This window comes from Zosterops lateralis, assembly GCF_965231275.1.
Source record: "Zosterops lateralis genome assembly, chromosome: 3".
NCBI classification, from domain to species: Eukaryota; Metazoa; Chordata; class Aves; order Passeriformes; family Zosteropidae; genus Zosterops; species Zosterops lateralis.
The window spans coordinates 56,575,035-56,633,380 of NC_139764.1; the positions used below are offsets into that span (position 1 = coordinate 56,575,035).

At 40.5% G+C, this 58,346-nt stretch overlaps 2 protein-coding genes across 3 annotated transcripts; both read right to left on the minus strand.

The window, feature by feature from the left end:
* Positions 1-18,018: 18,018 nt before the first annotated feature.
* SOD2 (superoxide dismutase 2) lies at positions 18,019-24,288 on the minus strand. The gene is made up of 5 exons (XM_083856737.1): positions 24,174-24,288; positions 22,869-23,071; positions 20,622-20,738; positions 19,866-20,045; positions 18,019-18,530 (listed from the first exon to the last, which is right to left on the minus strand). Exons 1-5 carry the CDS (start codon positions 24,200-24,202, stop codon positions 18,385-18,387), a joined length of 675 nt encoding a protein of 224 aa, XP_083712863.1. The 5' UTR covers positions 24,203-24,288; the 3' UTR covers positions 18,019-18,384.
* A 3,013-nt stretch (positions 24,289-27,301) lies between these two features.
* WTAP (WT1 associated protein) lies at positions 27,302-52,695 on the minus strand. Of its 2 annotated transcripts, none has more exons than XM_083856738.1 (8): positions 52,557-52,695; positions 48,459-48,496; positions 48,320-48,375; positions 43,500-43,558; positions 41,661-41,788; positions 34,969-35,147; positions 30,099-30,253; positions 27,302-28,527 (listed from the first exon to the last, which is right to left on the minus strand). In XM_083856738.1, the coding sequence occupies exons 2-8, from the start codon at positions 48,486-48,488 to the stop codon at positions 27,944-27,946; spliced, it is 1,191 nt and encodes a 396-aa protein (XP_083712864.1). In that variant the 5' UTR covers positions 48,489-48,496; positions 52,557-52,695; the 3' UTR covers positions 27,302-27,943. The 2 variants fall into 2 exon arrangements, 1 of the variants encoding a protein (XP_083712864.1); XR_014589505.1 differs by lacking the exon at positions 27,302-28,527 and adding an exon at positions 34,414-34,758 and having other exon boundaries at positions 30,131-30,253.
* Between the last annotated feature and the right edge of the window lie 5,651 nt (positions 52,696-58,346).

The following is a 58,346-nucleotide window of genomic DNA, read 5'->3' on the forward strand; positions in this document are numbered from 1 at the left end:
ATAAATGCAGCTATTGTGTGATCCCTTGGCAATTCATAAGGGAGTGTAATTTTCTTTTTTTTTTTTTTTTTTCTCAGCAGCATCAGAATCTTCTAATGAATCCAGAATGAAATTTCAGCTTTCATGCAAAGTTTATTACTGACAGTCACACCATTGCAGAATTAGAAATATTAGAGAGTTAGGTTTACACTTGTTAGATTCCCTCATCATTTCATCTCTCTAGGGTTTTCTTGAGTTTTTCTTCCAGTCCGCTCTGGCTATCAAAGAGAAGCAGTGTCATACGTGACAAAATGTTGGCCAAAAAGGTAATTTTACACCAAAAGTCCTGTGATGTTCTTGAAGGGCACAGCTGGCCAGCTGCTGCCCTTTTACTGGCACTGCCCATCTAGGTAATTCATGGTTGGTTGCTCTTTAATTTAGAGAGTGTTCCTCTGTTTATAATCAAATATCTGCTGAAGTGTTTGGCTGTTCGAGGGCTTTGAGTCAACAACACACAGTTGGATAAATGGTTTTCTTCCAAGCACACTCCTCTCCAGCACTGTGTTGACACCATGGCACTGCTGGATTCAGGGACTGCTATTCCTGAGTGTCTAAATGTACATACACATCTATATCCTGCATCCCTGAGAGTCACAAGCGACACACACGGCTGGAATTTGATCCTCATAGCATTAGCAAAATCACTACAGTGCTGGAAAAGATGTCCCCATGGATAAGGGATTTAAATGCAGCTGCTTCCCCTTCTCTAGGAAGGTTGTGCCTGTGCTCCTTGGCCTTCCAGGAGGAGTAGCAACAGCAGCCTTGGGCTGTGGAGGAGTGAGCACCTGGGGAAGCCTAACTGGTACCCCAGTGCCTGCCCTGCATCCAGGCAGGGCGAACAACCAAGGGAACAAATCCTCTGGCGCCAGCTGTTGGCTCTTCTCATACCCAGAGGAGAGGGACAGACGTGACCCTGAAGCTATTGTAAAGGATCTGAACACAGGCCATGGTATTAGAAATAGCACAGCACAAGCTCAGGGAGAAAGTAGCCTGAAAGGCTGCAAAATAAGTTTCATGGCCTCACTTAAGGTTTGTTCCCAGAACCACAAGAGGAAGCCACCTGCTGCAATGAAACTCTCTCAGATCTGCAGAAGGATGCACTCAGGCCAGCCCTCTTCCCTGCTCTGGACTCCTACAGAGCCATCAGCTGAATCAGCAGCATCTGCAACTTCCCCTGTAGCCTAGTTTAAAAATCTATCAAACACAGGAGAAGGCTACAGCCTGGCTTCCTATATGGCAGGCTGATGCAAGAAAACACCCAGGCCACGTGCCCTGGGGTGGAAGGAGGGAAGTGTTTTGGTGTGATACAATTCCCTTCCCAGCATACTAGAGGAGAAGGTCACTGTACTAGGAACAAAAACCCATCTATCATTTCAGCCATCCCTCTACAGCAGTGGAGCTTTTTCCTAGGCAATGTTTGCTACTTTAAAGGGTCCACTTTGTGGCTTTTCACCTCAATCTTTACTGAAGTTATCTGAAGATAAAAAAAACCACTACATTTGTATTCTCATCTGGTATATATGCTTCAAGGGTAACAATATATCCCGCCTCAACTTAACTTTACTTCTTTATAAAAACAACAGCCTGAGATTCTCCACAGAGTTAATGGGATGCTGTGATTAATTAACAGGATATTAAGCATCACTCAGAGGTGCTTTTTACCCTCTGCACACAGTTCTGGTGAAGGCAGGACAAGGAGAGATGTAAGTACCAGGCTCACAACCATTCCTTCAAAGGGATGTTGAAAATAAAGCAGGTTCATAGATCTGCTACAGGAAAAAAACCTCATCTTTGCTTGAGTCCTTGTTCATACAATTGATGACAGAGCATGAAAGAGAGCTCAGTTAAACAAAGCAAAGTATGGGAATACAAAACTAGTTTGTGAATATCTTAAGTTTTTAGTCCATATAAAAACCTATTGCTCATCATGTATAATCTGTTATCTTGGCAACCCAGGTCTCCTGCCTACATTAATAGTACAGCTCCTTAGTTCTCCCTGAAAGTTTCCTACCCAAACTTTTCTTCTGCAGGAAAAAATAGATTATAATACATCAGTGTGATTGAGAGGGAGATTAGTTATTGCTGCCTCTAAAACAAGAGATCATAATGTCTTTCTGAGGCTCTCTTGTATCACACAGAATTGGTTAGCCTTGGAAAACCTGGTTATTTCATACACTTTAGTGCAGAGGCTCAGGGTAGCCACAGATATCCTTCTCTATTGGGTTACACACATTAGAAAGAGGAAGGCAAGGATTTGATCCAAGGTTTCACCTTCTACAAGGAGAGACAACTCATCAAGGAGAAAGACAGAAAGAGTAAACAAATCATGTAGCAAACAGAAATGGGAAGAAAAAGGTGAAATTTACAGGCTTTAAAACACAAAGAGACACTGTGATCATCTGTTTTGTATAGATTCCTGCATAAGCCAGGCCACAACATGATTGATTACCTCCAAATAAATAGGTGGTTAGTTCCTCTACAGCTGTAATTACAGGTGTTTTCAGAAAAAAACCCACTTACTTGTATGCTAATACAGCAGAATTTACCAGCATCACCCATTCACATTTTGGGAATATATTCCTATATCCTGTTCCAGATGCTGGATGTGAACTTGTGCAAAAATACCTCAGATATATTTAATATATTCACTAGGGCATGTCATAAGAATATAGGCTTTCCCAAATCTCTTTGTTAGAGAACATATATTGCTATTCAAACTACTTCTAAGTCAGCATCCCTCTGAGGAAGAACTGTCTCAGATTTTTCTGCAAGCTCTCATTATCACGGCAATATTTATGGCTGTGCCTCAGGGGAGCAAGCAGACAGCTTCATCCATCCCACACACAGCCAGCAGTTCCCGGGCCCTACTTACACAGAGGGTTCTTTTAATACTTATTTTATCTCAGGCCAAGGGTTCAGGCAATGACCTTCTAGACACCACCACAGCCCCAGCAATAATTACTTGGACTGTTATGCCACATTAAATTTCATAACCTTAATCCGCTAAGTGATACTGAAAGAAGAGTGAGAAGCCACGAGGTCCCAGCTGTTCTAACGCAGCGTTATCAGTCAGACATTCACAGACCATTGTCATGCGGCTGGGGCTCCAAAAGTTCCCAAAGGAAAAAAAAAAAACACTTCTCAAGATAGTCAAGCCTTCTCCAAATACATACAAACCTGACGTATTTTCAGAAAGCAGCAGCATTTTTTTCTGATCTCTCCTGCTTACATTCCTTCTGAAATGTATTTATGTCCTGTGTTTTAAAGAAATTGCAATTGAAGTTTCCTGTAGCACTTGTTAAGAATGAAACTTTTACGTGCTGAGGATGCAGGACAAGAGCAGCAGGCACAACCTCAAGGACTTCTGCAGCTCTAGAGATGTGTTGAGACTTCCCTGACAGAGAGGTCTGTGAAATGCAGCAGGCTTTTTACTCCATGACACTCTTGGCTATGAACCCACATGTGAGCAATTTGACATCAATCACAGAGAAATACATTTGTTCAGAATTTAGATCGCTACATGCTGACATGTGAGAGAGCACAAGGAGCAGATGGGGTTACCATCATCTGTTCTCTCTTTTGCCACATGGCAAAGAAAGTGACATTAAATGGATTATTTTGTTTCTATGGGAATAAATACCATCTCTTGCTGGAAATGCTCCTCTCTGCCTGTGTAGATCATGGTTTAACATACAGCTGTCTGATGGATTCATCCAGCTGCCTGCTCTGTTTGAGTCATGAGGATCTGGGCTGTGCAACTGCTGTCACTGAGGAAAGGTGGATGCTGGAAGCTGGAATATCAACACATCAGACAATAAACCCCACGAGCAGCTACAGGCTCTTCTGTGAGCTTTTCCTTTAGTGATAAGGAGCAGCTACCTCTGAAGAGGGCAGAGGGTTCCTGCATACATTAATGCTGCCTAGTTTCATGTTTGTTCAATTTGAGAGTGAAAATAATGTGTCAATAGGAAATGGCCTAGTCTAAGTGGGGCCTCTTTGTTATTTGACGTATTTTTTTTAAGATTACTGCTAACAAGGCAGGGGAATGCTTGATAATCCTTGACTGAAACCTGAGAATTTGACTGAGGATGGCAATGGAGTTGACGGGTTGTTTTGAGTGGATAGTGGTGATACTACTAACTTCTGTGGGCAGCTTTAAATCTTCACCAAAAATATCCAGCAAAAGATATCCAGCATACTGGCTTTCTACAAGCACCGTTTTGTTTTGTTGTTTTGCACTTATATTATTTTTATGATTCCTTTTGTTATATGTGTGTATTATAAAATTGGCTTTTCGCAAGATGTGTGCTATATGATTAATAACATAGTAAAGATATAAAGGTATAAGTTTATTTCTGCTATTGGTAAGACTAGATATAAAGGGAGCAGTTGATGTAGCAGCTGCTTAAACTGTCTGTTTGGTTGGGATAACATCCAGTGAACATGTAAAGAAGACTCTGCTACTGATAACACCAACTATCAGCATCTACCACCCGCAGAAGGCACGGACCAAGGCCCAAGCTGGACGCGATAGAAAGGACACGGCCACGAAACACGCATGCTCTAAAAAGGCGGACCCAGGGAGGGGCCATGCAGGGCAGTTCCTGGAATATGGAAACTAGTTTATGGAATTTCATATATCGATATAACGAGAAGGGTATTTAACAAGTGTCTCTGAGAAAGCAAGGTGTGGACTTGGCTGAGTGCCAAGTCACCCGGCCGGCCGTTTTTGGTTTTTTTCTTATCTCCTAATTGTCTTAATTATTTTATTAAACATATTCCTTAAAATTTACTAAAAAGTGAACCTCGTTTTTCACAATTTGGGGGCTCTTGCCGGGATATACCTCGACCCTGAAACCCCAGGAAAAGCAGAGTGAGGGAGGCGCCCCGCCTGGGTTTTTGGCGGCCCAAAACTTTGTTTTTCCTGGTGAGAATTGGGGATTGCAGGTAAACATCCAAAGAGACAAGCAAGGAGAAAGAAAAAAGCAAGTAAGGAAAAGGGAAAAGGCTCCCTAAAACTGCAGTATTTTTGCTCCATAAAAACCTCGTGCACGAAGAACCTGAGGAAGAAAATGGTTGTGAGTAATTCTCAGGGGAGCGGGTTAAAAGGGGGGTCTGTGTGCTGTGTGAATGGGACACTGGCTGGATACACCAGACTGGTGAAGTGAGTGTGGTGTGGCTTCTCATGCTGTTCGTTATCTCGCAAGGGAAACGGCTAGCACAGAGGTGAAGCAAAAGATAAAAAGTGTGAATGCGACCCCCGAGTGATTGGGACGGGATCCCAGAGGAAAGAGGGGTTGTAAAAAACCCCGGGTGGCTGGGACGGTCCCAGGGAGGGGTTGGACCCTCAGGAAGGGAGCCGATAGTTTTCCTATACAACCCACTGGGAAAACGGGATACTGGGGGGGGGAAACGTTTGAACCCCCTGGTCTGGGACGGGGTCCCAGGAAAAGGGTTTGGATCCCTTAAAAGAAGAGAGCAAAGGACACCTAGACTTGCTGCTGAATTAAAAGGGTTACGTAAGACCCAAGAGCATTTAGGGTTTGGCCAAATATAGGTATTTTGGGGTTTTTGCCAGATTGAGGATAGAAACACAAAAAAGCCTTGCAGGTGTAAGGTCCAAGACACCTGGGCTTTGGAAAAGGCTGCCAGGTTGAGGAATACTAAAGGCTTGAAAAGTGTGATAATCTAAGAACATCTGGGGGTTAGTCAAATACCTATGATTAAAAACTAACAATTTTTTTTTTAAAAAAGGGTACCAATCTTTTTGTGTTGTCTTTGTGTAAGTGGAAGTAAGTGCAGCTGAAGAGGTGTGATTGTTGTGGAGTTTATTTGTGTTAAAGAAGTGAATTGTTGAAACGGTTAAAATGTCTGAATGGAAAAGGGGGAACTGCAAGGGAATTAATGAAGAATTCAAGTTCAAGAGGGCTGTCTAAAAAGAGAATTGGTGCAGTTTTGCAGATTAATGGGGAAATTCATTTTGAAGAGTTTTTATTGTTGTTGTTATTGTTGTTCTTGAGTGAATGTATGTATAATATAGACTGCTGAAGTAAAACAGGAGTTTTTGTTTTGAAAGATGGAGTATGCAGCACATGGTGCTGTGCTGCTGAGCTGATGAGTTTTCTGTGCCTCGGGGGAAAAAGGGAGGGGGTGGTGTTCAGGCTGTTGGATGGCAGAGAGGAGACCAGGCAGTGACTGGATGGAATCCTGAAGGTGGGACAGAAGATTGGAGAGTCTTATGTTAGAGGTCTTGAAAGGTTTTTTGAGAATTTTGGAAATTCTTAGAGGTCTTAGAAGTTGTTTTTGTTTGGTTTGGTTTTTTGGTTTTTTTTGGAGTGCATTGAAATTGCCTAAAGAGAGCTATAAGACATCAAATGCTGGGGGGTGACCTCAGAAATAGGAAGGAATAGTTTTAATGGAACAGGAGATTGGAGTCAAAAGAGTTGTGAGAGTTCTGGTGTTTGATAAGAAGGAATTAGAAGAAGAAGGAATTATGGATGAAATTAGATCTTTTGTTATTGGGAATTTTTTTAAACAAAATTAATGCTCAAATGCCATGAGTAAAATGTATGTTGGGAGTCCAGATGCAACCCAGATTGGAACCTGAAAGTAACACCCTATGAGATAATGTTTAAATTATGAAATAAAGAGAAATTAATGTTAAAAGGGTATAGCTTTACAATTGCAAAAATGGGAGAGGAAGTTCTTTAACCCCACAGTGGGAAGATGCTTTTTCAGGTATTGCAGGCAACTGAAGCTGCGGTATGGCTGAAAAGCTAAAGCTGCAAGTTTTAAATCAACGTCAGCAAAATCAAGAGACCGGTGTGAGAACCCAAGAATGAACTGTAGCATCTAAACCAGGTGATACAAAGTTGAATTTTAAACAGAGCTGAGTGGTCATGAACTGGAAAAGACTCAAGTAAATTTGGAAGTTATGGACAAAGGACTTTCTCTGTTTTACTTCTCTGCATAACACCTAAAAATCAGTCCGGTCTGTCAAATGCTACCTCTGTTTCTTCACAGCTACAAAGGAAATGGACTTTCAAGTAATTCTAGTGTGGGGAGTTGAAATTGAAATATGTAATATTGGTTTTTTTTTGAAAGTGTTTATGTCACTCCACTGTATAATATTGCAGGTACATGAAAATCACAAGAAGAAGACGGGCTCCATATCCCTAACATTTTGGCTAATTTATTTTAGGTTTTATATCTTACAGAACAAACAATATGTTTTTGCCTCCTTTATTTTTCTTATTTTTGTGTGTGTTTAAGGTACTTCTTTCATACTAACTTAAAGACATTTTATTACTTATTAATCTGTTTTGTTTAAAGAAGGAGGGCAGAGAAGAGCGCCTATGTGAAATACCAAGAGGATATGTTAGTGCTCACAAAATATAGGATGAACTACTACCCGGCAGAGTGGGAACTAAGGAAAGAGTTTTCAACTAAACTGGTACTGTGTCAAAGTTAATACAGGAGCTGTGATTCCTTTGTGTACACACACAACATTTGTAACCAATACAGGACATTCTTCAGTTACGCTGGCAGCGTTGTCCCCACAAAAAGGTACAGATAATTACTGATAGAAATCTAGTTCTGTCAGGTTTATTCTCAAGAGCAAATTTTTCTTCTACTATTTAGAAGTCATGAGAAGGAATATAAAGATTTGCTCTTCAATTGGGTGGATCAAAAATAATTTAAGGTACTAACTATATAACTTTATAAGGTGGAAAAACTTTGTCATTCGCCTCTTAGACAGAGGTTGAGATGTAGATATTGGGTGAGAAGTTTTTTTTTGTTGTATGTTTGTTTTTTTCTTTTTCTATGGGCAGTTCTTTGTGTGTCTTTGTTAAGAAACTTTTGAAGGTGTTTTGGTTTTCTTTTTTTTATATAAGAAGATGTCAGATTTTCTTGTGGAATATAAGGAGAGATAGTATGAATGACAAGATACTTGCTGCTTGGAAATATTATTGTGGTATATGCAAAATTTTTCTAGTAGTTTCATTTATTTCCCTGCTTGATAAGTTACTATGAATTTTGCAGAAACTGTTTTGGAAGGTTTTTTTCTTAGTTTTCCAGCTGGCTGCAGATAAGACCTGGCTCACAAAACTGGTGGTGTTGATTGTCAAAGGGGGTTCTTATCGAAGTTTCTAAGGAGTATCTAATCTTTCAAACCAATGCATGTCAAATTGAGTGAATGTGTTTGCCTTAGATAGAAATAAATCCTATAGTGTATGTACCTTTCTAAGTTCTCCTAAATAGTGAAGGAAAATCTTCTAGAATAGCAAGAATTCATTGTCTTCCTGCCCTAAGAATAGGCTGAGCAGAGGATTGGCCCAACAGAAACCTTCAATATGATAAAACTCTAACATCAGAAGGGGTAAAAGAAGTTTCTGTTGTTTTTTTGTTGGTTTTTTTCTCTTCTTTTCACTCTGTATTTTAAGTTATTTTTTGTTGAGTAAATTTTTTTCTCTCTTTAAATTTCTTTTTAACCTGTCCCTCAATCCTAGTTACAGTTAAAAGGTGGAAGCTTTCAAAAATTAAATGGTAGCAGAAGTGATTCCTCAGAGAGGAAGATGACACCCTAATTTCAGTAAAATGATCATGCGGAAAAATCACAGTACATGGAATAGCTGAACTAAAGATGCAGTTTTACTCGAAGTGCAGCTATGGCCAGCATAATTAATTGTCAGTTCTAAAAAGGCTTTGCAGCTGGCCTTTGGATTAAAAGACTTTACTGCCTTTTAGTGATGCATGTGTACATATATCCCAGTAAATGGGGATTACCAGTGCCTGTTGAGTGGGAAATACCTGAGGAACAGTGGAGAGAATTACGGTTTAAAAAAAAAAAAAAAAAAAAAAAAAAAAAGTCAAAGGCAATTTGTCTGAAAACTAACAAACAAACAAACAAACAAAAAGAATTAACAAGGAAATAGAGGGCAAGACTGGGTTGGCCGCTGTACTTGCCACCAAGAAGATCATCTACTCCTGCTGTGGGTAGCAACCCCATAGGCATGGAGGGTGGAGGTATAAGCCATACCAGACCTCTGTTATTCCTTTTTCTGTCACTTCACTTATTCTTTGTCTTTTGCCTTAAAGGATATTGGCAAAATCATGCTACAGATACTACTGAAAGTTCTATATGAAAAGACACCGAGGTTCCTTTCTTATTACACATACCCGTATCGACAGTCACTGTTATAACCCATCCAAATTAGATAGTTGTATTCATAATTGGGAAAATATTAAATTGTGGAAAACTTAAGGACCAGTGGTGACTGGTTGGAAAGTAAGTGTCTATAAGAGGAAATAATGGAAGCTAGAAAACAAGAAATATGGCTCAAAGCCAAATGAATTATAAAAAGAAGAGGTGGGGTTTGTTATATGTGTGTATTATAAAATTGGCTTTTCGCAAGATGTGTGCTATATGATTAATAACATAGTAAAGATATAAAGGTATAAGTTTATTTCTGCTATTGGTAAGACTAGATATAAAGGGAGCAGTTGATGTAGCAGCTGCTTAAACTGTCTGTTTGGTTGGGATAACATCCAGTGAACATGTAAAGAAGACTCTGCTACTGATAACACCAACTATCAGCATCTACCACCCGCAGAAGGCACGGACCAAGGCCCAAGCTGGACGCGATAGAAAGGACACGGCCACGAAACACGCATGCTCTAAAAAGGCGGACCCAGGGAGGAACCATGCAGGGCAGTTCCTGGAATATGGAAACTAGTTTATGGAATTTCATATATTGATATAACGAAAAGGGTATTTAACGAGTGTCTCTGAGAAAGCAAGGTGTGGACTTGGCTGAGTGCCAAGTCACCCGGCCGGCCGTTTTTGGTTTTTTTCTTATCTCCTAATTGTCTTAATTATTTTATTAAACATATTCCTTAAAATTTACTAAAAAGTGAACCTCGTTTTTCACACTTTGTTTGGGCTTTTTTCTCAGACAAGTTTTACAAAATTTTCACCGTTGTCAAGAACTTTGCAAATTAGTATGAAAGACAAAAATAGAGCTTTTTTCCTGTCCCTCTTTCTTCCACTGCATTTATTTTTCTGGTCAAGGTGAAGGATAAAACTCGATTGTTCCTCCTACAGAAGGTGAGGTTATGTGGATTCAAAAAGGAAAATTGTTACTGCAGTTTTCAGGCTATAGTTTTTTGGTGGTTTTTTCCCTTGAAAAAAACCCAAACTACAAAAAAATAGTGTTGGGATTTTCCAATAATTTTCTCCCTTTGGTCTGCAGTCTGACAGGTAGTTCTTTCTCCTTTTTCACTTATTTTTCATGTTACTGGTCCCTACTTTGTGCTAAATTTAATTTTGCACTATATTTAATTTTGTTGTCATTAACATAACCCAAATGTCACTGCCAACTGCCACCAAGACAGTCATTCTGACTTGAGATTAACAAATTCATTATGAATTCCTTTGGGAAAAAAAAAATCCACAGCCTGAATATCTGTGGGAGATGGAGTCTAAATTTGATCATGACAAAAATCAGTAAATCAGAGTTCTTGTTTAGCTGCTGTTACATGTTCTCTGACTCAGTCAACAAATTTATTTCATTCCTCTTCCCCTTTCAAGCCAATAGAAAATAGTTTCATGCAATGCAAAAATGCTTTGGGCAAGACTGGGAGAAGCAAATAACTTATTTACTGAATATGGGGTGTTGACTGATTCAGAATGTCTCGCCAATTCATCCAAAGTCACCGAATGCTTGGAGCTGGAAGGAGGATGTGGGGCTCAGTTAGTAGAACGAGATCATGCTGAGGGCAGATGGTTCCCCTTGAGCAGTCACGATACTCCCCACAGTATTTTTTTTGATATCCAGATTCTCCTCGTTAGGGGAATACCTTGGGCACTGGTCTGGAGCGGGGATCACTCTTTCCTGACTACCTCAGCTAATGAACATTTCAGTCATTTTGGCTGCAGGAACTCAAAATACATCACCTCTGAAATGCTCCTGCCATGGCAGACAGGGCACACCACCAGGAGATACATGTTCAGGACCATGTCAGCTGAGGAAGAATTCCATGCTATTTTGAAGTGTCTGAAGTGCCTACCCAGACAGCAGAGGCAATGCTCCAGCACCCATGTCCTCCTTGTTTGCATGAACTGCACTGTCATCCCACCCTTTTCCTTCATTCACAAATAAATCAAAGAGGTAAGACACAAGGTGTCATTTCCTTGCAGGTGTGTGTGAGTGGTGTGTAAGGCAAGCACAGCATATGTTCCTGGATTTCAGTTCAGAGGCCAAATGGAAGCATTCACTTTTATCACATTCATAGTGCAGGACTGACATTTCACCTCTACAATATATCTGTGTAACTGGAACCACAGTTCCAGCCCAAGCAAGAGCTTTTTAAGGCCAAGGTTTTAGTGATGAAGCACTATGAGAACCATATACATATACTGGCACTTGAATTACCCTGGAAGCACTTCCACGTGGTCTAATGGTGACACACCAGTTTAATGGTCGACACCTTCTGTCCTTCCAACATGCTGTCAGACCACACTCTGCCACAAGGGATGAGTTCCTCTGCAGCACTCAGTTGTAACAGGGAATCAAAGCATGGAAAACACATGAGCAGAGATTACACAGCCTCTCAAGTCTGGCAGCCAGATGTTGGCTGGCAAGAATGAGTGCAACCAGATGGTTTTTCTGCCATGTTTTTCTCCGAACATTCAGAAGACGTTAACAGAATGACACACATAGAGATAACTTTGTTATCATATTTGTATATTTAGACACATACACATATTAGCCCCCTTAAAACTGTAATCCCTAAGGATTACAGGCAGGACTAGCATTTTCAGACTTCAGATCCTGCTCAGACTCTGCAAGAAGCTCCAAGTGAGTAACAGCCAGACTAGGACTTCTTCATATTGCTGCCCTGATGTCAGGATCAGCCCAAGGGTGCAATCCAAAGAATCCCTCTGCAACCACTTAAAAAAACATGCTCTTGGGTGCAGTACATGGGGACAACTCATCGGCTGGACATGGGAAGCTTTGCTTTTTTTCTACCCATGCAAAACTGCCTTACAGTGAACTGCTTGGGATTTGGAATGAAAAAATTCAGCAGGAACATCACTGCATATTTGTGACACACTGGCTGCTGATGCAAAATGCCCAGGCAAAGGAAAGAAAGCTTTGATGGGATAGTCCTACATCCCAACATGATCAAGCTGTTGGATACTTCTCTGAGGCCACAAAAACATGTTACTTTCTAATGAAGCTCACATCAGAGCCCGCTGGAAAGAAATCTGGGCATGTCAGTTCAGAATCAGTAGGTGCAGATGTTAATTTCAAGGCTGAACCCTCATCACTAGCCCACACCTCTATCTGTTCCACAGTGTCTATGCCAGACAGCCACATCTGGAACAAAAACATTTTGTTCTACTTAATATCCTGTGCTCTTCCCTATACAAGACATGGGTTTGCCACTCACATACTCCATGTGCGCTGCACAGTCTCACACAAGCTGGAGAGAATGCATTTGGGACAGTAAGGAGTATCAGCAGATGGAGAACAACCAACACTTAACTGCTATGACTTACATTCTAATAAAACAAAATCCAGGAACAACTCTAATTCCCAGCTAGATAATACAGAAAAGCAGCAACTCTGGCCCTGAGCTGCTTTTAACTGACCTGGATCTCACAAAGGCAAGTGAAAACTCCCATTGGAGCATTTGACCTTAAGACAGGCTAAATTCCAATGGATTGTTCCCATTTTATTTAGTTATGCAAACAAGCACCAAGTCCTATATGTAAGCTTTTATAAATACTATCCCTCCATCCCCAGAAAGCCCAGGTGAGAGCTTTAGTTTTGTGACCCTTATTCTTTCATAAGAAAAATAAATAAGCAGAAATTAATGAATACATTTCCTTGTAAATACCAGTAGAACCTATTGCAATTAAGCCCAGGAAGAGGTGGGGGGGCCCAGATGGAAGTCCTTCTGACACAAGTTCCTTTCAGTGACTTGGGAAACAAACTTGAACACTCGAGGGACCCAAGAGTCAAGCTCTTCTTCTGGAAGGCTGGCCAGGTTTGCATCCATCTTTTACAGAGGAAAAAAATCAAAGTCAGCTTGATGATGCATCCTTTGAAAAACTGCATTTCCTCTCCTCCCTACAGCCTCTTAACACAATTCAGCTAGAGGGATAAGAGGGGCTGGAAATATCCTAGTGAAGCATTTAGTCAGAAGGCATGCCATGTCTAGAGAGACAGAGAGCTTTCTTAAACAATACCTTTATGAGCCTGAAATGTTTTGTTTGAAACAGCTCTATGTGAATGACCTTTGGAGAAGCCTGAGGCTTGAAGCCCACAACAGCTGCCCTGACAGACAAGACACCAGACTTCCCTGACAGCTGTAGGGCCTGGGGAGCTTCTGGATTCCTGGAAACACTGACAAGTTCTCAATTCTATCCAGTTTTGACCACAGCCAAAATTCAAAATTCCTGAAAACTGGGAGCCCTTGCTTTTAGCTACCTCAGGTCTGAATTTCTAGAGGCAAAACAAGGGTTGCAACATCACAATTTCCTGTCAAGTTCAAATATTGAAATAGCATAAATTAGTCCTCCTCAGAATTGTGAGATTACCTTCAAATCATGGCACTTAAATGAACAGATGTTCTTTTCTCTTGCCTTCTGATTTATAGACCTCTGATGTGTCAGTGCTATTCTTTGTAGTAACTGCGTGAAAAATTTTAACTTTCAACTTTCGCTTACAAAAACAAGGCAAAGCTGAAATTCCTGTGCAGTAATCTTCTGATTGTTGCAAAGGTTATGGATAAAAGTAGCTGCATTACCACGCTACTTGCTCCTTGATCTGACCTTTTAAAGCTACAGTCCTAGTGCCAGTAGCATAAAGGACAAGCCCTTAAGATGCAGCCCTATGGAGCAGCTGGTGAGAAAGAACACAGCTGCAAGGAACAGAACTGCTGAGCACACTGCAAAGGAACTGGAGCTCAACAAGGGACCTCAGGAGAGGTAGGGAGAAGCCAGGAACTATAGACTTGGTTCCTCCTCAGAAAAAAGGTGATGAAAACAAGAATGGACTAAGGAATTATAGTTTAACTGAGGACAAACCTGGACTTTTCAAAGTTTTTACCCTTCCAACTGGGACAAAACTCCCTCACATGAAGTCAGATTCTGAAAGCCTCCAACCTGTCTGCAAATACCATGTGCAATAACCAGGAAGTTTTGTATGTTTCTGCAGAGTTCCACAGAAATTAATACTTTCAGAAAACTGTCGTTTCTTCTTCAAATTTATATGCAATGGGAGCCCACAACTACGAGGACTGTCAGTCACTTCACATAGCCCTAATGTCAAGACTTCCCAAGTACTGTGCTGTAGGGAGTTCTCTGAGCTCCAGGGATTTCCCATCAATCCAGACATGCTTTAAAACACTGCTGTAGGATATGTCAAAGCTGCTTCTGTGGTGTCACAAGGCTGTGTGGGTCCACCACCAGCTCCGTCAGGTCCAGGCAGCAGGTTTACCAATTTGTGCTAATTAGTTTATCCATCTCTTTAGGTGAGAAGATCCAGTGAAAAGCTGCAGCTGCAGCAGCAGCAGCAGTCCCATAAAAGCAGCACAGTTGTAACTGCAAAGCTCTGTGCCTCAGGTTGTGCATTACCTGCAGACTTGGCTTAATTACAGCAATGTGACAGGCTTCATCCCCTGCAGTTAAATCTGCGGTCTGGGGACTTGAAAAACCATTCAGCATGTCATGTGTCCCTACACAGACACACTTAGAGCCCGATGAGGCAGACGGCAACCACAGAAGTATCTTCATTTTAATTAGGAGTACCTCCCTCTAGCCTCTGCCTGCCTGGCTCTTGTTATGGTAAATTCTGTACTTGACTGTATGTCTTACCATAAACTGCCTTCTCCCCAGCAGCACCGTCTCCTCCCCACATACTGTCCACTGAAAAGGGTGACCTTGATTATTTACAAAGTGGAAATCCAAATAGATCCCCTCTTGAGCAGTGAGAACACCCAGCCAGGTTCCTAGCTCGACTCTTGGAAATTCAACTCGGCAGCCCAAACTCAACAGACTAAGACAGACAGACACTCCCACCTAGTGGGGAAGGCAAAGCTCTGTGTCTCTGGGACTGGAGCTGCTTCAGCCCTGCAGACGCACACACTCCTACCACAGAACTCTTTGCTTTTTGAATCAACAAGAGTAACAGCTATGACGAAACCTGAGAGCCTAACTTTTAATTATTAAGCAGAATAATTAAAGAAAAGGCAGCTTAAGCCTACCAAGTCACCAGTATTTTTATCTCCTCAGTATTAGACATGACTGCAAACACAACTCTAACTTTATAGTAGTGTAATGATTAACTTCTGCAAGGTCAATGCAACAGGCACGTAAAATATTAGCAGAATGGCACAGTGGCATTTTAAACCTACTTTGCTACATAAGAGAGAACAAAATTCTTGAATGCAAAATAAAGACAAGTATGTCTTCAGTAAATAAAGAGGCTTGAATATCTAGGAGAGCATACCAGCACACAAGATGCGTCACCGTCAGTATTTTCTGGAGACAGTTTAGGGGTTCAGTACTTTAGGGGGGTTTTAATACATGCTGTAGATAAAGGTAAAATAGAAAAATTGTAAGGTGGCAATTAGAAACTGGAGGGGAAAAGTCTATTTGATCTTTTTCCATTTCTAAAGACTCAGTAAAGATACTCACAGACCCCTCCTGTTTTCTAACAGGATGAAGGTACCATCCTGAGGACTCACTGGGGCTGGCCATGGCATCACCCCCATGGCCTGCCATGGGGAGCAGCAGAGAGACTGCAAGAGCTCGGTTTGGCTGGCCTTGAATTACTTTAATCCGTTCTGGTACACAATGAGATACATACACTTTGTGATTCATATTAGCCTTCAAATATCTTTTTATGGGTCAGCAAAAAGTCACAGATGTGCACTTCCATTTTCCAGCAGCATATTGCCCTTTTGGACCCAACTGCATGTTTCCGAAAAACATCCAGCCACCAAAATCTGCGATGTGCAAACCAAAGTCTCTGTGTGCAGCAGCTTTGCCACCTGCAAGTATTTATTATGGGATCACCCTGATGCACCCTGTTCTTTCAGCCCATGACACACTATCATTTCCCAGGTTTAGGTACTGCACTTTGTTCCCCTCTTGAAAATTATTCCAAGTTTTTATCTTTAACATAAAGTGGCCTACACACAAATTAACTGTGTCTACAAACATGGCATCTTCATCAGTGACATGACTAAGCCCTGGAGTCTGTCAGGATGCAATTTTGCAACTCTTCTGTTTGGTCCAGGTCAAAGACTAATCCAACACTGAAATATGCAAACTCATTGCTCCTATCATGCAGATCAAGTCTGCAAATAATTCCATGCTCATTGACAGTACTCTGCACAGCTCAGGTTGGAGATGACTTTACACACAGTTATTTTTACCACTGGGGTTAGGAAGTCTAGGTAGAACAAACTAATGGGTCTCAGACTTGTCCGGACAGGGCATTTGAGATCAGCTGTAAGGCTTTCCCTTCCCGTTTCTCAGTTCATATAGGGACAGACCTGCCCACCCCCACAGCAACCACTGTAACACAAAGTGCTAGTTCTCAGCAGCAATTCTGAGTTTACTGCCTAACACGGATTAGTAAGAGGTTTACACACTTTCACTGACCAGTCAATAGCTTTGCTAGCACACTTGCTAAATTACAGGCACATACTCCACCTCATAGTGCCACAAGAACCACTTTTTCCAGATTTAACAGCAATATGGAATTAAGACCATTTAACCAAGCCCTTACTTCAAATGAACCACATAAGAACCCTTTTTCCTTTAGTTGTTCACTAGAACAAACATTAAATAATTTTCACTGCTTCACTGTCCCTATTTGCCTTCAACAGTTAGTAAGTTCTCATCTTTCTGTTCCACATTCTTTTTTGTATAGAGCTGAGGACTTTCCACATTCAGACTTGGATAGGACACAAGGTAGCGGGACTGACTCACCAGCTGACTGGAAACAGGAGACAAGAAGTTTCAACCTGGTGCACAGCTGAAACTGAGCCTTACCAGCATGTGCTGGGTCTCACTGTTGCCTTTAGAGCCTCAGCATGTATTAGCTGTGCTTGAGGAGGTCTCCGTGGTTTAAAGCCTCACCACCTGGAGCTAACTCAACCTCCATAGCTTAAGCATGCCTTTCCAGAGCACCAGTCTACAGGCATTTACCTCCTATTCCTTCGGAGTGTGCAGTACCAGAATGTCTGGCACACACATTATGGCACTTGCCAACAAAGCCCTACCTCAGCAGTCACTCATATTGAGGAGTACCCCGCCAGTTTTTCATCTCTGCTATGTGGTACTTCAGCATATGTAATAAGGAACAGAAAAAAACTCCAGTTTCCTTCACCTTCAAGCAGACACCATGGTAGGCACAACATGCCAACCATTCCTTTTTCAAGATCATGGGCATGCTCTGTCACACCACAGAGGTTAGTTCATCCCTACTTGAAGCATCAAGTTTAATTTGATACTACTGCTTCAGCAGCAGGGCTGTGCAGAGACAACTTGTACTTGATATATGCATGGAATCAGTCCCTTTAGTTAAAGGATGGTCTAAGACACACCTGAACAGTTAGTATGAAGTGAGTGTCACACGCTGTCATTCAGGCTCAACGTGAACCATCTGTCTGAGCCAGCACTGTAATTTCCTGCCCAAGGTAATGCTTCCAGTGCTTGTGCATCAGTGTGATAGACAAAGATCTCACGGAACAGATGCAAGAAGGGGTAGAGATGACTGAAGACAGTCAATTCAAGCAGGCATAGCAACACCTATTTCCCATTTCATTTACCTTTTCAACCTTTATAAAAGCTCTACAGCTTGTAATACAAAAAATTACAAAAAGCACTTTTGTCTTCCAATCATTTTAAGATCAACCTAGACCAGATATTACTAAAAATGAGTCTCTTGTAGACAGTTATAGAAGATTCTTCTTTTGAGTTTTATTTGTTTACAGCAACAGTAGCACATATTTCCACTTAGGTATTTTAGTGCAACAAGGAAATCCATTAAGCTTCAGCAAGGTGACCTATGTTTCTATACGCAATGGAACAGATTAAAGTGTCTCCCTTTGTTGCACAACAGTTTAAAGCTTCAGAACTCTAAGTAAATACCTTTCAAATAATTAAACAAGCAGACACTTTGCTTGATTATGAAATGCTTGTTGGATGAGTGAAGTGCTTTCTGCAGTAGAACGACTCATTTGTAAGCCACAGGCACTACTACAAGAGTGGTATCATAGTAGAACTGGTGACATTTTAGTAGTCTGTGCAAGAATCCCACTCTACTTTTTGCAAGCTGCGTATCTTGAAGATACATTCTCCCAGTTGATCACATTCCAGATGGCTTTCAAATAATCAGGTCGAACATTTTTATACTGAAGATAATAAGCATGTTCCCATACGTCAATGCCTAGCAAAGGAATGAGACCTGTGAAAAAAGAGGATAAATTTTGTAAATGTATGAAAACACACTGTACATATAAAGTTTTATATTGCACCCCCAAGTTGTACCCAGTTTCTGAGCCTTAATCTGCAGGAAGACAAAGAGCTCTGCAGCATACTGGTCCTTACTGCAGTATTTTACAAAACTGTGCTTGCTCAAACATACACACACACACTCTGCATAACCTCAAAGAGCTGATTTGGGTAAATACATCTATAAATATTCTGGAACTGCCTTGAAGACATAACCAGAACCAGATGAAGTAATTTTTGAAAGGTTTTTATCTTTTGCAGAGATATGCAAGCACTTGCATGAAAAATTCCATTATAAAGGTTTCTTGCTACGCCAGATTGCTTCCAATACTTTAATTACAGGCTATACGTTCAGTGTCTAATTACCTCCTTGTTTTTGTGCTAAAATACCCTTATCACTGAATTTTTAATGGTAAATTTTCACAGGAAGGAGGGTGAAATTTACTCCCATTATACTCTATGTCCCTATATTAAATATATAATTTCTTTTCATCCTAATGATAAGCAATACAGTGACTGCTGGTAATACATGAAATTCCTTGCCATTGTCTACTAATTCTGCAGAACATGTTTTAAAGGTATCTGCAAAATGATTTGGACAAACTGACACTGCAGGCATACTCTCCCTGGTCACGACCTCTTCTCTCTGTGAAGGGTGTCCAGCCTGACATTACCACTTCCACATGTCTCTAAGGAAGTAAGAATATTTTGGAAAGAGGTCATTGCCAGTACTGTGCTGCCTGTCCAGCTGTAACATTTAACCACATCATAGACTAATTTGGTTGACACTCATTACTCTTTATCAATATATTGGAAACAAATTTTAAGGCTCCATTTTAAACCCAGTCCAGATAGGAACAAGAGTTATTATGTTCATCTTCCCCTCTCCTGTTGTCTGACCTCAGTGCACTGACAGTGCTGTGAATAGCTCCTCTGCCAGAGGAAAAAAAATCTGAAGGTAAGAGGCTTAATGTTGCTTGATATGTGCAAGTTACTCCAGTTACTCAAAAATCCAAGGAAGCTGAAGTTAAAATATTTGCCAAGCAAAAAGCACTTTCACAATATGGCCCATCTATTTTCCCTCAGACTAGAAGGACACTTAATCCTTGTGCTCTTCACAGTTTTTAAGTCCTGCTTTACAAATGCTGCTCTAAAAAAACCTGTGTTTTCACTTCTGCTAGAAGAGACATTTGATTTTTCAGATCTATTTATCCATCAACCACTTCTCAGATGTCATACACCTGCCTATCAAACCTACAGGAGCAGAGGGGAAGGAAGGAAACCTGACCTGTTGTTCCTTGCAAAGGGTCTTGATTTGCACAAGCTGCTATCTGTAGGCGCCCCTGCTCCTTGTTATAGCCAAGCCACCCCCAGCCTGATCCTTGAACACCAACTGATGCAGCTGTCAGCTTCTCCTTGAAGTTTGCAAAGGAACCAAAGTCACGCTTGATGGCTTCCAGCAATTCTCCTTTAACAGAAAAAAAGCACAGAAAGATCACAGGAATATAAACCTCAATCAAAACCTCTCAAGTTTATCAGAACACCTTTTGTGAGATCTGTACTAAAGGGCCTTTAATTGCAGGTCACTTCAGGTAATCAGTACTCTATCTTCCCCAAAGGGATTCTTTCCTTTAGGCTTTAACTGCTAAACTATCCCTATCCAAACTGGAGCATAATTCCAGCCACGAGGCTGGGTGGGTATGCAGCACATTTCTTCCCTTTCTGTAAAGTGAGTACATACAGCAATTTAATTAGCATGGCTTTGTACAACTATTTTCTCTTATGAAGGTGGAAAGGATATATACAGCAGTAGCCAGGTATTCTGCAGTGTATACATAATCAGCTCTAGAAATTAAAAATACTTTGTAAATGACTAGTTTTTTATACTTTTGGCTTACATCCAAAAACCCCCCAAATACCTCAGAATTTTGGTAACTGTCACACAGAAAGGTGAATTAACTCTGAAAAATAAAGATACTTTAGACTCCTTCAAAGAGAGGAAAGTTCATCAATAATGCAATAAGCCACTGTAACACACACTAACCTTTAGGCTCCCCTCCTCCATTAGGGGAAAGGTTTGTCCAGAAGATGGTGTGATTGATATGACCCCCACCATTGAACTTCAGTGCAGGCTGAAGTGACACCTGAGCTGTAACATCACCTAAGAATACAGAAAGCAGAAATGCATAAATAAAAACAGTATCATCACCACAACAGGCAGTAAGTTTCTATTAGGCCTCCACTGATCTCCAAAATCTTTCTACAAGCATAAAACTTATCAATGGACAACATAAGGTTTGTACTGTTACCCGTATTTTAAACAGTCACAGACAAGCTCTATTAAAGATTTATTATCTTTGACCTTTTTTTATGCTGTAATAAGTGATCTGCAATATTGCAACTATCAGGCAGCCCATACCACACACGTAAGACCAACTGCCATTCTACAGCAGAATAAAGCAACAAGCACAGCCAGAACTCTTTGAGGACCCAGCACTTGTAAATTCCTCAGTATCATCACTACAAGGCAAGAATATTACTCACCTGTTAGCTCACTGATTTGCAAACTAAGCATTTTTAAACTTCTTAAAACAATTTACAGGGCAAACAGCTTGTGCTTGAGAAAAGTCAGTAAGTACAGTGAGCACATACACAAAATGTTCTTCTCCTTCCTATCTTTTGTTTCATTTGGGTTTTTTTATGGAGGGAGGTACTCACCTCCCTCCATAAAAAACAAAAGCAACCCAAATCACTTTATTACACGACAGAATCCTGCATCTGAAATCAAGATCAAACAGCTCTGTACTTCCTCTCCCTCCACAAAATGCTGTACTCCTTGAAGAATTCACTGGTGCCTTGTGTCTGAACAGTGTTGCACCACTTCAGTACAAGTGTTTTCATTACTATTTTGGCTTTTAAAAACGCTGAAGCATTTCCAATGCTTTTAAAGCTTTTTCCACCACTCCAATACACTCTTCAGTAAGGAATCAGTGGGAGACCTGCTTCCTCCACTCTCAGGACTGAGTGGTAGAAATTTTCCGAGTTGCCTCAATAACACAGACATGAAGACAAGCCTCAAAGCAGTAGCAGACATCTCAAAGCAGTAGCACATCTGTTACTATGGTTTTAATTCAGGATTCCACGTTCTCAGCATTTCCTCACGACCTTCACAGAGGGGTACAGCACTAGAATAAAGCATCCCATGCAGTTTGTAAAAACACTATTTGCTGGATTTAGGTATCAGGTTAAGGATGAGAAATCTCTCATGGCCACTCAGGTGGCATCTTTCGGACATTATCTCTGAATTTTGCATGCCTTAATGACACTTTTAAATTCATCCACAGAATACACATAGGTTTACTCAGATATCAGCAATTCTCACTGTCACTCAAGTAAAAGCAGTTAAATTCCACTGTGAAGCCAGGGGGCAAGCAGACAGAAGTGAGTCTATACAGTAATCATTTCTTTGAGGTAAATTGATATCTTTTAAAAAAATTATCACCACAGCAAAAAAAAAAAAAACCAGAAAATATTCCACCTTCTCAAAAAGATATACACACTGTTTCACACACTTTCATCAGTTCAACTGAGAGACTCAAAGTTCAGAAGAATGCATCTCATGTTTTAGTGTAGCTCTGCTACACCTGCGAAGTTTTTGCGAACACAGCGTATCCCAAAGTCTGAGATCGTAACAAAAATTCCATGATGGTTTCCTGCATATTTTAGTGCCTCACATGGGCCTGTGACCTACACAACCCCTTAATGTGACCCAGTGACATAACTGACACACTAATTCAGGTCTCTCCAGTGTATGTTGTACACATAAACTGCATGTTTGTCTTACCTCCACTTGTAGGCAACCAAGATCATTTACCAAGACTGAGCAGAGTGTCTGATGTGAAAACTATCAAGGCACACAATTTTCACTTTATCTAACTTTGCTACTAACCTTTTATTGCAACGTACTTGCTCAGCAAAATTACTGCAATTTCCTACTGACTCTTAGTATACGGTTCAAGTTACTAACAGAGTATGGACTAAACCCACAACAATCAATAAATCTTCTAGTTTTACAGCACTACAGAACAGAATTCATGCTTTCTACTTAAATTTAATTTCCAATTATCAGCACCACTGAAGCTACAACAAAAGGCTTTCCCCTAACAATACCACCATGACATAATCCAAAACTTCTAAAAGAAAATATTTCCCTTCTTTTTTTCTTTTTGCTCTCTTGTATCATCTATGCCCATAAGTTTCCATCTCACCTGTTAACTGTGGATATACAAACCTTTTGCCAGTGCCTCTTTGTACTTCTCCTCGACAACGTTCAGGTTGTTCACGTAGGTGGCGTGGTGCTTGCTGTGGTGCAGCTGCATGATCTCTGCATTAATGTGAGGCTCCAGAGCAGCATAGTCATATGGCAAGTCAGGAAGAGTGTGCTTTTGTCTAGAAACCAAGCACCCCAAGGGTGCCACCAGCTTAGCACTGCTTCTGGAAAAGAAAAACATACAGAAGGAAGTAGTCTTATTCAGCAAAACTCGGGCTTTACCAGTGAAATAGGCTGAATACACTGATGTTATGATCAGCTGCTTTAAGTACCTGGGGTGGTATCTTAGCCAAAGAAATCAGATTTCTAGTTCTCAAGCTTAGAGCAAGCACACTTTGCAGCTCGACTGCAAAGATGAATTTGCACAAAGGTCACAAATACAGGGCTTTGCACTGTGAAGCTGCTGCTCCTCAAACCGAGCCCCCAGGCCACTGCACAAACCCCATGCATCCTCCCAAGCCCGCACGGGAGGGAAAAGCAGGGACAGCAATGAAAAGCCCGGAGTAACTTGAAGAAGCTTCAAAGCTTCACCTAATCTTTGCAGAGTAAAAATAGAAGCAAAGATGTCGCTGAAACGTCCTTTCCTCGCTATTCACAAGACCCCTGTACTGGGAAATAAAAGGCAAAACCCCCTGCAGAGTCCCCGGGTTCCCAGGACCGGATCTCTCCAGCATTTACAGGGACGTGTGCTCCCCTGGCCCACAGGGACACCACCCGGGCCGGCACAGACACCGCGCAGGCCGCGTTACCCTTCCCCATTGTAACACCTCGCACTTGTCATGCCACATGACAAGGGCCACGACGAGGGGAGGGAGAATCCCAGGCCCTCAGGATGGTCACTCTGGGGCCGCCGTATCGCCGGTGACCTTGACATAACCCAGGGAGACAGCGCGACCAAAATAAAGCTCTGAGGACTCTGAGAAGCGGCCGAGCGGGGCGACCCCGGCCAGCAAAAACAGGAGGCTCGGGCAGCACCGTGTGAGGCCCCTGGAGCTCCTCGGCGGCCGGCGCGGGCACAGCCGGGAGCGCTCAAGGGCGACCGCCAAGGACGGCCCGGGCCGGGGGGGCAGCCGGCAACAGCGCGACCTCTCCGCGCAAGAAACGGAGGGGGCACACACCGAGGGGCGAGAAGACCACCCTCCCGCCGCCTGCTCCCCCGCTCCCGCCCTCCCGTGCCCGGCCCGGCGCGGAGGGCGAGGGCGGTGCGGCCGCTCCCCGGTGCGGGCAGTGCCCGGCCCGGCTGTCCCGGCGGGGCGCGGCGCTCACCTGCCCGCGGCGGAGAAGCGGCACAACATGGCGGCGTCTGCGGCGGGGCGCGGCTCTCACGGCGCAGCCGCAGCCGCCCGTCCTGCCCCGGCGGCGGGGCCGAGCTGGGCCGAGCCGCAGGTGACACACCCCGCGGGCACCGCCGGCCTTCGAATTCGGGAGAATACCACTGCTGAGCAGTGGGTGTAGCTTGTCTTTGTGAACGCAACCGCTCCTAGAATTGTTATCTTAACACTCAAGCCCGCGGTAATTCTGAGCGGGGCCGTCTCAGCGCCCCAAGAAACAGATAAAATGCCGCCCGCTGCCTGTGCTCCTGAGGGGATACAGCAGCACAGCACAGCTCGGCTTTGAAAAGGTTCTGGCAGGGCAGTGACGGCACCGGCAGCTCTAACGCTACCAGTTCGGCTTGCCTCCTTTTTTTTTTTTTTCCCTACGACTTGCTTTCGTTGGTTCCCTTATGTTCTTTTACCCGGTTTTTTTTGGGCATCTTGTTTTCCCCAACATCTGCTTTCCTGCATGTAGCAATTGAGCGTGGTGCTCACGAAAATCCTTTACCCAATTACCTTAACCCCCTCAAATGAAGTAACCGGTAGGATTAATGCAGGTGAGTCCAAAGACCCATTAAAAACTGGGTCTCCAGCCAGGTCAGGGAGGAGCAGCTCAGTCTTCAGACTCTGCAGACAAGACAAACATTAAGTAAAATTTAAATTGTGGGGAATTAATCTCTGCTACCGCAAAGCCTTCTATCTTTATATTTTGTCTTCTTAAATAAATACATAAAACTTTGAGATAATACAGCACCCACATTTACCAGACTATAAAAACTCAAATTACAAAAATTCAGTGGGAGCTAAGCCTGAACCATTTTGTTGTGAATAAATAACCTCATCTTGCCAGTTTGGAAGAAATCCACATGGAATGACCCCACAAAGGGAATCCCAGCCCACTGGGAGACATAGTGCTTCCATTCCTCACTCCTCGAGGCAGGCTGGAAAAGGACAGTAATTCCATTTCTCTGATCAGCCAGCGGTGCTCTTGCGGGAATCTGAACAGTGAAAAGAGCTGCTCTAGCAGTAGCTAAGATGTAAGGCAAACTGTCCAAAATCAGCAAGTTCTTTGCCCCTGACTACTGAAAATACATACACCAAGCTATAGCTTCTATCTACTTTTAAAGAGGAATATGTTGTACTTATTGGATCACTAAAATGTCATTTTTTGTTAAAATGAACCAACTGCATCCAGGATTATTAAGTGTCATAATACAGGTGCCAATAGCCAGGCAAAACTATGATTATTACAGGCTTAGCACTTGCATATGTAGTAATAAATACACTGCATACACTGCAGTTCACTGCTTGTAGCAAGTGTTCCATGAAAGCAAGTCAATTATGTAATTATATATTAATTTTATTAACTGGCACACTGTCTGGGTTGCCTTCATTTTGGAAGAAAAAAAAATCACACGAAGTATTCCACCCTACTTATTTAGAAGATACCTTCTAGCAGAGGATGACAAGGGGAACGGTTTGTCTTACACCATTTTTTTAACAAATTAAGTACAAGTCTGATGGTGTAATTTTTATTTCTGATTATTTTTTTACTATTTAAACATAACATACCACCCTTCAGAAAAAAGCCTCATGTGAAGATGATTTTGAAGTCATGAATGTCCTGTAATACCTGATTTAAGTAAAAAGTCACCACCTGAGAACTATGCCTTTAATGACCACAGATTTCCTCACAAGGCTTTTTACCATCTGATCACATAAAGCCCAATTACTATATTGTGTTATGAGCATTTGAAGCTTCTTACAAATACTGTATTTAACCATCTACAGGATCCAGGATGTACAAACAAACACATACTACATAAGCTAGCAATATGATGCTAAGATCAAATAAAATTCATCAACAGGGACTTCTGTGATCTAAAAATTCCTTTGGGTGCCAGATGCCAGCATCATTTTTGTACAGGTATTTGTCACTTCCCTTTCATGCCTTCAACCATCCAACTGCTGTTTTTTCAAGCAATCAGGCCTGAAGCACTATTCAAAATGCAACAAGGTATCACCAGTGGAATTTGTATTTCCAATGACCACTACCAAGTGATTTTCGAACATTGATGTGAACCCTATGAAATTAAAATAGCAGTGGTGCAAGCCATGGACTAGCATGTTTTTAATACAGACAAGCATAGATGGCAGCAATTTAATTACCTCCATTTGTCTTGGACAGCATTACTGCAGACACTAATTTATGCCACTTAAAAATACTGCAGAAGCCTTCTATAATGTAAGAGTTTACTGTAACTGTAAATTTAAACAAAGTCAAGTGTGCTGTAGAGCTTTTAAGAAATACTGCTTTCAACAAGTCTGTTTCCACAGTGAATTGCAAAGCAGTTAAGCTATTTCTTTTTATTTTAGTAGCTATATATGCATTAATTTTGTTACTCATCTGGTAATTATAAGACTCACAGGTAGAAAAATGTTGAAACTGGAATTAAGTCCACCCTAAAATACACTACTAAGTACTTTTGTCTTAAACTTTTGAACAGTGCTTTTTCATCTTGTTCATGTGCTACTAACACTAAACCAGTAGACAGAAAATAAACACTAGAAATCCAAGTTCTGAAATTAATAGCTCATTGCTGAGCAATAAAACTATGTTTAATTAAAGGGAATTCCTTCATTCTCTGCACTTGTCAAGGAATCAGTTTCCTCAGGCAGGCATTTAAAAACAAAGTTACCTGGTTCAAAAGGCTGAATTGCTAATTCCTTCAAGTTTTTTCGTTTAGTTTGTGCATTTACCTGTTAGGTACTTCAAGTTTTTGGGTTTGGCTTGTTTTCTGGGTTTTTTTGTAATCATTAATAAAACCAGGTTCAAACTCTAAGGTTTACTTTTATTAACTTCTCCTTTCCACCTTCCCCCCACCCCCACCCTTTTTCTGCCAATAAGGACAAAGCACTACCAGGCTTGTCCTGAAATTAGTACAAGTACACACCTACAAGTTCATGTATTTGACACAGGCTGCATCACATAGGATTGACACAAACTCATTTCAAAAGCAAGGACTATAAATACACCACATACAAATAAGCCACATAAGCCAATGCAGAACAATGAGGAAATTACATTATTAAAAGTTTTTATTTAGGTTTGGTCAGTACAGGTAAGATAATATTGGAGTCACAGAGCAATATGCATCAACAGGATACAACAGTTCTTAAAAACTGAGTAACTATGCACACAATTCAGAAACATTCGGTCACCTAAGGAGAAAATGCACAGATGTATGGTGGGAAAAACTGTAATTAACACTGAAACTACTACAGGACTCCTTCAGTAAGTCCATCTTTTTAGTGATAAAACTACTGTACTGGGCAAACTTGGCAGTCATAAACCCACAGCTATTATGACAAATCTTGAAGGTGGTGTTAAGTATAACAGTATGAGTAAGAATGCCCTTACACAGCACAGGTTCTAGATATACACAGATTTGTACAGACATCATTTATGTTATACTTTATGGAAATAATTTCCATTTCAACTTCACATTAACTCATATAAAAATAACTTGAGCTACACAAACGTCCTTTTAGCAACATTCAACGTAATTAACTGTTAAAATTTCCAAAGTGGCAGAGGTATTGAAGCAAAAAGAAACCCACAAAAAGGCAAAATTGTGACAAGTATGCACTAATTTAAACGGCTTCTGGACAGTATCCTCTCCCAATTTCAATGACACTGTATAAAAATTTTGCAGAAAAATGTTACAAAACTGAACCCTGCACATTTACATTGGAGTCCAAACCATTCTGGACATGACGAGAACCCACAGTTCTGTTACCTTTCATGCTCACTGTTTTCTCCTCTTGAGGATCATGATTGGAGTCTGTGTCATTTGAGTGGTGAGTGAGAGAGTTTTCACTGCCAGTGGGAGAGTCTACACTTTCATACCCAGTACTGAGCTGGTTTATGTAGCTACCACTTCCTCTACCAGTTCTATCTTCAGAGTGGTTGGACAGCTTATTACCATTGCCTGGAGAAGCTGGGAAATCATCTTCCGTGCTGCTACCCTCCCTATAAAATCCAGGCCCAGACGTCCGCTGGTGGGAGGAGCTGCCATTGCTTGGTCCGTTTGCCAGGCGGCTGCAGTCTTTGCCCACAGCCTCTCCCTGCTCTGTGGGCTCAGAGGATGGAGTCCTGCTGGTACCTGGGTTGGAGGCCTGCGACTGCTGCTGCTGGTACTGTGCCAACTGCTGGCGGGTCTCCTTCAACTGCTGCTGAAGAACTAGAATGGTACTCTGCATACCCTCTACCTCCTCATCAAGCTGGATGATGAAGTCATTCAATTCTATGTAAAGAAAACACATTTGTTGCAAACACTTAATAGCCCATATATAGCTTGAATCTCAGACAAGAAATTAACATCCTGTAACTCAATATTTTATGCTAAATTTTTTCAATTAACTACTTCTCAGCCATCAGGTATGCACTGGTTTTGATACTCTGCCTCTGAGGGAGAAAATGCTTAACAACTGTGCTATCTACCTACTTTCTATACTGCTATTGAAAATATGTGAGAAAAATTTAATTTCTGGGCAAGAAAGGAATCTATTCAGAAAAAAGCTCAATTACAACAACTAATATTTTGCAAGTAGATACTAATGTGTCTACTTTTACTGAAGTATAAGTTCCTGGCAGAAATACTGTAAAAGTGACCATGAACCATGTCCTGTATGTAACAGATCTGAGTTACTGCAAAACCCTGTTCAGGAGCAAAAAGTATTTTTTCATCATATTTCAAAGGAGTTCCAATTCTAACTGTGTTTAATCCTTTAAATCCTTCAAGACAGGACATAAAAAAACCTTCTTACCAACAAGTGTGTTAACTAATTTCACAGGATGTTTTAGTATTTATGTATCAGAAAAAGGTTTTTACAATTAGTACTACATTCTGGAACAAAACAAATTTGACCTCAAAACAGTATAAGAAACATTGACTCAAGTCTTCAATTCAACTGCACGACCAGTATGACAGAGGAAATAAAATGCAAACTGCTTAATATTGTAAAAAAAAAAAAAAGTGTTCTCGCTGCTATGGAAAATAATCATTAGGAAAACTGCAGGAATATCATCATCTTGATTCATCTTTGGGGAAGAAGCAACTCAGATGTGATGCCGTATCAAGTTTCTGGTATCCTACAATCTTCAGATGCAAAACAAACAAGAAGATGTTCAGATCGACATGATGTCTAGATCGGTTTTATTCCCAAACTTCAGATAACCTAAGGTAACATTCTGTGAAGAGCCACTGACACTACACAGAATTTGAGACTGAAGACTTTTAAACCTGCATTTCCCCTCCATTTAAATTATGCAAGAGGTCAGAGTATTAGATAATTTCAGATAATTTCAATTCAGGTTTACAGTGTCACAAAATTTAGACTATAAACATGGTATTTTCATTCATCTGAATTACCAAATGAAAAAAAAAAATCAGTTTTTCACATTCTTAGGCGCTGTTGAAAAGTTGCTGATTTTTTAAAATGAATTCCAAATGAGTCAGAGTTAACAAGAAGCTTTCTGTTCTCAGTGCATGCCTAGGCTTTACGTAACGTTAACAGCTTCCATCATGCCAATTCTCCAGCAATGTGTGCGGTCTAAACATTCCCTATTAAACAGCAAAACTTACAGTACAAAAATCTTGATTTCAAACACTGCATTACTGGAGCTGTGAATCCCACTAGTTCCCCCAAAGTTAAGGATTTTGTTTTTAACTAAGATTACCAGTTAATACTTACTATTGTCATATTTTACTCAATACTGCCCTTTCATTCTGGCAATTTGTATTATGTATATTATCACAAAATTAAACTTAGAGAAGTGCAAGGCAACTTCTATTTTTGTTAAAAAATCCCTTACCATCCTGACTGCTTTTAAGTTCCTCACTATATTTCTTCTGTAAAGCCAATTCTGCCTCAAGCTGTGCAATACGTCCTTGGGACAGCTGCCTTCCAAGCTCTTGATTCTCCTGGATAAGCATTCGACACTTCGCCATTAACTTTTTCCCTGTTTGGCTGCAAAGGAAAGAGCCATCTATCACAAAATGAATATAAAACCTTCAGTCATCTTCCTCAATCACAATTACAGACAAAAAGGAGATGCAATTTCTGCATGTCACAATTCAAGGAACATTATGCCTCAACATAATTGTCATAGCAGAAAGTCTCCCTATAGTTACCACGTGCTGTTCCAACGGCAGTTGATCTTCTGTCGCTGTCTCACAAAGTGGAAGGGAAGTTTTATTACTGAAAATATGAATAAGCATATTGTATTTTTTTTTGATACCAACATCTGGATTATCAGTATGCACAATCTTGCATGTGCCAATTCATAATGGAGTTAAATATTTGATTAAAGATGTGTTTTGCAATTCAAAAGATCAAGGACTGCATAGAAACTACACAAGCAAATTATAAGCAAAACTGCTCCCCATCTGTTGTACTAATGAAATTTAATAACTGAATTTCGATGAAGAAAAGGGAGTTGCTTGGGGGAAATAATAAATTTCATGTTCATTTTTCATACTGACAACCATTTTTCTTAAAGGAGTTTAAACATTCATTTAAATGTCCAGGTACTCTTGTTTAAAAACAGATGTCTTTTTCAACTCAACTTATATGTTTCACAGTCACATGCACAGTCTGCTTCATGATTTCTATGGTCAGCATTTCTTAAGTACATCTTGTATGCTGAAGAGAAATAAAAATGTAGCTGAACATTGGAAGGACATACAGGATGGGGTGTATTATCTACTTCCTTTAAAAAGACCAACTGAAGTAAGTAATGACTATTAGGACATTCAGTTTCTGAAAGAAAGGTGAAACAGGTAGAAACTGACAAGATTTTCTTTACTAAATGGATAACATTACACATCTTTAATCTTTGTGATAAAAATCTCATTGTAAAGCATTATAGGAAGTAGTATGCAAATTAATATATAGGCAATACAGCTGACTCAATGAAAGAAAAAAAATTAAGTCCTTTAGGACTCTTAGTCTGCCAAGTCAGGATAGCATCCCCCAACAGTTCTCCTTTTAATAGGCTCAGCACCATAATGAAGCTGTCATCTTTTCTACAGAAGTGTAAGCTCTGCCAAAACCCCCAAACTTCCACAGTTTTATTGTGAATTCAAAAGCAAGACTTGCATTACTTTCCAAGACCAAGAAGGCCATTTAATTTTTTGTATGCTTTTAAACAAGCGACAAAAACTGAAAAGAAATTGAGGATTAAAAAAATAGAACAGGAAATTTCTGCTACAATCACAGCCACAGTTTTCTCCTGCAACCAAAATACCCAACCAGAAGAATTTAAAACAGCAATTTCCTTATCAACTACCTTCTGAGCACTCAAGCCTTAGACAATTTTTAAGTTCTCTGCCAACTCTGCCCCATTTAACATTTTTCAACTGACTTTCCCAAATCTTTCAGATGGGCTGCTCCAGAAGGAATCTGGCTGTGTAAAGTCCTGGAGGCCTGAAAATCTGCTAAAGGCAGCAGCCTGTTTTCTTTCTTGATGTGATGTCCAATGCCAGGTCCTTGAAGTTTAAATTGTGCCGACCTAATACAGTCCAAGTCGCACATTTAAGATGCAAGTTTCCTTAGAGATGTTCATTCTGTGCAAAGCAGGACCACTTTGGAGATAACCAATGTGACAGATCCCAAAAGTTATTAGGCAGACATGATTTTTAGCCATTTGCAAATTCCTGTTACTGTATTCAGCATCACTACAAGTAGAAAAAGTTTACAATTGCTTAAGTCATTTAATGCTTTTTTCTTCACAAACCAACATCTGCAGAATCAGCAAGTACCAGTTACCTTGAAATTGGGACAAATTTAGAATCCCATTAATATCTTCAGGTTAAGTCCTGCCAAAACGTAAAATATTTATTACCTGTATAGAAATTTGCATAGTTACCTATAATGCTATTTCTTCCCATCAAAATTTTTCCAGATGTTCTGAACTAGTAGAGAATAATCCTTGCAATTTACAAAAAAGACAACACATTCAAGAACATTAATTTCAGTAACTATTAAAATAATTCCTATGAACTGTAAAACTAAGTTCAGCATTGTTTTCACAATACATGCAATAAAACCTGTAAGAATGTAAGTGGTTAAATTTCAGAAGGCTAAAGTTTGTTGTACTGGGCTTACTGCAAAATGACATTTCAACTAATTTTTATTCCAAGTTTATACTCTGCTTAATGATGATTAAAATGGCTTAGTATAGCCATTCCTTTGATTACGAGCCCTTTTATTTCCCCCTCCAGACATCAGCAATGTTTATGCTGCACAGCCTTATCTCCATTAAGGTCCAGAACTAACTCTGCTTAGGGCTGCAGTTAACATGTTATCCACCCCAAGAACATCAGCTTAGGACCTGAATAGGGCCATTGCTTCTTTCAAAAAGTAGGCCAGATGCCATGAAATGAGCAGTTGTGTACAAAGATGGACAACTAAAGTAATTGGGGGGGGAACAAGATGCAAAGAGAATGCAAAAAAAACCCTACAAATATTTTACATGAGGCAATTTCTTCACCTTTCAAGAAATAAGAACCAATAAAGTCTTAACCCAGTTAACAAAGCCTCAATTATTTACCAGAAAATCCAGCCACTGCATGTATGAATTATGCACATTCACTCCACTGACTTAAAATTGTATGATGCAAATTAGGGTATATGTGGTAGCTACAGAAATAACGTTTTCTTTTGACACTTAGATTTGAAAGGAAGTGGCAAGTTAGTCATCTCTCCTTGATTATACTCACACATTCAGACTCTGAGGACTTTAGAAAACACCCAACCTGTATCTAAATGTATTAAATAATTTTCTGAACCAAGTTAGAAACACGCAATCTGACTCTTTCAACACATTATAGTGAGCTTTACAAATGGATTGGTAACATCCAAACACAGTGACAATTTATATTAATATAAGTCTTACCTCTGTTTTGATGCTAGATCAATAAAATCTTAGATACTGCTATAGCAAAATCATTCCAGATGTACCACTTTTAAAAAGGTAAAAATTTTCAGTGGATTTTTTCTTTTGCTGTTAAGTCATTACTCATGCAAAAAAAAATAAGCCTGCATAAATATACTACTCTTTGATCCCATATTAATCATCTGAAGCACAAACAGTTAAAGATACTTCCAAGTCAAAATTATGTAATGGCATCTTAATAAAAGTCACCAAAACAGAATACATCGCCTTCTGTGACAGCTGAAGATCTCTTTTCAATTTAAAAATTAATTTTTTTTTAACTAAGTCATAAAACGTTGCCCAACTGTTTTGAAAAAAACCCCTCAGATTACTAAATAGAACTCTATTTGCTACTGGAAAAAAACAAATACACAAATGCTACACCAAATCTACATTTTGCTTTACAGACCTCAGACGTGCACTCCCAACTGTCCCAGATCGCTACTCTTACAAGTAACTTGGGACAACAGAACAGAGGCATCAATGGAGTAGCAAAACCTCCTTCACTGAATCCACCAACAAAAGTGCATGCATTTAAGGTATTTTTGGTTTGTTAAAATACTGACTTTGTTTTCAGCGAACGAGACAATTCAGAAATAACAACCTGTTCAATTCTCGTTCATCCCAGGAGTTTCACGATACAACAGTATAACCAGAAGTGTTCCTTGAACTATGTATTACAACTATTTCAAGGCACATTTTATAGAGAAGCACAATACAAAAAAACCCAAGTGTACAACGGAATAAAAACACCCCACCAACACTGAAGACAGTTGCCATCATGTGCCTTCTGTATTGAGCATTTGAGATCAGTTCTTAGTATGAAGATGGAAAAATTCTCATTTCTGCATGAAAACATGCAGTCAGATTCTTATCACAACCAGTTTTTCTTCTACATGCTAGTTGTGATCAAAGATATATTGCTTCAAACAATTTTAAACCTGCATTTAGAGAGAACGTACATTTTTGTACAGTCCTAATTTTGAGGCGTCCACAGTATTACCAACCATCCAGAAAACAGTTCATTATTTAGCAACAGTGACTTAAGGCTGCATCAAGTGCTAGAAAGCCCAAAGGCTAAACAGTCATATGTGTACACTACCACTGTGTGTACCACTGTTGTGATATCAAATAGCACTCTCATGGCTATTCAAAACTGATTAGCAAGTAAACTCTTTAATGCAAAATTCACCTCATCGAGTTTTGACCCAGCAGTTCAGTGAACAAGCAGGAAGTCCACAGTCTTATTGCCAAAACTGACTTACAGTGTCTCTAAGTCACTAGGCTCAAGGTTAAGAGCGAAGCATTTTCCACTTCTACATTTTACGGGAATTTAACATGTTCAATTCATGATTTATAATCTCTAGGTTCTCTCTCCTCCAAACTGTCTGTAGACACAATGTGCCACAGACTTAAGACTTCTGTTTCTCCCTCTATTTTCTTCAAATAGAACAATTTTGCAAATGTCTACATGTTCTAGAAAAGATTTTTTTCGAAGACGGCCATTTCTTCAGAATAGTCCGACGCTGTCAGGCCTCTGAAGCAAAGGGGAGAAAAAAGCTGAAACACAAGGTTCATCTGGTAAGTTTTACATTAAGCATTACAAGCTGGACAGTATAAGAATGTGGCTTTTGCCTCAAAACGTCTGAGTCTTGGTGTGGAAACGAGTACTTGGCTGTCCCACCATAGCATTCTCGTAGTGGGACTGTCAGGGAAGTCTTGACTGGGGAGTATTTGTTTTGTTTACCTATCAGGCGTAAATTTCCAGGCACTCAGTTCATTTTGGGCTTGTTCCAGTTTGTCTTTAGTCTGTTCCAGTTCACCTTTCATTTTTAGGAAAAACAAGTTGATGGCTGGGTCCACCATTGTTGATCGCAGTTGGGCAACACTAGGCTGCTGGACTTGCTTGAGGTACTGAATCTGATTCTGCATAAAATAAGAAAAAAAAAGACTTATTCATACAATATTAAAGAAAAATTTTAAGTCATTTCAATACAAGTAATTACTCCAAAGTCAACATCAAGGTAGCTTGCCTTTTTTTCACACTGTAACCTGAAAAATGCAGGATAAAAATCAGTTGTGCACACCTTGCACCCTTGTCCATGTGCCTGCTCAGCCAAGCCCCCCCATCCTAAGCATCTGCCATGCTTAACATTTCCCTCCAGATCCCAGATTATTTTCTGCGTGTCAATTTACATTTGTCAGAGCAATATCTGGAGCATTAGAATGCTCCCTTTCTTTTGTACCTGCCTGCACTTCTTCTGGGGAACAAAGACCATATGGAAAGAATTATCTGCTTAAAACAGTTAATTCCCACTTAAGTTCAGTGGAAGTTATTAAGGACCATTACAGCTAAAATTGACAAGAAATATTTACAAGCAAATAATAAAAAGGACCTTTTAGAACCTTCTAAAGTTTTTTGCAACTGCAATAGTCAGTGATGATGCAAAATTGTGTATTTTTAAACAAAATAATTTAGAAATACTAGTAGCAAGTAAAACAGATTTTGGTTGGATTTTATTCTCTTGCAAGAACCACAAACTAAAGGAGTTACAATTTTGTATGTTTAGAACATAGTTTGCAACAGTCAAAATTTCAGAAGTAATAACTGAGAGGTTTTCTTTTAAATATAGTATTCATAATTCAAAACATCAATGTAAATAAATAGGATTAACTTTCAGAGTTTCTTCAATTTTAATCCCATCACAACAGACATGTCTTAAATTGTACCAGAAGTAGGTGTTTAGAGCACTGCTAATCATTGATATTGCATCAGCCTGCATAGAATGTGTTGATTCTTAAACTCAAGTTATTATTCAATATATTCAATTATTTATTCAATTTATTGTGCTTCCTGTATCTCACACATTTCTCCATCAGCAAGAGGTGAATAGAACCACACAATGTTAAAAGACATTATCTGGAAGTCAAGATGGTTTGTCTCCTGTGCAAGAAGTCTTGCAACCAGACTTGAGAGCAAGAGAATTTCATTGACAAACCCCAAAGGGAGAGTCTCCCTGCACTCTCTGCTTTCCTTGGCACACACAGCACAGCCAGCAGCACTGACAGCTTAACCATGTCCCTGGACATGCAGTTACTCTCTTTACACAGCAGTGGTGAAAAGGAGTAGAGAAGTCCTGTGCAATTTCAGTATGTGGTAGCAACCTCAGTCACTTCTAAATTGAGTATAACATGTTTTAATTTATATATTATTAAGTAGCAAAAAATCATGGACTTTATTTCAAGTAAGTGGATTCAAAGATATTGGAATAACTGAAGTATTTCCTTTGACAGATGAATTTGATATTATAACAATAAAAATACTTAGCTACTTTAAAAAATTGAAATCATCATACTTTAAATTTTAAATTTACTAAGTTCTATGCATCCAGAAAGAAATATGAAGGGAATAAAGTACTGCATATTAATATTTTCAAGAAATAAAGCACTTAAGAACCCACATACATTACCTAGAAATAGAAAGTTCATATTAAGGTTATGCTAGCATTTCCTGGGTGGCATTTTACCTCTCGGGTCCTTTGCCTCACTGAGTGAACAATATGTTGCTCACTGAATAAAGATCAATTTTACTGTTATTAATGAACATTTTCTATCCATGCGATTTTTTTGATTCTTCTGCTACTGAAGTATTTCAACAACCTGCCAATGCTTTGTGATGGCTAGAGCTAGTAGACAGTGAAATGGACAACTTCACTGGCAGCGTATTTCAGAAATATAATCATGATACAGCAACAGTGTACCCAATCCCCTTTTAAAGAGACATCACTAACTGTGAGGGGAAGAAAAAAAAAAAAAGAAAAAGGCCATGTTCCTTGTCTTACCAGGCCGCAGATTCCTCCCTCTTCTACTGTAAATCTAAAACCGGTAACAGATTCCTTGGATCACTACCAGCACACAGAATTGCTGCTACTGCTCCTCAGTCACGCCAGAAATACACTTGAGCACTCTGGAGGAGCCAGCCAATGCTGTGCAATGCCAGTTATTTGTCAGTCTCAGCGGGGTCTCTCCAGCAGATGGCACCTGCACAGGACTTCAGCTCAACCACCCTTTCTAAAGCAGTCATGTAGAAAATACTTACCTAAGCTTAACAACCCTTGCTCATTCCCTCCCCAGATTTAAAAGACCAGTCTTTCCCTCCACTTCTTCCAACTCAAATATTCTCAATCCCTCCACAAGTGCTCTCTCTAGTTGTTAACTCCAGAGTTCTCATCTGTCAGACTTCTCATCCATGAAGACCTAGCAACCTCCTTGCAGTATGACCTGCTCCCAAAGCAAGCCCAAAGATCCCCCCTTTTCTGCCGATTTCCTAATTGTCTTCCTGCTTAGCCAGTCCCAACCTTACATTCTTGCTCCCTCTAATCACCTTCTGGTATGAGTCATCTCCCACTGATTTTCCAGGTGGTAAGGGTTAGGGAGCAGGAGAGTTTGCCTGCAGTCAGGACCAACTTCAGGTACAGCTGAACATACAGGAATAGTCATGTCCAGTGCCAGACCCCAGGGAATGCACACTCTAACATCTGAAATGCCTATGAAGTGTTCATATTCCCAAACATGAAAGCCACACACTAGCTGGTATTTTTCAAAAGCCCATCAGATGGACAAGCAGAGGTCATTTTGACAAACAGAGTAAGAGTCTTGCTATCAGCTTTCTCTCTGTTCCAACCCAAGGAAGGAAAGCCCTGAAAGCAGTCTATTTAGAGGACATCAGGCTGTGTGAGGTTTTGTTTATGTGGATTTTTATCTTTTTGTTTAAGACAGACAAAAACATTTTCAATCCCCTTAGTTCTCACGTTCTTGGAAACAGCTGCATGCTTTCAGCTGAAATTATCCAAAGATAACTACAAAGAACAGACTCTCTAAACATGAAGAATTTACGAAACAGATCACAGGTGCCTAAAAGAAAGTGTAAGCAATCTAAGTCAGATCAACTGTATATCCTTCTTATAAGGAAGGAATAGGAAGGAATAAAGTGCACAACTAAGAAGAGAAAAAACACAACAGAGCTGTAACCTAAACCACAAGAGTAATGACTATCTAGTGCTACAATCCAATTGCACCCACAGAAAGTTCCACTCATAGTTATCTGTTCCATGAAAAACATATTTGAGCAGCAAGTGTTTCCAAATGTCTACCCACTTACTGACTCTCAGTAACTGTGCAGCAGCCTGGAAGGAGGTTAAGGCCTTTCCCTGAAGGAGCATTAACTTTACCACCACTTCTGCCAGAAATAAAGCTCTATGGATACCATAGCCAATACCCTACCCACACTTCCCTAAGAGCAGCAACCTCTTCTAGGGGTTGTTCCTGCTGGGGGAAGGTACCTCGAGGCTGCTGCTGACAACGGGGCACACAAGATGTTAAACACCTGAACTTCAAGGTAGCCCCTTAGTCACCTTAAAACCACAGAGCAACTCTGCAGCACCTGTCACAGGCTTTTACTAAGCTGCTGGCTCTGAAGAAATGCATATATTCTCCTGCTAGATTCAGCACAGAGCACTAGAGAGGATGGAGCTATGCACTCCCCTCCTGCCTTGTTTCCTCAAGAACAGCACTTACACAGAATAAGGGCAATGATTCTGCTGCTGCTACTCTGACATGCACACCCACAGTTTCAACATGACAACTGGTGACTTTCATAAATGCACTAAAAAGCTACTATTTTTAACAAGGGTGAAAATTAAAACACCAAAATAGAGTTCATCACACCTTATTTTAAAACAGACCTAGTGTACTTTAATAAGCAAGGTGTTCTACACAAGTAATCAGAAAACTCAGTCTTTGCCAACTACTAGCAGTTGAATATGGTATGAAATTTTTAACCATTTAAATTTGAAAGCAGTAAGTTTGTAAGAATAAAATGTCCCAAAAAGACATCTGTAGTTTTCAAGAAACTGGACACCATAAATGCTCAGTCTTTCTAATCAAAATGTTACAGGAAACACTGAAGGCTTATATAATAATCAAACATATAAATATTACTGGTATATTTTACACCTAAGTGTGGATTCTAAAAAAATTGTTAACTATAATAAAAATATGAATAATTATTTTATGGATTAAAATCAGGCACATCAAACAACATCACATGATGAGTAGTTTATTAGATGATTTAGCAACCTATAGCTTAACTTTGCATCTTATTCAACATGATATATTTTTCTACTCTTATTGTAGTGGAAAAAAACTCTCTAGTAATACAAAGCCAAATAGTCCTTCAGACCTTCTTGAAACTATGTGCATTTTTAAACTTGAAAATACCTAAAGGTGACAATGTCTCCATTATACACCTCCAGTGTATCCATTTTACACCTCTTCTTCAAGGATGCATCTTCCTACCTCCATACACTGTGGAGATTACATCTTGGTGTTATTCTTCAGTCAAGAGCCAGAGAAATACAAGCCACCTGAATGTGTGGACATTTGTCTGTTTCTTGTTTCTCTTTGGTAGGTTGTTACCCATTCTTTCTTTTTTAAAGTACTGAAAATAAAAGCTCTTCTGAAGAGATTCTTCTTAACAGATGTTCTGGAAATATTATGCAGCTATAAACATCTAACCAAGTGCAGTCAAAAACCATTATATTCTTCATGATATTGTCAAATTCAAGGCATTAAATACTCAAAGTTTATAACTTCAAGGGAGGAAGAACGGCAAATATAGTACACACAAATTTGGTTTTGGTGAAAAATTTACATTTTTATTTATTTATTTTTAGTATTTCTTGCTTTAGCTATATGCTTAGAAGTTCAAAAGAAAAAAATCCCTGTTATTACTGCTGTTCCAGATGACAGAATTTATCAGTAAAACTTCACAGGTGAAGCAGGACCAATACAGTAGCCTTACAACTAGGCAAGTGTAGCAGTAGAGCAGCAGAAGAGATCTTCACTGGCATCCTGGGCTGCATTAGCAGGAGTGCTGCCAACAGGCTGAGAGAGGTGATGATCCTTCCTCTCTCTTGGCACTGGTGAGACATCTGGGGTCCTGGGTCCAGATCTGGACACCCCGGGGCCAGAGAGACACAGACACACCAGGGTGAGGCCAGTGAAGGGCCGGGAGGCTGATTAAGGGGCTGTGCCACACAAGCAGAGGCTCAGAGTGTTAGGGAGAAGAGAAGGCTTGGGGGATGCTACCAATGTGCACAAATACCTGATGGGAAGTAAAGGAAGCAAAGCCAGTGGCACCCACTGAAAGCACAGAAGGTGAAACTGAAACACAGGGAAGTTCCACTTAAATGTAAGAAAAGACATTCTGCTGTGTCCGTGGTTAAACACTGGCACAGGTCACCAAAGAGCTTTGGACTCTTAGGAGATGCTTAAAAGCCAATTGTGCAGAGTCCTGAGTAACCTGGTCCAACTGACCCTGCCGTGAACAGGCAGGCTGGACTAGAAACTGCACATCTCTTCCAACCTCAGTGACTCTGGGCTTCATTTTTTGCCACTGCAAAGTAAGCTTAATCTCCTTTATTTTCTTCCTGTTTATAACATTATTTACTGTGAACTAAAGTGATCTTATGGTCTTAAGAGCAGTGAAAATACTGTGTACAGAGTTCAGTCACAGTACTATACCTATACCTGACAGCTCTGATAAACTTCGGGCAAAAAAGAAAGGAAGATTTAAAAAGCAAAAGAAAGCTACAACACTAGTTATCAGATTTGCACAGAGCTTGTATTTTTAATAAGTGAAGCTCTGAAGAGTATATTACTGAAATTAGCAATAAGCTTTTTACAGTCCTCTCAGAAACTGACAGATTCACGCAGAATGAAAATTATGTTAAGAAGGTAATTCAAAATGAGATAGTTTCCAAGAAACCAAAACTAAACACAGAGGTAAAAGTCACAGAAAATGGTCAGAAGCAAGGGAGAGAGAAAAAAAGAACAACAAAATATGTATTTGGAACACGAGAAATTAAGCAGATCTGCCAAATTTCAAAAGAACTTTGAACAAGTCAGTAGCAACTTCACCTACCCAGCCAGAGGTTTACAAATACCTTGTTATCCAAAGGCAAAGCAAGTATCAGCCTAAAACCTCCTAAATGAAAACAAACTCAATCATATCCTTACACTTTTATTTGTTCCTGACTCTAAGGATACTCGGAAGTAACATTTTTGTAGATACGCACTGGAGATAAATGCTAAAAGAGAGTAAGCATGGCACATGCAAGAATTCACTTGCTTTGAAGTAAAAGCCTTTCCAATCACAACTGCTGCTGAAAATCAACAAAAATAACTAATATTAAGAAGACCCTGAACTTTTAAGATGTGATCTTTACTAATTCAGTAAAAGCTAAAGTACTCTTTTCTGTCTTTAAACACAGAAAATGATGTGATGGTGCATATACACAAAAACAGATCACATAGGTACTGGCTCAACAGCTGATATTGCTGCAAGTCTCAACATGCTTATCCTTTCTAAATACTTACAGTACACTCTTGCATCTCCTGTTCCTTAGTTGCCAGCCTCATCACCAGAATATTTTCTCTTCGGGCAGACTCTTGCTGTTGCTGCTTCAGCTTCTCTTCAGACTCTCTCAGCCCCGTCACATCATTAGCTAACACAAGCAACAACACAGAGAAAGCATGTTTTATTCTACCCTCTCATAGGATGTTTTTCAAAGATAGCTAAAAGAATCTAAAAACCAAATTCATAAACAGAAGTCAAACAGTTATGCTTTTGGCAGTCATGTTTATAACTAGCATAAACAAAACCCAAAATATCTTAAAGTATTAGAAAAGCTTGACAACAGGTGGCTTTAAATCCATATTCCTGGTCCTTCTTTAATACTCACTAAAATTTTGAAGTTATTTCCATGTTTATATAGGAAATCACTTCTAAACTGCTTGATTAACCAAATATTCCTACAACCTGCAGTCTGAAACTTGGGGAGCTGGAACTGCACAGGTATGAATATGAAAAGCTGAGGCCAGGGTGGCAGAGGAGGAAAGTCTGTACTCTTGCAAAAACCAATCCGCAATCTATAAAATAGTTCTGTTTATGGGCAATCCTCAAACTGCTCTCAACTCCATGAGCAAACAGTAAGACATTTGAGAACATTCTGTCACAACTCAAACTCCGATCCATGGACATTTATGAAAATTTATACATGAAATATGAGAGAAGGCAAAACATTTCCAAACTACTCAAACAAAAACACATGCAAACAACCTGATACCAACTGTTCACATTCACACTGCTACTTGTCATATGTAAAATAAAACAATTATTTGAATAATTTAGATTTTCATTTTTTTTTCTAATTTCTTGAGAATAATCAGCTGCAAATATAACCTGAACATCACTAATTGCTTCAGGACAAAGATTTCTAAATACATCTTTGCAGATAATTCATTAACATTGATTACTACAGCCTGTACTGTTTCCAAAATCAAGAAACCAGGAATACTGAAACAATTTATCTACGTTTAGACAGTTTGAGATGTGAATGGAACCACCTGTTTCCATTTGCTGTATTTTAGTCGCTCCAAAACCCAAAACATTTTGATGCAGCAGTAGAACAAGGGTGTAACAACAGCAAAAGAGAGGACATCCATTTAGACTGACAGAAAAATACCCTTCAAAGTCAGTGGTACTGCATCTTTAAGTATTTAGGCTGAAAGGGTGAGTGGAAGAAAGGAAATATACCATCTCTAGCTGCCAACATAATTTAAAAGAACTTAGGAAGGGCTGTTCAGTCACGCCCAGAATGTACTCATAGTAGTCTCATTTCAGAGTAGGATGTTTTCTCCATATTATCTTCCAAAAGATCAAATTTTAAGGACTATATAAGAATGATTATCAAATTTGCCTAATCAGGTCAAATAATCCTTGGGAACTCACTTTAGACATTTATCTCTAAACATTCTTTCCCCTCCCAGTCTTATAATACTGGAAGACTACCACAGGCACAGACATTCCTGGAGTATTTTGGTAGGTAAAGTTTCCGTTTCTGATAGTAAAGTTCTGAAAGTACACTTATTTATGGGGTTATGCTTTGAAGCTTTCCCCTGCCCAGCAGTCTGTGTCCTCCAAATACAAAAATAAGACTTTTTAGATGGTGGGATAAATTTGCAACTGGAAAAGAAGTTGATAAGAAAGCTGGGAGAGGCTGAAAACCTACAGTAGAAAAAACAGGGGCTCTTTTCCTGACAAGTAATTGACACAACCTCTTATCTCTAGCATTTTTAGAAAGCACACATATTACTTGATCACTCTGCTTTATACATCCTGATAATTTGCACCATTTTGAAACCCGGCTAACTTACAATTAAGGTCTGTGTACTTGCCCTCCAGAGCTTGCACGTACGCTTCATATTGTTTCCACCTGTCGCAGATATAAGAGAAAAAAAAGAATTTTCTGAAGCTCTGTTTATGCAATCAAGGCAGCTCATTCCTAAGATTTCAGAGCTCACTCTGATACCATAATCAGAAAATGTCAAGAGGGAATTACACAACTGCACAAAAGACAATTCCAGTTTTTAAAAAGGAGCTTTTAATCATGGAAATGGTTAAATCTGCTTTGCATCTCAGAGGAATAAAATGGTAGCTGTGCATTACAACACATAAAACTGACACCTTAAAAATCAGTATGTTAGACTTTAGTATGTTAAACTTTAGGATCAAACACTACTTATTTGGTCATGTTTGTAAAGTACCCTATATACATCTTATTCTCATAGAAGAGTAATTAGAACAAAATTCTGTAACAGAAACTGTGATACAAATACAACAAGCATGTTACCAAGTGAGCAGGACAACCAAAAGTGTTACAACCCCAGAAATGCCAGTCTAGGTTAAGCAGTTGTATCAGCTCATTCAGGTTAAGACCATTCTCTAATCATATTCATCATCCATAAGCCATACAGTTCAGTAACTCTTTGAAAACATGTTATTTAGGCAATTCGTCTGCAGTCAAAAAGCATCACTTCAAAACAGCATTGCCTTTTATACAAACCATCAGATCAGTAGAAAATAAAAGTCTGGTGTAAAGTTTAGCATAAAATGCTTTATGAAAAAAGTTCACAGCACAGTGTTTTGGGATTTTTATGTAGCACTCTGCACCTATGTGTGTTCCTCATGATGGTACAAACTGCACATTATAAAGAAAAGTTATCTAATAGCTTTACTACTGCAGAAGGTGTCTGTTCCCTCCTCCCAATTACCTTCTCCCCCTGACATGTATTTTATGCCAGACCCATCACAACTGCTCCATTTTAACTCTAACCTACACCACTACTTTAACTGAAACTATAACATCTACCTTTAGGTAATTTGGACTATTTAGTGAATTCAAACAACACTTTAAAGGGTCTAAAAAGCACCAGAGGTCTGTAACAGCAAGCAAGACCACATCAGTGGGAAAAGAAAGCGCAAGATCTCCTCCTTCAAGCAATAACAAAATTTGACATCTCTTCAGCTGAACATGGCAACAGCATGAACAAACTCTCAAAGCTCTATAAAAGAGAGCACTAGTATTCATACTTAACCCTTGAACTAATCTCTCTGCTCTAAAAAGTTTCACCATTTGACCATTAAAAATTCTGTGTTAGCTCAGGAGATTTCAATCTCCCAGAAGTGAAAAGGTCTACTAAACAAATCTAGAAAGAAAGAACCTAATTTTACATTAAAAAATTACATACAATAAACAGTTGGTCTTCAAATATACAGGACTATTTGACTTTTAAGTTACACTTACACCTAACAGCCCAAACCCAGTGATTCTATCAAAGTTATGACAGCCCCACACCCCCCTAACAGGAGCAATATACAGAGCAAGTGAAATGAGAACATGAAACACAAGTTAAGAAAATACACCAGACCACTACCTGAAAAAAGAAAGGAAAAGAACCCCCAAAATAACCACCCACAAACAAACCATGTAGCCTACAGTCACCAAGAATGTTATAGATAATACCCCTAAGTCACCTCTCAAAAACTGCTAGGATTTAGGCAGGAACCAAACTCTTGGAAAAGAAAACCTAGATGACACTAGGCCATGTCATGAATTTCAAGTCATACCAACAAGTGTCTACCAACACTTCTGGAAAACCCAACTATTCAGATGTGGCATTTTGTCAAAAACCTGGTGAAGAGTCCTGCAGTTCAAGCAACTTGTACTGGGTTGGGCTGAGACAGAGCCCTCACAGTGCTGTGCTTTGCCCTCATAGCTGGAATGGTGCTGGTAACACACCAGTGCTTCAGCCACTGCTAGGAAGTGCTCGCACATCACCAAGGCACATTTTCCAACATTTTCCCCAACCACTAGGCCAGGAATGGGCAAGATCTTGGGAGAGAACAGCCAGACCCTTGACATCCTTGCCCCAGACTATGCCTTTGGCACATCTGCAGCAGGCTAAGGCAGCTCACTGGTGAATCTGAGTGGGGGAAGAATGACAAAGGCTAAAAGCCAGATGTTCTTCTCCCATCAGTCTGCTTTACACTCAATATGGCAGTTTATGTCCATAATCTGACGGTTCAAAACTAATAACCTGAAGAGCTTCACTGAAGTGCTACTTGGAAAGGCATTCAAGAACAGAAACAGGAGAACTGGGAGGACACTCCTGAATCTGTTCTGCATTCAAGGGATCACTTAGAGTCTCACTGCAACTGGAAGGTAACTGAGCAGCATTATGTCAGTCACTTAATTTCCTTCCTTCTCTAAACATATTAAGCAGACTTTATAGAGGTAATCTGAAGCTATGTTGTCCTAAATACTTTTTCTTGAAGCACCTATTTTTTTTATGCTGAGCTTTGGGGTTCACAGTAAACGATAAGCAGTTAGGGGTTAAGACAACACTACACCCAGGCCGTTCCAAAAATGACTGGCTCTAAGTCCCTGTAGACTGAAGTTTAGTAAAAGCACTGTACTTGCTCAGAAATGCTTGTGTATATTGGAGTGCTTCGGTGTTTTACCAGCTAACCTCTCAGCTAAGTGATCAAGGCAATACTGGTAAGATTTTTAGCTATGATCCACAAGAGTATTTCTTTACCATGTTCCTGGCTCTTCTTTCTCTCAGAAGCTCCTACAGTCAAGCTAAGTAACTACTGCATTAAAGAGGGGAAAGTTTAAGCTGAGTCCACAGCAACAAGTCATGAGACAAGCAGAAATCTGAGGTCAGAACTAAAGGCTCTGTGTTGGTCCTGCTCATGTTTAGTCAACTAGTTAAAATGGGCAAACCTAAATTATGTACTTCATGGAAAAGAACAGTAAAATTGGGACTCATAGCACAGAAACTGACAAAAAAAAAAAAAAAAGAATCTTCCCTACATATGTATTTATTCACTGCAATGGTGACTTATTACCTGAAAGACTAAAAAGTGATTACATATGTCTCTATCAAAAAGCATTTGTCTCACCAAAGCACGGACCAAAAAAATACATTCCCAATCTTAAGACAATCTAGAGGATAACACACGCTCTTCTATGTCTCAAAGTAATAGAAATGACATTAATTAAAATATATGTGTAATTATAATATTTTATTCCAGCCTACAAATGAAGCCAGCAGTTAGTGTAGCAATTGCTAGTTTTATGTGAAACCCCAATTAGAGGTGAAGTTACTAGAAATCTATAATTTGTCCCAATACAAAAAAAAGTGTTTGAAAGATTGATCAGTGCAAACTAATAAAATGGACATGACCAAAACAAAATTTAAATTTCCATTTCTGTGTATATTGAACAGTTATTCTCCTTAAATCCATCAAGTGCCCTTTTTGAGAGGATGTTAGTTTTCCTACACACTAAGATGATGATTCAATAGCAACACAGCTGTCATTAGCAAATCCCCTGCCTCTGTTAACACAGGAGAGCTGCTGACATACTTTACCTTCTTGGGTGTATTCCATCACATTTTCTCCTGAATATGTGCTGGAACTTCACTCTTCCATGGTAGCAACTAATTGCAAGCTACAGAAACTGATTACAACTGAAGCCTCTTTTTGTTTTCACACTATCAGTCAGAAAGCAAGTGGCACAGAGTCTATGCTTTGGTACTTTCGTATGAATATTATCCCAGGAAGTAAGGGCTTGGAGCTCGCTACTGCCAGAGAGAATCTTGAGTACAGAAATTTCTATAAAAAGGATCACAAGGCCAAAACCACTTATGAAAGAAGCACTTTTTCTTACTGTTTAAATACATTTTTCTTTACAAGCCAGAAGACTGGATACTCAGAGCAGACAGAAACCAGTCTTAAACATATGGAGCCAGACTGTGTTTACTCCCTGGAGAAAACTCACCCTAAAAGTAGCTGGCAGGATAGCTGACCCAGAAGGGAGGGCAGCTGATCACCACATACACCAAGTGCTGCACACGTAACCCTGTGTTTCTACACAACTTAGTCTTTGTTCTATGAAACAGCAAAATTTACCTTGAGACCCTAATAATGCTAATAACTCAGTTTACAAGAAGCCAAAAACTAATGTTTACCAAAATGCACAGACTACTCCAGCAGATAAACAGATGCCCCGCAGATGGCTAGATCAGATAGCTCCTGGTTTACAAATCAAGAAATTCAGGCATAAAGAGACAAGGGGCTTGGGGTGGCTTCTTTAAGCAGGTGGTCTGTGCAACAGGATTTTCTATAATTCTTTCCATGGTGACACTTAAGCTTTCTAAAAAGTAAAAAATACGGCCAGGTTCTTCCTTATCAAAGTTCTAGGCAATGAAAACTTCATTTTAACATTTTCCCATTAATATCTGAACACATTGAGAAGACAACTGCATGGATTCAAAGTGTAAAAAGTACTGGAGAAGTAAAGAGTTGACATTTTTCTGATGTTTAAAATAACTTGCTATCTATGAAGGAATGTAAGCAAATCTTCTATAGTTACAAGTGAAGAAAAAAACACTTACTCATGTTTCACAAAATACTATTAAGGATTTTACCTCTTGGGAAAAAGCGATCCCTCCCAAACTACAAACAAAAATATTTGAGACAAGGAGAGAACTTTACAGAAGAGATGCATCATGAAACAAAACTGTTTTTCAGAACAAAGATGCTAAAAGACAATGAAAGAGTAAATTCACACATTTTCCAATGGAAGTTCACTAAAATGTTCAGATGGAAAAAACACTTTTTACGTTACCTTAGGATAAGCTCATCTCTAGGTAAAACCTTAAAATCTGCTTCACTAAGGCGAACCTACAAAGCAAAAAGAAAAGCATAACTTATTGAGCTGTCCTGATTACCTGGAAGGATGAAGTCACAAGTAATTTTACACATACCTTCTTTGGGAGAGGTTCTTCATTCGTCATTGTTAACACTGAAGGGAGAGGAAAAAAAGGAGTTTTATTTAGTGCAGTTTCTGGTGTAAACAGAACACTGAACAAGTCAGAAACTTGTACTTCTTGCCTTATTTTAGTTTGCAATATTACAACACCAAAATATTGGTTCCATACAATGCAGCACCAGAGTACAAAACAACACTCTGACATGTTTGCTCCTGTAATCTAGATATAGTCAAATGCATTTTTTCTAAAAGTTACCTCAAATTTTCTATGTCTAAAAAGCAATCATTCAATTCTTCCTATTTAACTAATCAAACCCACCCAAATTTGTGTTAAACTGACATTTAGTACGTGTCTACATCTATATAACATTGCATTTTACAATGTAAAGGATAATCAGGGTCTGAGGAAAGCAATTTACACTACTGCTCCTCCTCTTTGGAATAAAAGAGAATCATTTGTGATCATCACAACATGTTCTTGCAAGTACTCATTCTCTTAAGATTCTAATAAACAGGAAGTATTGTTGTTTTAAAACCCATGTGAATATTTTCAGGAAAAGCAAGATGCAAAATAACTGGCTTCAAACTGAATTCCTCTAGTGCATACAGAGCATAGAGGACTGCATTTTGCTAGGTTAAATATTCACACTGCCCTGAGTTACAGGACGTCTCTCCTTATCTCAAAAGAGTAATACACAGTAGTTTCTACAACTATATTATGTAAAAAACACTGAGTTCCTAAATCTTACAGGCATTCAAGTAACAACAAATGCAAGGTTTGCTAGAGGCATTCATCTTTGCAATATGCTTTCCAGTGGAAAAGTTGCATGTAATATTAAGAGTTGACAAGCTTGTAAAGCTGCTACTGCACATGTACCAGGGAAAGGATGTCCCAACTCCCTGGATGTGAACACTTGGCTTTAAAGACACGATGCTCCTAAGGAGTAGATATTCTCAATGATTTTAATGCATTACCTTAGTATTTTCACAATGGCACTCAATGAACCAATTTAACTTTTCCGAATCCTAAAACTGTTAGTAAGACAAGCAAATACATTCCAATGAATCAGAGCCTTTTCCAGCTGCACTGACACCACTGACAACTACACAGTGCCCTACTCAAGTCCTGGTTAGCAACAAACAAAATAACCAACACTTACACTCCCTTCCTACAATAACTACTGACATTAGAACCCACAGAAAGAAAACCTTCAGCAGAAGCATCTCACTAATGAATGGCAGCTTCCTGTTGCTAGGCATAGTAACACACAGGCACATAAGCGCCTCCCTAAACCAGGAGGTCCCCTCCACTCCCACCCCCTTCCCTCCCACTCACAAGAAGCTACTCAAGCACTTTGCTTGAACTTCTGCATGCAGCTCCTTATCTGAGACTGTTTTAGCAAAAACATACCTTAAACATAAAAAACAAGCATAAGAAGCTATTGACACCAATTGCCAGTGCCCAACTCGAGATTACAGAAAGCATGCTTGTGACCCTTGTATTTACACTGCCTACCTTTCCCACTGTAATTTTTCCAAAGATTTTTACAATTTTTAACTCCTTTGGAGTTTGGAAGCAGTCTTGAAGACCCTAGCTAGTGTTAAGCTCCTGACAGAGAGAAACATGCTTTTCAGATGTTGCACACGACTACAGCTAACACTGATTAAATGGTGCACACATGTCAAGGAATTATGTGTGTGTTCCCCAAAAATACCAGAAGCACACAAATACCAAAAAAGGTGAATTTCCCCTCAAAGACCTGGCTTGTAACCCCTGCTGCAGCACACAGGCAATTACAAACATACAATTGCTGTCACAATAATGACTACAAGAAATCAAAGGTAGCCAACCCTGCATCTCCAGAGCTCACACAGAATTCCAGCACCAGCCCATGCTACTCTAACCTCTGCAGCCAGCACATCACTGTTTACAAAACCACCTCTTGCTTTCAGACAAGAGGATGAAAGACACAAGTTATGGGCCACTGCGTTACAGAAGTTACTGCCTTACTGCCACCTGTTATTACTTGCCATGATATAACCACACACTAAAAATAAAAACACACTAGCTAACAATATTCTGTAGGTTATTCTGGAAAACTTAGGTTGACAATATCTACAGATAAACACTTAATGCTCTTTCAACACCTATAAATTTCACCCTGCTACTGCCGTGCAACAGCTTTTTGGGAACCTGGAGTAGTTTAGCAGAAGCTTAAACATTTATTACTGCAGTATACTGCTCTCATTGTGCTCCACCTTCCTCAGGAACAGCAGCAGCACCGGGCTGGCTACAGCAACTGTCACGGTGACCCGCCTTAACTTCTGTTAATGAACAGGTCACTCTGTGCGCCACACACAACAACTGCAACCGAAATGCTCCTTCTTTGAATCTAAAACAGCAACTTCTCAAGCACCGTGCACCAAGAGACGCTTCTTATCATCCGGCTCTCCTCTAGAAGAGATCATCCCTCTCCTACCCAGATCAGAAATATCTTGCAAGAACATGATGAAGTGTCACTTTCTACAATAAAAAGAATCAATGTAAACAACATTCCTGCATAACTGACTGGAATTAACACGATTGTATTTTGTGATTTATATTATGAACAGCTTAACTGTACTATCCTAACTAAGCACTTTCATGATTTTGCAGAAACAGTGGCTGCCACACACCACTCCTGCTGCATATCTGCTCCTGGCAACAAGCAACATAAAACCATAGTCCATTACTTAGAATAACGTTGTCAGAGGCACTAAAGGAATTCTCAGGAAAGCTCAATGTTTTAGGCTTATACGGCAGCTTTAATTAAAAGAGACGTGAAATGGGGAAAATACATTTTTATTTTAGTAACTCTCGTAGAAGCCCACACATTTTATCCTACAACGTTTATAAAATGCAGGTTTTAAAAACCTCAATGAACAAAAATTATTGAATCAGGTAGGAGACTTTACTTGTTATACCTGAACTGAGTTATGCTAATAACTGAAGAAAGAATTCTACGAGGAAAACCCCAGTATGGTTTTCCATACTCCCAGCTCCCAAAGCACGTATGTGTGTGCATATATATATATACACACAAACATATAATTTACAGAATCATAGAATCGTTAGGGTTGGAAGGCACCTCTAAAGATTACATAGTCCTAAACTGCCCCTGCCACCGCCCCCTCCAAGGCAGGTCACCTAGAGCAGGTGGCACAGGAATGTCTCCAGAGAGGGACACTGCACGACCTGCCTGGGCAGCTGTCCCGAATGAATGTGTTTGAGATTGTTCAAAAATCTCTCAGATCACACTCAGCCTGCAAAGCAGTTAAGGGGGAATGCATCACCACAGCAGCCTGTTCCAGGGCTCTGCCGCCCTCAACCTAAGCTCTTCCTCATGCTGAGGAAACTTCTTGTATTTTACTTTACGGCCATTGACCCTCGTCCTGTCGCTGGGTACTACTGAGGAGAGTCTGGCACCATTCACTTTAAGATTGCACCCGCCTTTAGGATATTTCTACGTACTGATTAGAGTCTCTCTCAATCTCCTCTTTTTTACAGTAAACAGGCCCAACTCACGCAGTCTCTCCTCACAACAGAAATATTCCAGACCCCAATCATCTTCGTGGCCTTCCCCGGGACCCCCTTCAGTAGCTCCTTGTCCTCCTCGTACTGAGCTTTTTTACGTTTCAGAGGAGAAGCCGCCCCGCAGTCCCGTAACTGGCCGGGCCTCACACCCGCCCCGGCACCCGCGCGGTGCCGCCCCCCCGCCCGCGGGCCGCAGGTGTCTGACAGCCCCGGCTGCTGCTGCTGCGGCCGCCCCCAGCCCCGGCAGCGCCGCCCTCGCTCCTCTCGCACACGGGAAGCGCAGACGCGGCTCCCGCGGCCGGGGCGCGGCGGCAGCGCAGGGCAGGGGGAGGGATCCCGGCCGCGCAGCCAGGCCGGCCTCCAGGGCCTCCAACAAAATGGCTCTAAGTGCTTCCGCTCCTCCCCCCCGCGCCCGAGCTGAGGGATGGAGGCGCCGCCGGGGTCCGGCACCCCGGGAGCGCGGCCTGCCCGGTCCGTCTGTCCGTCCCGCCGGGGCGGAGCGCTCGCGCGGCCACTCACCTCCCGCCCGCGGCGCGGAGGCCCCGCGCCCCTCGCACGCCGCTTGCCTCAGCCGCGCTCCTCCTCACATTGAGCGGGGCCGAAACGCCGCCGGCAGCTCCGCGGCCGCCGCCGCCACAACTAGCAGCGCCACAAGCAGCAGCAGCTCCGCGGCCGGGCCCGCCGCGCCCCCCCCGCCCGAGCTGCCCCGCGCGCCGCTCCCGCCGCTCTTTATTTGCGGGTTCTCTGCGCTACAAAATGGCGCCCAGGGAGGAAATGAGCGCCCGCCCCGCCCCGCGGGCTGTGGCTGCGCGCGCACCCGGCCCGGCCCGGCCCGGCGGGAGGCGCTGCGGCGGTGCCGGGCCCGGCGCGGGTTCCTCGGCCCGGATACCTCGGCCCGCCTGCGGGGCGGCCGTCCCCGGTGATCCTCGCTCGCCCCGCCGGGAAGCGGCGGCCCCCACGGGTTATTAGAGCGCCGATTTAAGGCCCGTCGGCCGAAGGGGCCGCGCAGCGCCCGCGTCCGTGGGGTGCCGTGCGGCCTCCCGCCGGCGGGGGGCGCCGCTGCCCGCTGGGACGGGGCGAGAGGAGCCCGGCTCCCGCCAAAGCCGCTGAGGGGAGCGGACCCGGCGCCTCCTGGGAACAGCGCTTGGCGCCTTCCCGGAAGGCGGGCGGGCGGGAAAGGGGGGAGCTCTGGGAAGGAAAACTGCGCGCAGCAGTAAATGAAGTGCGAGGTGGGGGCTGGGGCTGCCTGGCCAGCGGCCGCCGCTCGGCGGCGTCACTGCGAGCCCGAGTCCTCAGCGACTAAGGAAAGATAAAGGACTTGAATTCCAGCTGCTGCCAAAGAAGTTAACCATCAGTTTCTGTGTTTGAGAATAAAATCCAGTAAAGTTTGCCCTTCATTCACTGCGGTCTAGCACTGAGCTGGTGCTTTAAAATAAAGTTTATCCCTCTTACTATCCGTGATTTCGCAAGCTGTGCTCTTTGGGTAAATATTTTTGCCGGTAAAGTCGTAAAGCTGCTGCAGGCTAAATTAGTCTCGTCACCTCGGTTGCTCAAATGGAATTGATTGTCACTCACTGTGTCAGTGCTGAGGGTGCTGTAGAACCCTGTCCTGGTGGCAGAAATAATATAATCACTACAGAATAGATCCCAATGCACGTGGTCCCACACCCGCATGTGTGTGTACATATGAATACACAGAATTTTCAGTGAGAACTTCAAACGTTTAAAAACCATGCTACAAGTGATTTGACGTAGCTACCCGAGGTAGGATGGTAAGGTGACCACCAGAAGAAAGGACCTGAATAAATGCCCTTGAAATCTTACCTCATTTAACAGTGAAAAGAGTTACGTTGCAATTACTGCTCCTGCTTTTCTTGCAGATATTTGTTTTAAGCATTCAAGATTCCAATTAACAGCTGAAGCCATCCCAGGACATGGCAGCATGAGAGATGCACTGAAATATTAGAGTAGGCATTAATAAGAACACTAATGTAGCAAATTGACTTGATTTCCTGATGTGCAAATGTAAATGTTACAGTACTAAAAATGCATATAAACCAAGCAGGAGAAGAAATTGTAACTTTTTCTACGCAAAATAGATGTAGACATACACTCAGGGCTGCTTCTATTCTATGTATAACATACCTAACATTTTCTGTGTATCAGTGGTGATTTAAACCCAAGATCTCCTGGTACTTTTTCTGGAGTTTGGCTATTATTTGTTATGTTGAGAAACCAAACTTCCTTTGTGTCTTCTTAGTAGTACAGATAAAGGTCTAGCTCAGATAGACTCTAAGGTGTGGGATGGCAAACCTTCCACAATTGTTTGTGTTTATGACCATGTAGAAAGTATTTCTGCATTTTTTACCCCTTGTCAGCACCTAGTTATTTTAAATTTATCTTTACAAGTGTAGATTATATTTGTGGGAAATATGCTAGCTGAGCAAGAGGCAGGCAGCCAGGGACATGTAGAGATAAGTGGAATTAGCCTGCAGAGCTTAATATTCTGGGCTGCCTTCCTTCTGTACTTTCAAGTTAGTAAGTATATTATCAGACTACACCTATAATTTTTTGTTTGGGGAAATAAGGGCAAGAGTTTGGTAACTAGTACTCTGATACCTTTGGGAAGAGGACATTTGGGAAGAAACACTCTTTTGTTCTGTTTGCACATCACTTTACGCAGTGAGAACCAACCTGGGACTTTTTAGTGCTGCTGGAACAAACGTGTTGACACCGGCCTTGGGTTGTGTTTACAGTGTAGTAATTGGAGTAAATTAGCTTTTCAAACAATAGGTAGTATCATAACCCCCAGCAGTAGCACTGGTCTTTGGATGATCTATGCAAGCACCAGCACAAAAGCCAAATTCATACATTGATTTACCTGTAATGATAAAATGGAATAGGAACCAGATTATAAATGTGTGGGCAGGACAGCTCACTGGGTTTTAGGTTCCTTGAATGATGGTGTGTTACTCATTAACTTAATTATCCATTAACTGGATGGCTCCTCCTTGGTTTTACCAGCTCAGTTATGGGTTTCTGTTCCACCCCTTGGTTTCACACAGAAGCCCTCTGGACCAACACAAATACCACGATGTTTCCCAGGTCCAAGGGATGCAATTTGTCCCTGGGGAAGGCTCTAAGAGAAGATGTTTCCTAGTGTAAAGCACTCATAAAAAATTAGTCTGCAGGTCATGAAAATGAGGAATGAGAGGGAAAATGACATAAAACCTTTTTCAAAAGTTAAAAAAAAAAAAAAGTTTAGAGTACCATACTCTTGGCATTTTAAAGGACCTCGAAATATCAGGAACTAAAGAAAGGCCAACCAGCTCTTGCAAAGGCTGTCCTTGGCTTGCAAGGGCAGGAGATGGAGCAAGGCAAACTCGTGGTACATCTGTAGCAGAGAATGAGCTCTCAGGCACACTGGAAAAAGCTGCTGCAGCCTAGGGGTGTGGGAGAAAGATAAAATCTATGGATTGCTCTGAGAGGAAAGTGATACAGAGAGGTCCTTCAGGTAAAGATCTGGGCTGCGGAAAGTTCAAATTTGACATCAGAAAACTCTCTTAGTGAAACTTCCTGAATTGTAGGCTGCAGTATTAATGCTGTCTTTATATCCCCTGCTAACATGCTTTTATGGGTCTTAGTGGAATTATCACCTATTTTTCTTACATCTTTATAGCAAGAAGTAACTAAATTTCTTCAGAAAGCTATTGCAATAATTACTTTTTAATTAACAGTAATTTTTATCAATTATACATATATATATAGTGAGTGAACTCCAGAGCCTGTCCTGAAGACCGTCCCTGACTGATAATCCATCCAGATACAATTACAGCCAAATGCTGACTCAAGCTACATTCATTTTTGGGAATGTGTGATAAATACTGCAAACTTGCATTTGGAATACAGGTGTGCATATAGTTGCTAAGGATATAAACCCAGGTGTTTACTGTACTTTTTTTTTTTTTTTTGGCCACAGAAAGGCCAAGATGATTTTAATAGTGCAAATGTTTAAATGTTTTTCTGTCTGAGGGGAAGACAACATTTTTTAATTAAATACCAATTAGATTATGAACATTCCCTTACAAAGATGGATTCAAGGAAAATACAGATTGCTTTTAATACAGCCAAGGACATTTTATTGCCTTGATTTCCAAAGACCCTGTCAGTCAGATGGGAGATTGAGAAATTTTAGAAAGTATATCTCTTTACCACACTGGGAAAACAGTGTGTCTGTCTGTTTTTGAAACATGTCTTATGTGCTGAACCTGCTCATAGACAACTGAATGTCAGTCCACTGCTAAGAAAACCTGGAAAAAGAATGAATTGTCTTTCTACACATGAAAAAAGGCCTTAAGGTACTAAAGGCATCCAGGAAGCCTGAGTGCCCTAAGCAGATATTAATACTGATAATTGTGTATAAGACTTTATAGAGTAGAGAATTTGGTGTTATAGGAAAGTTGTGAAATCTATTTTTTTGAAATATAGAACTATCTCATATTAAGATTTATGAATTTAAAGTAATTGGATTTTGTTTGGGTTTTTTTTTTTTTTTTCCTTTAAGAGGCACAGCTTATTTTTTTATTAAAATCACATTCCAAACAAACCTGTTTTTGCAAATATTCATTGACCAAGTGTCAGATTTAAGAAAAAAAAGCAAGGGCTTCACATTTTGGTAACAATATTGATCTTTTAAAAGGTCAGATTTAGAAAAAAGTTATTTAGCAGGAGAGTAAATCAATGAACACTGAAAACCTCTAACCTTTTGTCTATTTCTAATAAAACCAAGCCACCATTAGCAAATGAAAATGCAAAAATCTTTGCGCCTTGAGCATTTCATGGAAGGCACATCCATTTGATTGTGTTCATAGCAAAATAATAAATAAACTTGGTGCAACTGATATCAAGTAAGATTTCTATTCTGAATTGATGACTTAATTTCTCAGAGTTTAGATTTCCAAGAAATGGCAAAATGTACCAGCATAGGGAAATAGTTTGCTATTGCGTATTGTGCTGCTCATTAACTACATTGAATTTAACAGCACAACTACTCCTATTCAGTTTTTTTTCTGCATTTAGATAACTTAACTTTGATCTGTACCATGCATGTTTCATAATTATTTGCCTTTGTGCAATTGCTACATTATTTTGCTAGATTACATGCCCCTCTTGTCCGTTTGGCTCTCAATCTGGACACCATCCAAGCAGAGTTAAATAGAATACTGCAAACCTGGTAGACATATCAAGATAAAATTCATCTCTGTTGTTTGTGAATGCCCCAACCTCACAGCCTGGTTTGTCACTAATGTTGAGCTGCAAAACTGTTCTGCTGGTTGGGGCTGAGAGCAAAGGTGCAGCAGGTCAGCTCACTGGAGTGAGCTGGCCTGAAGTCCCTAAGGCTGCTTCATATTTGAACTTTTTCTGTCTGCTAGTGGACTGTAGGGAGGGAAGGGTTTGAAGCCTCACTTTATGTTCAATTCAATATTTGTGGTGATGTTTGTAGTTCTAAATTCAAGACAATCTTATTCATAAGGCTTACCTCAGGTGTAGTGCCAGTTGTGGACTTTGAACACCCACTGATATTTAATCTGAGCTCATCTCTCATTATTGACTTTGTATTTCCATCAATGGTCTTAAGTTGTAATCAGTCAAATGTTACATTAAGAATGACACATTGATATATGGTACAGTTGATAAACAAGGTTACTTGGTGCTGCCCTCATATGTCTGTGTTACTCTCTACTGAATTTTGAAAATGTGCAGGGACTACATTCAGTCATACAGGGTTGCTCAGGAATTGTACAATATTTTTCCAAAACAATCACTCTATTGCTTAAAATCCTACATTCCTGAGTTTTCCTTGTATGTTAGTTCTACTACTTGCTTACTGATAGCCTTTTGAAAAGACACAAAACACACTTTTCCCCTCCAGATTTAACCTTACTTTTCTGTCAGTGTTATCAGCTGCTCTGTATGCACAGCATCATTAAAGAAAAGCAGTGGTGCATGCATGTTGCCAAATAATGCATCCTTTAATGCATCTCCCTAGGAGACTGGTACATCACTCCACCTAAGCATAAGTCTGCCTGCAGGATTTTCCAGAGATTTCCTTTCCTGAAGAGATCTGAGGGGATTCTTCTCTTGCTGAAAGCTGGAAACCCCAAAGTCACTGAAGAAATGTGTTAGGACACGTGCTTTTCTGCTTTGGCCTTATCCTTCACAAAGACCAAAGTATCTAAAAGGAGGAATGTATTTTGAGTGTTTGAGTCCTGCAGCATGATTTAACAGAGTTATTGGTGACATCTAGGC

Excerpts from the sequence above, each read along its gene's own strand:
- SOD2 (XM_083856737.1), bottom strand. The coding sequence starts at position 24,202 with ATGTTGTGCCGCTTCTCCGCCGCGGGCAG. Across the intron at positions 20,739-22,868 it reads CAAAGAGGCACTGGCAAAAG|GTGATGTTACAGCTCAGGTG; the intron begins GTTTGTATATCC and ends CTGTATTCTTAG. Across the intron at positions 20,046-20,621 it reads TGGAGGAGGGGAGCCTAAAG|GAGAATTGCTGGAAGCCATC; the intron begins GTTAGTGTGTGT and ends TTTCTGTTAAAG.
- WTAP (XM_083856738.1), bottom strand. The coding sequence starts at position 48,488 with ATGACGAATGAAGAACCTCTCCCAAAGAAG. Across the intron at positions 48,376-48,458 it reads AAGAACCTCTCCCAAAGAAG|GTTCGCCTTAGTGAAGCAGA; the intron begins GTATGTGTAAAA and ends TTTGCTTTGTAG. Across the intron at positions 35,148-41,660 it reads AGGAGATGCAAGAGTGTACT|AATCAGATTCAGTACCTCAA; the intron begins GTAAGTATTTAG and ends TATTTTATGCAG.